The sequence below is a fragment of the Bubalus kerabau genome, chromosome 1 (assembly GCF_029407905.1).
Source record: "Bubalus kerabau isolate K-KA32 ecotype Philippines breed swamp buffalo chromosome 1, PCC_UOA_SB_1v2, whole genome shotgun sequence".
Taxonomy (NCBI): domain Eukaryota; kingdom Metazoa; phylum Chordata; class Mammalia; order Artiodactyla; family Bovidae; genus Bubalus; species Bubalus kerabau.
Window position 1 is genome coordinate 101,529,423 of NC_073624.1, and position 72,089 is coordinate 101,601,511.

The 72,089-nt window shown below is 38.6% G+C and overlaps 2 protein-coding genes across 2 annotated transcripts; both read left to right on the forward strand.

Annotated features, from left to right (window-relative positions):
• Positions 1 to 5,472: 5,472 nt before the first annotated feature.
• Positions 5,473 to 46,703, forward strand: EPYC (epiphycan). Its single transcript, XM_055566392.1, has 6 exons — positions 5,473 to 5,637; positions 33,957 to 34,128; positions 41,115 to 41,273; positions 42,183 to 42,385; positions 43,801 to 43,896; positions 46,533 to 46,703. Exons 1-6 carry the CDS (start codon positions 5,473 to 5,475, stop codon positions 46,701 to 46,703), a joined length of 966 nt encoding a protein of 321 aa, XP_055422367.1.
• Positions 46,704 to 54,962: 8,259 nt separating this feature from the next.
• CCER1 (coiled-coil glutamate rich protein 1) lies at positions 54,963 to 56,292 on the forward strand. The gene has a single exon (XM_055566393.1). It carries the CDS (start codon positions 54,963 to 54,965, stop codon positions 56,178 to 56,180), a length of 1,218 nt encoding a protein of 405 aa, XP_055422368.1. The 3' UTR covers positions 56,181 to 56,292.
• Positions 56,293 to 72,089: the final 15,797 nt, after the last annotated feature.

A 72,089-nucleotide genomic window follows, 5' to 3' on the forward strand; every position in this document is an offset into this window, starting at 1 on the left:
CTATGGAACACAGGCAGCCCATTGTTTTAATACATGAGAGTATGGTGATGCTAGAAGACTTACAAGAGCTGCGAATGTCTGATGATGACTAGGTATTTGAGGCAACAAGGGGATTCTTCAGAGTTAATCATGCAGGCAATGGTTTTACTTCTTATACTCAAAGGAGTGGGACATCTGTACCCTCCTGCTGAGTCTTACTGATGTGGTCTTTGGGAGCTGAAACAAGGGCAGAGAGTTGTGGGCTGCCCTCGGAGTGACTGCTCCTTTCTGCTCACCACTGCTACAGAACAGAGAGAAGGGAATCATTAGTACAAGACCATTCTGTTTAAAAATTAATTCTGTCTCAGCAAGAAGGATGGTATTTAGTTAACTGTGTAGAGAGTTATAGCCAAAAGGATTTGTATTGATAAAATTTTGGGGGACTTAAAAGGGATAAAGCCTCAGTTACTAGATAATACAAATAGCCATAATAACTGATCTCCTGAGTATATCTGATGACCAAGTTCAGGCTCTATTAAGAAAATTATCATGAAACTAGAAGATATTTACCAGGGATATGAAAGGCTGGAACTGGTAATTAATCCTCCCTCATTGTTCAGTGCAGATTAGATCCTCAGGAGGCTGTTACAAATTTGAGCTCCCAGAGTTCAAAACAGTTTTGAAATATTGGAGAGGGTCCAGGTAAGAATAAGAGAAAGTTCTTTAAGAATTGTCCCTTAAAAAAAATATTGGCGTACAGTTGATTTACAAAGTTGTTTTAGTTTCAGGGGTACAGCAAAATGGCTGAGTTATACATATACATATATTCACCCTGTTTTAGATTTTTCCCAGATAGGTTATCACAGAGTGTAGAGTTCCCTGTGTTACACAGTAGGTTCCTATTAGTTATCTATTTTATTTATAGCAGTGTGTATATGGCAATCCCAATCTATCAATTTATCCCTCTTCCCATTACCCCCAATAACCATAGGCTTGTTTTCTGCATCTGTGACTCTACTTCTGTTTTATAAATAAGTTCACATGTGCCCTTTTTTTAGATTCCACATCTAAGTGATATCATATGATATTCGTCTGTGTCTGACTTCACTCAGTATGACAATTTCCATTTTTATAAAGAAAGAGAACTTGGAAGAAAACTCACAAATGATCATTTTTGCTGTCAATTCTATATTAAAACTAGTAATTGTCAACATAATATTAATTCTATATATAGTTCTATATATAACACAAGTAATTTGGCTATGGAATCATCATGAAAAAACTGCATTTGCGGGGAGTGTTCTGGGGCCTATGGAAGACATCACTGAAACATCAGTAACTTAGAGCAGCAGTTCCCAACCTTTTTGGCATCAAGGATTGGTTTTTGTGGAAGACAATTTTACAATTTTTCCATGGGAAGAGTGGGGGACAGTTCAGGCAGTAATGCCAGTGATGGGGAGCAGATGAAGCTTTGCTCACTTGCCTGCTGCTCGCCTCCTACTGTGTAAGTTTCTAACAGGTAGGTTTCTAACAGGTGTGGCCCTGGGGTTGGGGATGCCTGGTTTAAAGGACAGAAATGCCTCTTTCCAGAAATGCTCTGAAAATAGCCTCTAGATGATGTGGTGAGACTGAAAGCGTGCACGGCTGCCAGGAGGAAACCACTGCCTCAAGATGGCTTCACTACTGTTCCAGAGGTCTGTGTAGATTTCATCCTTTACATTTCATCACTGCTTCCATTATCAATAAAGCTGACCCTGAGAACAACAATTCACACTGAGAACAAATTATCTGTAACCAGGTACAGATGATGGGGATAATGACTGAGAGTGCCCTGAAGAGATGGGCAAAGCAGTTGGAAGGACGAAATATCGGAGGGAACCAGAAAGGGGAATGAGTGTTCTGAAGACAGACCATCTCCTCCGTCGGTTTGTCCAGGACCAAACCTGCTTTCAAAATCCAGGGAAGCTATTCACCTCTGGTCATGAAGGAAAGATTCCTGGTGTACAGGTGAGAGCCAGATGCCTAGATTTACATAAGACATACCAGAATACCAGATGGAAGTTTAAGTTTTCTCTAGAACTTTTGCAGTGTGAGTGAAAGAGAAGAAGAGAAATTTAATACAAATATTTTCTATATATACCTGTAATAAAACTCAGCTTCACAAAACACGTTAGGTACCAAAAGCCTAAAATAAATCTTGTATTCTGGGGCAAAAAAGTTTTTAATGTAATTTGATTTTTTGGGCTCTTATTGATAGATAAAAGAGAAGAAATGGAGCCTTCTTTTCAAAACACTCAGATCATATTTATGCATTATTTCTGGGCATAATTTTTTAAAAAGATAATCATGCAAGAGGTTATTGTTTGCTCTCAAAGCATTCCAAGCAATCAAAATAATTTGTTTTCTTTTGTTTCTTTTCCTTACCCAACATTATATAGGTAAGGTTTTTGCAACATTTACTAAATTTCTGTTAATGTCAATGAAAATTGAAAATAAACAATTCAAGATGTGCAAGGCTTGGTAAAATTCTTTCTTCTTAGAACATTTCTGAAATATCCATTTATAGCATCACTGTGTACATTAATGTCTTCCCTTAACTGCTGAATGTGTTGTAGACGAGATATGTTAAAACAAACTTAAAAAAATTTTTTTTATTTTTATTTTTTTTAGTTTAAATTTATTTATGTTGATGTATGGTAAAACAAACTTTTTCCATTAAAAATTTCTAAGGTGACACATTTGCAATCAGAATTCCTTTAACATAATTTCAGGAGCTTTATGTACTATGTAATTTGGCTTCTGCTGCTTAATTTGAGTGATTATAAAATAATTTGGGTTTTTTTAAAGACTGAGAAGCATTTCCCAAGGTGAGCTTTTCCAAACAGAAAACTGAGTGTTATAAATTCCACCTCCCACAGACCAGAATTCACAACCATTGGTCAGGGGCAAATACCACTGGGACGGCATCCTCAGTCCCTGCGTGCCATTTCAACAAGTCGGAGCCAAAGGTAAGTTTTTACACTTGCCTTTTTCTTGGGTTTTAGACTTTTTTCCTACTATAACAACCTTTGAAAAAAAAAAAAATTCACCTTGCTTTAGTGTTTCATGGTGAACTTCAATGGATTGGGTTTAGTTTGCTCCTTTTATATATTATTCTTGGGAAATCCAAAATTCTGAATTAGCTTAGGAATTAAAAACATACAGCAAAAGAGTTTATCTCAATAGCCATGACAGATGCCAATAAAATTATAGTTGTTTCCAATATAGTCCTTAAATCAGGTGCCCTGATACAGAACACATTCTTTGCTAGTATTGACAGGCACTATTGGCTGTTATTGATTGAAATATTATACAAAAGAAGAAAATTATAAGAATCAGGTGTTTAAAATGTACTGATGATCATATTAGGATTGTGCAATTAGAATGCCTTTTTAAGCTATATATTTTAAAGCTTTATATAAGTATATGCTATTAAAATATCATTAGATGGCATAAAGTAGACAGTTAGTTCAAAGTTTCAACAAGCCACTACATTAAACACTAATGTAAGTATTTGAAGGAAGAGATATGCTTTTTATCTACACATGGATATGTGTTCTTCATATTTCTAAGGTTCACAGACTGCCTTATTGGTGATATCTTTAGGGGATATGTCAAATGCAAGTAAATTCTAATATGCAGATCTTTATAGTATGAAGTGAGAAAAAATAAGCAAGTGCATAATTTTTTTGAACAATGAAACTCACCAGAAATATACAAGGAAAATATATACTTCTTAGATTAGTGTTGACCATTGTTACTGCTTCCCACCTGAATATGGAGATTGGTTCTTGAGAGATTTGCAAATCACACGGTTTTATTAAGCAGGACTTTGTTGGTGACTGCATAATACAGTTTCAAATCTGAGATTGTGCAAAACCTTCTGCAAAGGCAGGTGAAACAGAGGTTTAGTTTATCCTGTGCGAATAAAATTTATTTGAAAAAAGCATAGGAGGGGATAAAAAGGAGCTCCTTGTACTACTTCTTATTCTCAGAGGAATTCCATATGCTTCTGCCTAAACCTGCTTCATAAAGACTTTCTTTCAAGTAACTGAAGGTCAGTTGGTCTGCCAGTGCATTCAAGTTTAAAGGTAGTATTTACCATGAATTCCTTTTTATATGTCTGTGTAGGTACAAAACCACACGTACTGTTCATAAGTAAATCCAAGAAGTGTATCTGAAATACAAAACCTTTAAAATTAGACATGCTTGATAAAAAGTTTTACAAATATTTTGTTCCTCAACAAATGATCACGAGGTAACACTTTTGATAGGCTTAATTTAAACATTTAAAATTATGCTAAGAGATTTTTTTCTAAACTACACTGTATTCAAAGGAGTATATACAGAATTAAAATAATTAAAATGATAAGATATTGACTGATTCTCCCAAATGTGTGATGCTACCATGGAAAATAAGAATTATATTAATTAAAGAATTATAAAACATTGCTCTAATCTTATGTGTGTGCAAATGCTCCTCTAAGGAAATCTTGCTAAACGGTGACTTTTTAACATGTATTCCCATTGATTCTGAATCTAAACTTTAAATAGCCATTAAGAATTGAAATAAAACACCAAGGACTAAAGGAAAAATGGTTTTTCTTATCGCCTCCATTTAGTTAAGAACAAATTTTGAAAATATTGCATGAAGTATTAATTTTATGTATGTACATATTAAATTATGTGTGTATTAATGACACCCAGAGGCAACAAAGAAGGAAAAAAAAAAAGCCTTCATTATTTTGTCTGGAAAAAGCCTTGGGCTTAAATGAACAAGAAACAGACTTAGTTGTATTACTAGCCAACTCTGTCTTGGTTTCCTCATTTTTAAAATGGTATGACAGTTATAGTAATTATCATCATCATCAGCTCTGCATCCCAGAGCTGATGAAATAACTTCATGCTTAGTAAGTGGTGAAACTTAGATAATGTGAAGGCTTTTGTGAATAAAGTGAAAGTCGCTCAGTCGTGTCCAACTGTTTGTGAATCCCATGGACCATATAGTCCATGCATTCTCCAGGCCAGAATACTGGAGTGGGTAGCTGTTCCCTTCTCCAGGTGATCTTCCCCATCCAGGGATCAAACCCAGGTCTCCCGCATTGCAGGTGGATTCTTTACCATCTGAGCCACCTAAGTTTATCACAGTCTTTCTGCATCTCTTTTTCTCCATGTTTCTTTGTAAAATAAAATCAGTTTATTGTAATTACAGTATCTACTGCAAAAATGTGTGTAGGTTTGTGAATTAATTTGAATACGTGGCAGCGGTAGTCCTCAGAGTCCACACAGTTACACATGTTATGTTATAAATTATCCATTGAAAGAAAACTACCAGCTGGAGTTTCTCAGTATTGACAGTGATACTTCATTCCTATTTAGTGCAAACTATTCATAAGTTGTTAGCAATTAAATATTTATGTGTTCCAATGTTTTATGATTAGGAAAGTTTGAAAAATGAAAGCATTAGCAAGCCTCATTGTGGGACTTGTCATCTTGGATGCTGCTGTGACTGCCCCGACTCGAGAATCCATCAACTACGACTCAGAGACATACGATGCCGCCTTAGAAGACCTGGGTCATCTGTACAGCCATGAGAACATTCCAATGGGGCGAGCTGAGGTAACTGATTCCTCCAGCTCTTGAGATTTTTTAAGCATTATATAAGGAATTATTGGGGTTTCTTCTCTTCAAATAGATTTTTGTTTACTTAGAAGTAGAGATGGTCCTGGCTTCCCAGGTGATTCAGTGGTAAAGAACTGCCTGCCAATGCAGGAGATGCAGGAGACACAGATTTGGTGCCTGGTTCCAGGAGATCCCCTGGAGGAGGAAATGGCAACCCACTCCAGTATCCTTGCCTGGAAAACCCCACGGACAGAGGAGCCTGGTGGGCTGCAGTTCATTGGGTTGCAAAGAGTTAGACACAACTGAGCAACTTAGAACATACACTGAAATGTTCCAACTTAATAATTTCATATTAACATCTTCTCCAGAACATGTTCAGTGTGATGGAGGTTAACATTGGAAGACTCTTTTCTTTTTTATTCTTCATTTCATTTTCTTTACATCTCCTCATAAAGTTGAAAAATAAGAGTTTCTATCAAGTTAGAACAGAGAAAGAGGCAATCAGTGAGAGAAAGGTGAATTCAAATAGTACACCTATAATGATAAAGAAGTTTGGAAAGTTTGAAGTGAAGAAAAAAGATGTGAGAGATTAAAATGTAATAGAAGAAAACTAAAAGAATGCAAAAAAGGGACAATGGTTTTAAACTTTACTTTTTTCCAAGTGAAAATACGCTTCCCTAAATGACTGATCACTCACAGCAGTAATGTAGGCATTGGCAAGGTTACAGACCATTACCTAAATCTAATATGACATGTTCCTAATTAAATGGTAGGCTTTTTATATAACTAAAGGATACAGACTAATTTTTCTGAATCAGAAAACAAGCAGACCTTGAAATGTTGGAGTGTAATGAACACACAACATTGACAAAAACTAATTAAGTACAAATAAACCGAAAGGGAAATTACATCACCTTTACAGAATCAGAACATATTTGGGGCAGTCATTCAAGTGCAAATCTCCTTAGAATAACTTTTGATAAATAGGGACATGAAATATTTAAACAAAAGCATGTATTTAAATTGTATGAGACTTAGATACATCCTTTTTAAGATAGTAAATGTTCTCATCTTTCTTTTTATTGCCTTGTTAAATACAGTTAGATTTTCACTGTACAATAGTTTTATATCTTCTCCCCCTACCCTGTTCTTTTACTGTCTTTCTCTCATTTTCCCTCTGTCTCTTTATCGTTCTCTTCTTTTTTTTAGTGAAATTTCAGGCTTGATAGCAGGAGACTTCTTCTGAACATTTGGTTATGATTTTTTAAATATTTATTAATATTCACTGTTGATTCATTTCACTGTGTGCCTTCTATTACACGAAGGGGGCCTTCTGTGGAGAATTTATAGTTATTAATATCTATCTTGCTATTGATGTGATGTCGATATCTCTATTGCATCAATGCAGAGCATTAGAAGAAAGTTTGCAGCACTTAACTCATCTGCCCTTCTCCTTTTTCCATATTGCATAAAATTTTTTTTAAAACCACAGTGCATGTTTGTGTTGTTATCTACTAAAATAAAGATTTTAAACTTATTTGTCATTCTTCCAAAAGATATTTCATAGGATTGGTGAGTACCATAAGTGAATTCTCTATTTTAAGTAGAGCTGAGGAATTTGGATTCAAGGGGCTATTTATTCACTTCAGAAGAACAGATGCACAGTAGGGAAAACACCTTTTGAGACTAAGCCTTCCTTGTGGCTCAGATGATAAAAAAATCTGCCTGCAATGCAGGAGACCTGGGTTCGATCTCTGGGTTGAGATGATCCCCTGGAGAAGGAAATGGTTACCCACTTTAGTATTCTTGCTTGGAGAATTCCGTGGACAGAGAAACCTGGTGGGCTACAGTCCATGGGGTCGCAGAAGTGAGTAACACTTTCACATTTTTTAATGCCCTGGGAAAACTGTGAAGGAAGTGAACTTTATGTGCAGACTGCTTTTAAGTTATTCCTCACTGTAAGGATTTTTTTTTGTTGCCCAAGAGGCCCTACACATTCTCATGAAAGTCTAAAGTTCTTCCTGCCATCAAAAAAATTAAGCTAATCAATATATCCATATAGAGATGATTTAGTAGACAACCTTTCCTCAGTGTTTGCTTATTCTAGAATAAGAACCTTTCTGTAAGGTACTGAATAGGTGGCATTATATCCTTACATTCTCTAGCCCTTACTTCAGGCAAACATTTCTAATTTTCATAATGGCCTATGAAAGCTCAGAAACCTAAACAGCAGAGGGTTCCAGAGAGTCATGGACAACACCTCATAGTTAAATAAAATATACCAATCATCACTGATTTAATAACCCTTTGTGGCGAAGTCATCATCAGAAAACTGGTTTTAGGTAGGTGATAGATATAGACATATGTATAGATAGAAATATAGATATAAATGTGCTATCAGTTCAGTTCAGTTGCTCAGTCATGTCTGACTCTTTGCAAACCCATGGACTATAGCACACCAGGCTTTCCTGCCCATCACCAACTCCCAGAGCTTACTCAAACTCATGTCCATCACGTTGGTGATGTCATCCAACCATCTCTTCCTTTGTTGTCTCCTTCTCTTCCCGCCTTCAATCTTTCCCAGCATGAGGGACTTTTCCAGTGAGTCAATTCTTCGCATCAGGTAGCCAAAGCATTGGAGTTTCAGCTTCAGCATCAGTCCTTCCAATGAATATTCAGGACTGATTTCCTTTAGGACAGACTGGTTGGATCTCCTTGCAGTCCAAGAGACTCTCAAGAGTCTTCTCCAACATCACAGTTCAAAAGCATCAGTTCCTTGGCACTCAGCTTTCTTTATAGTCCAACTCTCACGTCCATACATGACTTCTGGAAAAACCATAGCTATGATTAGACAGACCTTTGTTGACAGTGTAATGTCTCTGCTTTTTAATATGCTGTCTAGGTTGGTCATAGCTTTTCTTCCAAGGAGCAAGTGTCTTTTAATTTCATGGCTGCAGTCACCATCTGAAGTGATTTTAGAGCCCTCCAAAATAAAGTCTGTCACTGTTTCCATTGCTTCCCAATCTATTTGCCATGAAGTGATGGGACTGGATGCCATGATCTTAGTTTTCTGAATGTTGATTTTTAAGCCAATTTTTTCACTCTCCTCTTTCACCTTCATCAGGAGGCGCTCTAGTTCTTCTTCACTTTCTGCCATAAGGGTGGCAATCTTGATTCAAGCTTGTGCTTCATCCAGGCTGGCATTTTGCATGATGTACTCTGCATACAAGTTAAATAAGCAGGATGACAATATACAGCCTTGACATACTCCTTTCCCTATTTGGAATCAGTCTGTTCTTCCATGTCCAGTTCTAACTGTTGCTTCTTGACCTGCATACAGATTTCTCAGGAGGCAGGTAAGGTGGTCTGGTATTCCCATCTCTTTCAAAATTTTCCACAGTATGTTGTGATCCACACAGTCAAAGGCTTTGGCATAGTCAATAAAGCAGAAATAGATGTTTTTCTGGAACTCTTTCTTTTTCAATGATCCAGCAGATGTTGGCAATTTGATCTCTGGTTCCTCTGCCTTTTCTAAATCCAGCTTGAACACATGGAAGTTCATGGTTCATGTACTGTTGAAACCTGGCTTGGAGAATTTTGAGCATGACTTTGCTAGCGTATGAGATGAGTGCAATTGTGAGGTAGTTTGAGCATTCTTTGGCATTGCCTTTCTTTGGGATTGGAATGAAAACTGACCTTTTCCAGTCCTGTAGTAACTGCTGAGTTTTCCAAATTTGCTGGCATATTGAGTGCAGCACTTTCACAGCATCATGTTTTAGTTTTTGAAATAGTTCAACTGGAATTCCATCACCTCCACTAGCTTTGTTCATAGATACACTTCCTAAGGCCCACTTGACTTTGCATTCCAGAATTTCTGGCTCTAGGTGAGTGATCACACCATAGTGGTTATCTGGGTCATGAAAATCTTTTTTGTATAGTTCTTCTGTGTATTCTTGCCACCTCTTCTTAATATCTTCTGCTATGAAAGTATAACACACTTGAAAACATAGGCTATATATAATTTTAAAAAGATATTTATGAAATTGGTCCAGTAGCAAAAATCAATCAACCAATCCACTCACCCACCAGCTATGGCAAAAATCCAAAAACAAACAAATCAATATGATAAAGTAAGGTGACATGAGGAACAAAATTCAGAACTTTAGTTCAGATCTTCACAAATTATTACTATAAATTTCATTATAAACAACTACCATATAATTCCCTAGAGAAAATATGAAATACAGCCAATAGTTCCAGTCATGTGAATGGATTCTAGAATCTTATTAACATGGCATGAATTTCTTGGATGCAGTCTGGGAAGTTTATATTCTGAAAAGTCAAATAAACTTATATATCTCATCTTTATAAATTAAAGGCAGTGTTTCCACATGTTCTTGATCTTATGGGATACTTTTTGAGTGAACACTGATAACACACCCATACAGGGTCTCGTTGATGAAAAAGTTCAGAGTAAATGATGCACATCGAGAATGAGGGAATCAGATTCTTGAGTTGTTGTTGTTGTTGTTTTTTCCTTTGTCCTTGATGCCAAGAGTGTGGTTCTGCATAGAATTTGTTTGATCTGTACAAAAGACAACTTGATATTCTAAAATTGTAAAATGACAGGATAACTGCTTTTAAAACCAATCTTCTTTCTTATAAAATCTAAGACTTGGCAACTTATGCTAATATAGTTGATCCTTTGGTCTAAACTTGGTATGATTATTACTTAAGGCCTTTGATATATGTGGTAGGCAGAATTCTAAGATGTGCCCTAAGTGGCCCATTCCTGGAGGCATCCAAGCTCTTTACAATTCTTAACATCTTGAATATATTGGGATATCACTCCTGTAATAGGTTATGTTCTATGGCATACTTGAAATTTAAAAAGGGAGATTTTCTTAGCCTGACCTAAACTCATGAGCCCTTTTAAGTCAGTGTCTTGAGGTTTGGGACAAAATTGGAGTCACGAGAGAAATTCAGTGCAAGGGAAATGATCTGTTTCTGGCTTTAAAGATAGATGGGTGTATGGAGCAGGAATGCAGGAAGTCTCTAAATGCTGAGGAGAAGTTGATAGCCAGCAAGTTTATGGGGGTAGAAGAAACCCATTTCTAAATATACAGGAAACTTCAAGTTCCACATGAGGTTATAGCCCTGGTCATCACCTCTATTTTGGCCTTGTGGGACCTTAAGCAGAGAACCCAGTCAGGCCATTCTTGAACTTCTGATCCACAGAAACTATGAATTTAAAAATGAGTATAGTTTCAAACTACTGTGTGTGTGTGTGTGTGTGTGTGTGTGTGTGCTAAGTCGCTTCAGCCATGTCCAACTCTTTGCAACCCCATGGACTGTAGCCCGCCAGGCTCCTCTGTCCATGGGGATTCTCCAGGCAAGAACACGGGAGTGGGTTGCCATCCCTTCCTCCAGGGGATCTTCCTGACCCAGATAGCAATTTTCAATGCAGCAACAGAAAACTAATAAAATATGTAGTGATTTAAACTGCTTTTCTGAAAGCCACATTTGAATTACTGTAAGGCTGCAAGGCTTGCATTTATGAGTCCAATGATTTATTTAGTCAGTTAGCCAAACCACCCTTGATTCCCAGGGTTAGAATCTCAGTAGAGCTTTATTAATTTTTACTGGTAGTAGTATATTCATTACCTCCTCAGTGGTTGGAAAGTATTTCTTCCAATGGTTTGAAAATTATATGCAGTTAATATTTCAGACTGATGACTTACGTGATTTCTGAAGCTCTAGAATATCTGGGATCCACTGGATATGTTAGAAAAATATTTTAGACCCAGCAATTCCATCATCTGGGCTTCCCTGGTGGCTCAGCAGTAAGAATCCGCCTGCCAATGCAGGAGATGCAAGTTCTATCCCTGGGTTGGGAAGATCCCCTGGAGAAGGAAAGAGCAACCCACTCCAGTATTTTTGCCTGTGATACCCCATGGACAGAGGATCCTGGTAGTTTACAGTTCATGGCGTCACAAATGAGTCAGACACGACTTAGTAAATAAACAACAATGACAAATTCCATCACAATGTTTTAAATTATCCTGTGCATAAATTTGCTGATATAAAGTTGCTGCAGTTTTTACCTCTAGCTTTCATTTTACCGTAATGATATGAGTAGGAACTGGTTATAAGCCATAAGACTGAAATGCAGATGTTTTCCTTCTTGATGGATAATAGCTTAATTCTGAGCACTTATTGCATGTCAGTACCATTCTAGGAATATCACATGTATTATCTCATTTATTTCTCCCAACCAAAGAATGAAGTCCATTATTATTCCCATCGAATAGATAAGAATGTTGAGACAAAGAGAAGTTATGTAGCTTGACTAAGATTACAGTTATTCATAATATATAATCATAGTGATAGTGTCTTAGTGAAAGTGAAGTCGCTCAATCGTGTCCGACTCTTTGTGACCCATGGACTGCAGCCTGCCAGGCTCCTCTGTCCATGGGATTTTCCAGGCAACAATACTGGAGTGGGCTGCCATTTCCTTCTCCAGGGGGTCTTCCCAACCCAGGGATCAAACCCAGGTCTCACGCATTGTAGGAAGATGCTTTTACCATCTGAGCCACCAGGGAAGTCCCTGATGTTCTCTTACCAGAATATAATTTCCAACAAACTAATAAAGATTATATTATCCTGCCTTCATTTTCTACCATTTTGTAATCGTCCTTTTAACTTGCACCAGTTTTGGCTGAACTTAATGCCACGTGCATTTTATACTGCACTCTTAGAAAGAAAAACATTCTTCTATGGGTGAAAGTGCTGCACTCAATATGCCAGCAAATTTGGAAAACTCAGCAGTGGCCACAGGACTGGAAAAGGTCAGTTTTCATTCCAATAACAAAGAAAGGCAATGCCAAAGAATGCTCAAACTACCGCACAATTGCACTCATCTCACATGCTAGTAAAGTAATGCTCAAAATTCTCCAAGCCAGGCTTCAGCAATATGTGAACCGTGAACTTCCTGATGTTCAAGCTGATTTTAGAAAAGGCAGAGGAACCAGAGACCAAATTGCCAACATCTGCTGTATCATTGAAAAAGCAAGAGAGTTCCAGAAAAACATCTATTTCTGCTTTATTGACTATGCCAAAGCCTTTGACTGTGTGGATCACAATAAACTGTGGAAAATTCTGAAAGAGATGGGAATACCAGACCACCTGATCTGCCTCTTGAGGAATTTGTATGCAGGTCAGGAAAAAACAGTTAAAACTGGACATGGAACACAGACTGGTTCCAAATAGGAAAAGGAGTACGTCAAGGCTGTATATTGTCACCCTTTTATTTAACTTATATTCAGAGTACATCATGAGAAATGCTGGACTGGAAGAAACACAAGCTGGAATCAAGATTGCAGGGAGAAATATCAATAACCTCAGATATGCAGATGATACCACCCTTATGGCAGAAAGTGAAGAGGAACTCAAAAGCCTCTTGATGAAAGTGAAAGTGGAGAGTGAAAAAGTTGGCTTAAAGCTCAACATTCAGAAAACGAAGATCATGGCATCTGGTCCCATCACTTCATGGGAAATAGATGGGGAAACAGTGTCAGACTTTATTTTTCTGGGCTCCAAAATCACTGTAGATGGTGACTGCAGCCATGAAATTAAAAGACGCTTACTCCTTGGAAGGAAAGTTATGACCAACCTAGATAGCATATTCAAAAGCAGAGACATTACTTTGCCAACAAAGGTCCGTCTAGTCAAGGCTATGGTTTTTCCAGTGGTCATGTATGGATGTGAGAGTTGGACTGTGAAGAAGGCTGAGCGCCGAAGAATTGATGCTTCTGAACTGTGGTGTTGGAGAAGACTCTTGAGAGTCCCTTGGACTGCAAGGAGATCCAACCAGTCCATTCTGAAGGAGATCAGCCCTGGGATTTTTTTGGAAGGAATGATGCTAAAGCTGAAACTCCAGTACTTTGGTCACCTCATGAGAAGAGTTGACTCACTGGAAAAGACTCTGATGCTGGGAGGGACTGGGGGCGGGAGGAGAAGGGGACGACAGAGGATGGGATGGCTGGATGGCATCACTGACTCAATGGACATGAGTCTGAGTGAACTCCGGGAGTTGGTGATGGACAGGGAGGCCTGGCGTGCTGTGATTCATGGGGTTGCAGAGTCGGACACGACTGAGCTACTGATCTGATCTGATCTGATGGGTGAATATGGTGAACTAGAAGTGAACTTTATAGACAACTGACAGTTACCTAATTTTTTAGGAAAAAATGGTTTAAGATTACTTAAGAATAATTGCAAATAGGTATATGTATCTAAGCTATAAGGAATAACCTGAGTGTGTAGGGTCCAAGGAAACATTTCATTAATTTTTCAAAAGGTTCACGAAAAAATCTAAATAGTTCAAAATTCTGTATTCTTTGAATGGCTTAAGTTGAGATTGTGCTTTTGACCGAGCAGGTATTTGGTGTTCACATTTTCAGGATCAGTGTTTGCAGTATTGATTGTCCATTTCTCTTAGGTCTAAAATATCATTGGTCTTGCCCATGAGTAAATGATTTTGCTCAGAAACATACTCAGTGGCTGTATTAATATTTATTGAGGTTCTGCTGAAAGGTATGAACTTCCAATCCTCCAGGAAATTTTCTTGGCTCCTTCCAGGTAATTAGACTTCTCCGTACCTCTATCACATTATTTAGTCTTGCATAATTACTTCTACTTCACTGAGCCTGCACTGGTCCCATATCTTCAGTAAAGAGCAGAGATATATACCATGTGGTCCCACGAAGCACTTGACCGTATTTGTTGTAGGATGGTGTCGGGGACATTTACGACGACATCACATGATGCTCTTTCATGAGGACATGAAGGAAAAATTTCTCTCAGGCCTCAGTGTCAGAACAAGTTGCAATTTTTAAGAAATTTGTTTATGTTCTAGGCCATCCATCTTGTAAATGTGTTTGTCATTTTTTTTTTTTTTTTTTCAGAAAACTAGATCTTAATTTTTGCCTCATTCTTCCCTGGCTTTGTATTATTTCCCACACCTTTATCTTCCCGTCAACCTAATCTCTTCAAGGAGGTTTTTTTCTGAAATATTACTATATGTGCTTTAAAAATTGCCTTATATACCTACTGGAATGAGAGAAAGTATGCATTCATAAGGAAATAGCATTAATAACTAACAAAAAACATCAGTAATAATTGGCCAAGAGTAAGTTTCTTAAATTGGAGAAGGCGATAGCACCCCACTCCAGTACTCTTGCCTGGAGAATCCCGTGGATGGAGGAGCCTGGTGGGCTGCAGTCCATGGGGTCGCTAGGAGTCGGACATGACTGAGCGACTTCATTTTCACTTTTCACTTTCATGCATTGGAGAAAGAAATGGCAACCCACTCCACTGTTCTTGCCTGGAGAATCCCAGGGATGGGGAGCCTGGTGGGCTACCATCTATGGGGTCGCACAGAGTTGGACACGACTGAAGCGACTTAGCAGCAGCAGCAGTAGCAGCAAGTTTCTTGAATGAGGAATGCTTTTCTTGCTGTTACTCTCCATTGATCTTAAAATTAAGGCCTTTTTCTTTTTTAATTTCACAGAAAGAACAGATGGCCAGATTGTTTAAAATTATCCTTAAAAAACTGCCATTGAAATAAATATATTCAGCTTCAAAAATAGCATTTATCAATAACCTTTGTCAAGGGAATGAAAATTAAATTTAGTGAAGTTATAGGAATGGGAGAGAACTCAGTGAAGGCAGTTGTATCAATTAACAATAGAGCAGTGATTTTTCTCTTGTCCTAACAGGATATTATGCAAAAAAAATTTTTTAGAATATATGTTGATGGCCTGTAATACCTGAAAGTGCTGAAGTAGAAGCAAACTAATATGGGTAAGCAAACTACTTACAGAAATCAATGTCCACTTTAGATAATGACGTATAAAAAAGATCTTAAAATTAGGTTATACAAGTATAATGAATTGGTGTACAACTTCATTAATACTAGAGGATAGTTTGTCTCAAAATTCATCTCTATATATTCTGAACAAAAAACAATTAAATTAGAAATATTTCTACTATTTATTTCTTCTGGTGAAAAAGGCATGCAATACTTTATATTGTATCTGGAATTATGTCTTACTTTGGCCAATTTATATAAATTTTAAAATTTCAAATATATGGTTGGCACATAAAATTGGAAGAAGTAATTTGTTAAAGTGTCAGTCAGCCTGAAGTAAATATTCTTTTCAGGCTATGGCAAAAATTAAAAGCTAATCTTTCTCTTTACCCTCCCTTTTCATCAAAGATACTCTGAGGATGAGAGGAAAGAATTTTGCTGATGATCCTTTAATATGGCTGTCTGATTGAGTTTCCATATGCTTCTTTCCAAAGCAGCATTAAACCATTTGATTTTTATTTTAAGCTATTGGAAAACCTTAAAAAAGTGAAGCAACAAAAATGTACAATCATTCAGGCTCATCAGGAGAAAAAGATCACTGATATTATTTGCCAGTGGTCAGTTTGTGTTTGTATCTGTACTATACATTATTTATGAGACCAAAATATAAGTTAATTATCAAAACTAGCCCTTGAAATAAGGCTTATTTTTAAGAACAACTGAGGAGCAGAGTTCTTATTCAACTAGGAAGTTTCAGAGTAAAATTTAAACCAGATTCTTCTGATGCCAAAGCAGAGCGACCCAGGCACTAAAACCTCAATTATTTTCCAATTCCTTCTCTTTCCTCTTTGCTTCTTTTAGCTGTGCCCTATATTGAGGCTTACTTTCTCTGAAATTAAGTTATTTGAGTATTAGGAACCAGAAAAAAGTTTTCTAGTGATTACAATTAGCACACTATCTATGTTTCTCTCTTAGCTGTCAAAGTATTTAAGGAAGAGACAGGAAAGATGATCCATCTGAACTCAAAGCAGCTTTGTAAAACACATGCGATTGAGCAATCTTTTCCAAACATATTTCTTCCTCATACATTTTCAAGATAAAGTAGAAAATAAGATATAGCTTTCATTGCCTGTGCTCATGGTCACATTCTTTTAGATAATTAATATAAATCACTTAAATCAATTTGAGCACCAGACTTATGCTTAGCGCAGAATTTCATCACACTTAGCCAATTTCATCACCTACATGCCAGCATGTGGAACCCACAAGAATACTCTTAGTAACTCAGGCTGAATGAATGGCCCAGGGCCTATTTGGAAACCAAATTCTGATATAACGATGACAACAAAGAACACTTTCAAGACTGAGTATTGACTGGTGGGGTAATTTGGGAGAAAGATAAATTTAAAATTCTGTTCTGTTTTACTTGGTGCTGAATAAAAATCCAAATAGTATTCAGGATTTTGAAGAGTTTAACAAAACAGGGAGATGGGCCTATAATTTAAATACTATGTGCTGGAGGAACGGAGTTCATGGTTAGGTATAGACTGGCAGATTGCAGACTCTAAGCAAATAAACAAGTAGGACATTTGCTTCTCAATCTGGCTTTGCCTGGGCACTTAAATCATCACCACGCACACTACAAAGAATGGAGGTAGAAACCACCAGCTTTGGGTGTTGCTCATGTGTACATCTGATTCATCCTTGAGAGGCAGTTTTTCACAGTTGAGTGACATGGGCTATGGAGTCAGGCTCCTCATGTGTGAGTCTCAAGTCTGTCACACCAACTGTGTGGCCTTGGACTGTCATAAAAACCCTCTGAGTTTCAGCTTCTGAGTCCTAAGATATCTTGGGAGAAGACTTAAGAGTCCCTTGGACTACAAGGTGATCAAACCAGTCAGTCCTAAAGGAAATCAGTCCTTAATATTCACTGGAAGGACTGATGGTGAAGCTGAAGCTTCAATACTTTAGCCACCTGATGTGAAGAGCAGACTCATTGGAAAAAACCCTGATGGGAAAGATTATCTTCAGAACATGTGATTTAATTCAAAATAATTTTTAAGGGAATTTTTGAAAGAGTTAACTTTTGAAGGTAGCAGCTTTAAAAATGCAAAGAGCCAACTCACTGGAAAGACCCTGATGCTGGGAAAGATTGAGGGCACGAGAAGAAGTGGGTGACAGAGGATGAGATGGTTGGAGAGCATCATCGACTCAATAAACATGAGCGACACAAACTCTGGGAGACAGGGAAGGACAGGGAAGCCTGGCATACTGCAGTCCATGAGGTCACAAAGAGTTGGACACGACTTAAGAGACTAAATAACAATGATTTAACTTAGTTCAGTGAATATTATCTTTACCATGGAATCAGTTATTAGTCAAAAGCCACAGAGGGTTATGCACTGGTGATCAGAGAAGCCTTCATGGAAGGGAGAGGCTTTGTGCTATAATGAAGACTAACTCTACCGGCATGGGTTCACTTTGTATCCACTTACAAATCTTTTGCTGAAAGTCAGGAATCAGATCAGGTCAGATCAGATCAATTGCTCAGTTGTGTCTGACTCTTTGTGACCCCATGAATCGCAGCATGCCACACCTCCCTGTCCATCACCAACTCCCGGAGTTCACTCAGACTCACTTCCATCGAGTCAGTGATGCCATCCAGCCATCTCATCCTCTGTCATCCCCTTCTCCTTCTGCCCCCAATCCCTCCCAGCATCAGAGTCTTTTCCAATGAGTCAACTCTTCGCATGAGGTGGCCAAAGTACTGGAGTTTCAGCTTCAGCATCATTCCTTCCAAAGAAATCCCAGGGCTGATCTCCTTCAGAATGGACTGGTTGGATCTCCTTGCAGTCCAAGGGACTCTCAAGAGTCTTCTCCAACACCACAGTTCAGAAGCATCAATTCTTCGGTGCTCAGCCTTCTTCACAGTCCAACTCTCACATCCATACATGACCACTGGAAAAACCATAGCCTTGACTAGACGGACCTTTGTTGGCAAAGTAATGTCTCTGCTTTTGAATATGCTATCTAGGTTGGTCATAACTTTCCTTCCAAGGAGTAAGCGTCTTTTAATTTCATGGCTGCAGTCACCATCTGCAGTGATTTTGGAGCCCCAAAAAATAAAGTCTGACACTGTTTCCCCATCTATTTCCCATGAAGTGATGGGACCAGATGTCATGATCTTCGTTTTCTGAATGTTGAGCTTTAAGCCAACTTCTTCACTCTCCACTTTCACTTTCATCAAGAGGCTTTTGAGTTCCTCTTCACTTTCTGCCATAAGGGTGGTATCATCTGCATATCTGAGGTTATTGATATTTCTCCCTGCAATCTTGATTCCAGCTTGTGTTTCTTCCAGTCCAGCATTTCTCATGATGTACTCTGAATATAAGTTAAATAAACAGGGTGACAATATACAGCCTTGACGTACTCCTTTTCCTATTTGGAACCAGTCTGTGTTCCATGTCCAGTTTTAACTGTTTTTTCCTGACCTGCATACAAATTTCTCAAGAGGCAGATCAGGTGGTCTGGTATTCCCATCTCCTTCAGAATTTTCCATAGTTTATTGTGATCACACAGTCAAAGGCTTTGGCATAGTCAATAAAGCAGAAATAGATGTTTTTCTGGAACTCTCTTGCTTTTTCCATGATCCAGCAGATGTTGGCAATTTGATCTCTGGTTCCTCTGCCTTTTCTAAAATCAGCTTGAACATCAGGAAGTTCACGGTTCACATATTGCTGAAGCCTGGCTTGGAGAATTTTGAGCATTACTTTACTAGTGTGTGAGATGAGTGCAATTGTGTGGTAGTTTGAGCATTCTTTGGCATTGCCTTTTTTTGGGATTGGAATGAAAACGGACCTTTTCCAGTCTTGTGGCCACTGCTGAGGTTTCCAAATTTGCTGGCATATTGAGTGCAGCACTTTCATAGCATCATCTTTCAGGATTTGGAATAGCTCAACTGGAATTCCATCACCTCCACTAGCTTTGTTCATAGTGATGCTTTCTAAGGCCCACTTGACTTCACATGCCAGGATGTCTGGCTCTAGGTCAGTGATCACACCATCATGATTATCTGGGTCGTGAAGATCTTTTTTGTACAGTTCTTCTGTGTATTCTTGCCATCTCTTCTTAATATCTTCTGCTTCTGTTAGGTCCATACCATTTCTGTCCTTTATCGAGCTCATCTTTGCATGATAGAAGCAGATAAATCAGACAAAGTCCCTCCCTGTCCCTCAGTAGCTCTCAGTCTAGTCATCTTAGAAATACACAGCTTCAACACAATAAAGGAAGTGAAAAAATTTAGTATAAACAAGATCTATAGTTTGGGGACATAAGGTTTCTATGAGTTCAGCCACAAAATATATAGATGTGCTAAGAAATTATGTCTCCAAATCTGTCATGAGTCACAGACCTGACAGAAAATCTTAGATATAAATTATTTTACTCTTGTGTTTATCTACTATTGTTTTTGAATAGTATGAAAGTCTAGTTACATGCATAAATGCTATAATGAATACAGAAATAGATGTATAAATATATAGATAAATATAATTATAGAGAAAATCAGATTAATATAAGCTATATACAATAGGTTTCCCTGGTGGCTCAGATGGTAAAGAACACACCTGCAGTGTGGAAGACCTGGGTTTGATCCCTGAGTTGGGAAGATCCCCTGGAAGAGGGCATGGCAACCCACTCCAGTATTCTTGCCTGGAGAATCCTCATGGACAGAGGGGCCTGGTGGGCTACAGTTAATGGGGTCATAAAGAGTAAGACACAACTGAGCGACTAAGCATAGCATGAGCTATATACAATAATATTATCTCATAAAATAGTTTACAAAAATATATATATAAAGTATATTTATTATATTCTGCACAGCACATCTTGTATTATATATTATTAATTATGTATTATATTATGACATAAAATATAAATTAAGACAGTGAGGCAAAGAAAAGAGTTGTTAACATAATATTAAGCCAGGGGTTGAGTACATTATTTGAAAATGCATACTATTCTATATATGACACATAGAGATACATATAATATAGAAATTTTCTGGGCAATAGTGTTAGGTTTTAAGGAACCTTATACATGTTCCTGCCATGGCCTACCTAAATTTAGGGTCAACTGAGAGACAGAAATGAGACTAAGACAAATAGAGTTCAAAAAAATCCCTCTTATTACTGATAAAGGCTAAGTTGTAATATATGACTTAGGTGTGAAGCAACTGTGAGGGTTTTAATATAAAACTTCAGAAATAGGCCAGGTCATCAGTCACAGGCAAGGCTAGTCAACCACAGGCCTCAGCATACAGTAAACCTTATTGCCTTCATGAAGGGGCAAAACAGAACGCATGCTCCTGGCAAGCAGGCAACTTCTTCTAAAAAAGTAGATAGCCACTCATGCTGAGCTCCTTTTCCTACTCACTAATCACCCTGGTCATTCTTCTTCCCTTAGGAGAAGTGGATGGACCTAATCCCCAACACGGTGGCCTCACAAGCCATTAGGCGTGGCCACTGAGTTCAATATAGCTCTCCACATCAAGAGAGGAAGTCAGCCCATTTTTTAGGACAGTGGCTCCTACATTCCTGAGGCCTGCCCTTGAGGCCTGCACGAGGCCAACCAGCACTCTTAGATATGCTCTGTAGATTTTGATTGCACAAAATCTTGAAGTAGGTCCAAGAACATCAGTGAATTTATCTCAAAGATTGAAATTTCACTCTCAGTTCTATGTTCTAACCTCAAATTATATCAAGCCCCATTATTTAATATCAGAGCTTCTGCAATGAAGTGAAATGCTGAGTAATTATACCAATAAGACAATTTCAGAAACATGGAGGATACAGATTTGCCTATAGCTCCCCTACCTCTATTAAGTTTTGGAGGAAAAGTTAAAAAGAACACATTAATGTCCCTTGCATATTAAAGTATGTTGTTGTTTAGTCGCTAAGATATGTCTGACTGTTTTGAAATCCCATGGACTATAGCCTGCCAGGATCCTCTATCTATGGAATTTTCCAGGCAAGAATACTGAAGTGGGTTGCCATTTCTTTCTCCAGAGGATCTTCCTGACCCAGAGATGGAACTAGCATTTCCTGCATTGGAGGCAGATTTTTCACACTCAGCCACCTGGGAAGTCCATATGAAAGTATGCGTGAAAGTCACTCAGTCATGTCTGACTCTTTGCAACCCATGGACTATACAGTCCATGGAATTCTCCAGGCCAGAATACAGGAGTGGGTAGCCTTTTCCTTCTCCAGGGGATCTTTCCAACCCAGGGATCGAACCCAGGTCTCCCACATTGCAGGCAGATTCTTTACTAGGTGAGCCACAAGGGAAGCCCATATTAAAGTAGAAAGTTGTTTACATCCAAAGAGATTATAGTACAAAGTCAGAATTACTTGCCTCATGATTTAAAAGATCAAAGAATATGGACTCCAAAACTCCCCTTTTTCACAACCTAAGTGGACTCTACCAAGTACAGATGTCGTTCTTCAAAGGCACATAAATTGCTGTTTGTTCATTACCAAGTCTCCCATGACCCTGATATTTAAAGAGAATGAAGCACTGATTGACATACTATATTATCACAATATTGACCCCAACCTCCATCAAATTTTAAGAAACATGTTAATCCTGAGTCCCTAAACAGCTATTCTAGGCAAAAGTGTATTCCTCATGCCTGTACATACTATTGCCAGAGACCAAGAAGAGAGTTGATGGTATCTGAGAATTCAGAAGATGGAAGAACTTTTGGTTTAACCTCATCCAGATATTGGTCAGCTTATGTTCATTGTCCCTAGCCTACAGAATTTGAGGTTAAGTACAATTTGGAGAAATCTCCCACTAGAAGTTAAATTATGGCACTGTTTTAACTTTGAGAGAAGCTGTTCTCAAAGTGTAATTCTTGAGCTGGCAGCATCAGCATTACCTGAAAACTGGTCAGGTAGGCAAACTTTCAGGTTCCACTCCAGATCTAACAAATCAGAAACCTACCCTCCAGGTCATTCTGATGTACCTATGAGCTGCACTGAACTAGAAAACATCCCCAAACATCATGTCTCTTCTCTCACAGTATCATTGGAGATATTACTGTTTCTTGGCCCAGTTTTAAACATCCGGTTTTTTAGCAGAGGTGACTGATGGCTTCGCTGGTGGCTCAGTTGTTAAAGAATCTGCCTGCATTGCAGGAGACTGCCTGCAATATAGGAGACCTGGGTTCGATCCCTGAGCCAGGAAGTTCCCCCTGGGGAAGGAAATGGCAATCCACTCTAGTATTCTTGCCTGGAAAATCCCACAGACACAGGAGTCTGGTAGGTTATAGTCCTTAGCATTGCAAAGAGTTGGACATGACTGAGCAACTAAACCACCACCCCACCAATCATCAGATCCATCTGAAGCTTATCTTTCTGCACATTCAAAGCTTTTGAATTCCATTTTCCTGCCAAGTCCTGGCTTTCTGGCTCCTGGTGTTGCATTGAGTATGTATTCTTTCAAGTGACAGATGGTTGTATGCAAGGGTTTTCAGCCAGGGGTTTCTCCAGTCTGGAAGCTCTGTGTCCCAGGGGCTTTTAGCCTTGCTTCAGGTTGTGAAATTCAAGAAATCTACCTCCCAGAGAGTTTCCACTGCTTCCCCATGGTTTTTTTGTTTGTTTGTTTGTTAGTTTTGTTTCAAGCTGGAGAATGAACCTCTGAAGATTCCTGAACTGAAACTGCCAGCTGATATCTCTCATGACTGTGGCCCTTGGGAGGCCAGTAAAAATCAATCCCTCTACTGTGTGTTCTAAGGCTATACTCAACATTTCAGAGTTCAGGACTTAATTGGCACTTGTGTCTCCTACGTTCTAGTCTGTGGAATTAACATTGACCTTGGCCATATATTTGAATCACCTCTAGAGTTTCAAAGTGAAAGCCGTTCAGTCGTGTCCGGCTCTTTGCGACCCTATGGACTGTATTACAGCCCACCAGGCTGCTCTGTTCATGGAATTCTCCAGGCAAGAATACTGAAGTGGGTTGCCATTCCCTTCTCCATGGGATCTTCCCAACCTAGGGAGGCAGATTCTTTACCGTCTGAGCCAAGAAAGAACATTTTAATGCCTGGACCACACTCTAGATTATTAAAATCAGAATATCTAGGGGTAGGACTCAGACTGGGTATTTGACGGCCCTCAGCTATTCTTTTAGTGTTCGTCTGTTACTACCGTGTTTAACCAGTTTACTATGCTTTTTAGTTGGGTCCCTTTACTTCTTTAGTACCGTGTGCCTTCTAGTAATGAGAGCCTTCTCTCTTCTTTCCGGTCCAGACTTGTTTTTCTGACAAAAGTGAAAGCGTTAGTTTCTCAGTCATATCTGATTCTTTGCAACCTTATGGACTGTAACCCGCCAGGTTCCTCTGTCTGTGGAATTTTTCAAGCAAGAATACTGGAGTGGGTTGCCATTCCCTTCTCCAGGGGATCTTCCTGACCCAGTGTTTGAACCCAGGTCTCCTGCATTGTAGGTGAATTATTTACCATCTGAGCCACTATTTTCTGACAAAGTTCTCCAGATATTGTTTTGTGGCATCTTCTACAGAGACATTAAAAAATCAGTAAATGATAAATCTCCCAAAAGTAACATTGTTCAAAAGAAATTTTGGACATCTTCACATTTCTGAGTTGGATAATCCTATACTAGACATGTTCTTCCATTACACTAATTTCTAACCCAGGATTGGACCTGACCTCTTATTGTCCTGCATAGCCTTTTTAAAAAATGCAATGTAAGCCTCTCTGTTCCTAGCAAACTCAAGACAAAGTTTACCATAACTTTCCCTAGGAGTGTTAGAATGAGAAATTTGTGGAATTAGGGAAGATCCAATGAAAATAGGGCATTTAAAAAAAAAAGGCTAGGCAGGCCAATAAGAGGTCAAGCAATGTTGTCATCCATTAGGCTGTACAATTATTGGCTTATGATGTCAATGTACTCCATATAAGATGCAGATAGGTGGGCGTCAAAGGATAATCACAGTGACATCATGTCAATATCTTTGCTAACCTTCAATGTGGGCTTTAAAGAGGAAAAGTATATATGTAAATATATAAAACACTCCATTTCTTAAAGCATATAAGGAGAAGAACAAATGAAATGTATCTAGAAGGTATTGAGGATGGATCAAATATTTTTTTCAATGTGTTCTCTTTGGAGTTATGATATTGAAACTCTGATCAAAGACATAAATATGAAATCAAATTCAGAACGTTTAAAAGTCCTTCACCATAACTATATTGAATCTATAACACATATAGAGAATGGAGATTAAAGCAGATCCATACATTTTGATACTGAGATTAATAAGGAAGATCATAGAGCCAAATATTACCAGAGTCAATTAACTACTACTCAGCAGGCTTCTGTTGACCGGATGACTTCTATCAGGCTAATGACTGCAAAAACGTATGATAGTCAACAAATTCAAGGATTTCAAACCCTTGAAAAACAGCCTTCTGTTACTTTACGTTATTATAGAGCTGATATACACAGGGTCCAGAGAAGGCAATGGCACCCCACTCCAGTACTTTTGCCTGGAAAATCCCATGGACGGAGGAGCCTGGTAGGCTGCAGTCCATGGGGTCGCTAAGAGTCGGACACGACTGAAGCGACTTAGCAGCAGCAGCAGCATACACAGGGTCCTCTGTTCTGCTTTTGTTTCTACAAAGTTTTAACTATAATTAAGCCCCCAAGTGAAGCTACAGAGACTACAGAGAACATACTGGTGGCAATAACAGGGTTCAGGTTAGTATACTAGGTTAGAATGGTCTTTTGAATTTGTTTAAAGTCATTCTGCCACTGAGAGATTAAGTCAGATTTATAAACTTGCAAAATTTTGCAAGGCTTTACCACCAATCCTGTACAATAGGAAAAAAATATAATGTAATAACTATTTTGAAGACAATTGAATCTTAGCTGCTTCTCCCTAGAAACATCCTCTGAAATGCAAGTTTTCCTGTTTAAAATGTCTATAATCACCTCTGATAATACATAAATCATCATCATGAATGAACAGCAGTTGTATTCAGAGATGCCCTGCATATTAAAAGGCACAGTTTGTTATACTTTGTGCCTCAAGAAAGTCTGTGTTAGAAGGAACAATTTGCTTTGTGTTAGGATGAGAAAGATTGAAACTTAAAAAAAAATACGAAATTACTCCATCATAAAATAAAGAGCCAGTGTTTGAAAGGTTCCAAATATCTTGGTTTTCAGTCCAGCTTCTTTGTTTTCAATTACTGTGATTGACTCTCTCCCCCTACTCCCATCCTCATGGGATTACTGATTTCAGCCTGCACTAAATTGTCCTTCTGGCAACCTTACTTGGGGAACAAGGGCAGTAAGGGGAAAGGGAAAATGAACTGACTTTGCTATTAGATAATGTTTCTACAGCCTTTGCCAAAGTCTCCTACCAATATCATTTGGAGACATTCAATTAGAACTAGATGATACATTTTGTGAGAACTAAGATATTGGAAACCTATTAAGTTTCTGGAGCCTAAGGGGGTGATGGTGAACAGAGTCCTGAATAAACCGGGACAAAACTGAAGCAAAAAACAGTCTATCTGGCAAGTAAAAATGAAATATCTCCATTTTCTGACAACAAGAAAAGGAAATGAGAAAATAAACATGTGAACAAAGGAAAAAACACTGAGGTCCCAGAAGAGACACCGGTTAGAGAGGATATGATTAAATGCAACCTTCAAATCATCAGCTTTTGTTTCTTTTGTGTTACAGTTTTCACTTAAACTTGGCACTGAACACAAATCTACGAAGAATAGCTGTACATTAGGATAGATTTGAAAAAAGAAAGCATTTACAGGTTTTCTTCAATACATACATATCTTAGCAAGTTAATATCAAATATTATGACTGTATGCTATTTTGATTAAAAAAGCCATTAACTAGTCTTGATTTAGACTTTCAGACATTTATTCATTATATAGATTTATTAATTTTGAAATAAGTTAATAAAATACTGAGATTTAAAAATATATAAATTGAAATAATGGTGAACTGAGTAAAATTTGGTGATATATTTCAAAGTACTACATAAGTGACCTAGATCAAAGAACAGTAGTCTGTTAAAGAGAAATTAGAGAGGATAAAGAGACAAAAAATGCACATATGTATATTTTTCTAATGTCAATGAAATGTGCTAGGTAAATAAATTCCAAAAATGTTAAAAATTGTTTCATTAATTTAATTAGGAAATGGATAAGAAAACAACAATTGGAAAGGTCTATTTTAGGGCAAGTTACATCAGCAGCATTAACAAATAATTCAAAATCCCAATGGCTTAATGCAATAAGAAATTTATATCTTGCTGACATGGCTACCTAATGCAGGTCAAGGGGTTTACTGCCTTCCAAGTAGTTATTCAGGTATTCAAACATCTTTCATGTTAGAATGTCACCATCTTCACCTTTGGACTTCAAAGTCACAGTGGATCTTCTGTTGACAGATCAAGGGAAGAGAGAAAATCTGAAGAAAGAATGCTTGCTCTTCTGATTTGAACCAGACATTGCCCATGGCCTTCTCTCTCCCTATCAGTTGGCCAGAACTAGCCACATGACCCAATCTAGAGTCTAAGAAAGTGGAAAACTGATTTCAGCTGAATGCCCAAGAGGAAAATGAATATATGAAACTATCATAGCTTAAGCGGACTAGAGCTTCATTCTACCTAAAAGCTTATTTCTTACAAAATTGAGAAAATTACAATCAATGCTGCTTGAATTTTACATTCTACCTACATCAGTGTTATGTGATATATTTTATACTTGTCAATTTCAGGAGAAAGCCTGATTGGCTGCCAAGTGCTCTCATAGGGGAGCATGGCCTTGGTAGGGTGTTCAGCCTTCATGTGTAGCAACAGACTAACGTCATCAGTCATGGTCAGATATGATGGTAGGCTGATAAATGACACTAAGAAAAAAAAATCACATGAGGCTTAAAATATGTACAAGAAAGTCCATTTATGAATTTATAATGTGAGGTCATTCCCACTGATGAGAATGCTCACTTCTCCTATCCAGAGCTCCTCTTTCTCAGAATGAAGATATGTAAGAAGTTAGATTATTCAGCATAAATTTTTTTGGCTGAGTACGGAATCAGTAAGTATTAAGGAAGTTGTGTAGTTTTATGACAATCATAATCAGATTTAAAACCTGGGCTGACTACCTAGGAGCTGTGCGACCTCAGACAGCTTGCTCAGCCCTGCCTCCTTCCATTCTCAGTTTATAAATCTATTAAATGTGCACAGTCATTGCACCTTCCACAGAGGTCTATTTTGAGAATTACACGCAAATCAATGGAAAGAGTATAACAGTTGTTCATATACAATGAGTATTCAATCCATGCCCAATATTTTCATCTAGCCCATAGTGAGATCCAGTGAATCCACTCTTCTCCATTTTAGAGATGATATCTTTAGGGTCAATGAATTTAGTGTTTCTCTCTTCCAAACAATGATGGCCACAATAACAAACTATCATATATTTCCCCGGGCTCAATTTTTCTAGACTACCCTCTTCTTCAGTTTACTTGTGGGATACCCGAATTCTATCCCTGGGTCAGGAAGATCCCCTGGAGAAGGAAATGGCAACCCATTCCAGTTTTCTTGCCTGGAAAATCCCATGGACGGAGGAGCTTGGCAGGCTACAGTCCATGGGGTCTTAAAGAGTCAGACATGACTGAGCGACTTCACTTTCCTTTCTTCGACTATATCATCATCACAAATGAGTCAAGAGTCATGAGTCAAGAAACCGCTCCCAAGGGTTTGAAACAGTCTCTTCTCACTGATCAGATCTACATCATAAGAACAATCTAAAGTAACTTCAGTTTCTTGGGCTGGGAATCTCATTGTGACTCTTTCCTGGACTCTATTTTATCTACTAAAATCTGCATTTTTTTTTCCAATAGGGTTGATTATATTTTCATTCTTGGATCAATGTTTAGAAAATTTTAATGACAGGGAAAATGGAGAGTTGACCATAGCTTAACTGTAATGCTTGGCACAGGCATTCAGTCTGGTTGATTAGATAATGATAAACACTGCCAAACTTTCTATCATTTATAAATTCATTCATTCATTTACTGATCCTTTCATTCATTCATAAAGATAGGAATCGAACCCAAGTAATGATTTCCATCTCACATGTATTATATTTTCTTTTCATTCTTTCCATCTCACAGGTATAACATTTTCATTGAGTTTTTCACTGGAAATTTAGTGCAGATTAAGCACTGCTACTGCTGCTACTGCTGCTACTAAGTTGCTTCAGTCGTGTCCAACTCTGTGCGATCCCATGGACTGCAGCCTACCAGGTTCCTCTGTCCCTGGGATTTTCCAGGCAAGAGTACTGGAGTGGGTTGCCATTGCCTTCTCCTAAGCACAGAGATGAAAAATATTAAAATATCAAAAACCAAAATATACTAGTTTTAATTAATTCAAACAATGCTTAAGAGCAGCAAAATGGTTTGTGACTACCCTGAACAGGTGTGAGTAGCATGCTCAACAACAGGTCTCTACTGAAAGAATCAGTGGAAAATAAGACAATCAGAAGAGGTGTGGCTGTTTCTGAACATACTAATTATTCATATTTTTACTCTGAAATTAAGACAAATAAATTTAGGCTCAATGGTGGTAATTCAGTTGCATAGATTGTCTAGATATACTTTTTGCTAGAGGGCAAATTGATTTGATTAAAAGGATTTTTTTGTTTGTTTAATATTACGTTTCTTATTATTGGAGTACAGTTGATGACAGAGTTGTCTTAGTTTCAGGAGTATAGCAGAGTGAGTCAGTTATATTATATCTACTCTTTATTAGATTATTTCCCCATATAGCTCATTACAGAGTATTGAGTAGAGTTCCCTGTGCTATACAATAGATCCTTATTAGTTATATATTTTTATATATAGTAGTGTATATATGTCAATCCCAATCTCCCAATTTATCCCCCTTCTTTTTGTTACTGTCACTTAAAATGGTGCTGGGTGCTTTCAGAGAAAGTTTCTTTTGTGAGCAGCTCTGCAGACTATTTTTTAAAAATAAATTTTATTGGAGTATAATTTCTGTACAATACTCTTAGTCTCTGCCATCCAACTAAATAAATCAGCTATATGTAAATACATATCCCTTTCTTCTTGAACCTCCCTGCTACCCACCCTCATTCCACCCATCTAGGTCATCACAGAACACTGAGCTAAGCTCCCTGCCTGCTGACTATTTGAGAATGAAGGTCTCAAATCTTTCAGTGTTATTAATAACAATATAAACACAGCCAGTAAAAGTCTGAGTACACATAATCTAGTAAAAAAAAAAAAAATGTAACTGACTTTCTTTCCACTTAAGAGTCCTTATTTCTCCAGGAGCAGAAACTTCATCTAAGCCACCTCAGGGTCATTTCAGCCCTGTTTTCTCAGAGATTGCATTGAGGTGCGGGGTTATCTCCATGGAATCAGGGCTGTGCTGCGTGTGGAGGCCAAGTGATGGTGGAGGACACTTGTTGGTACTATTATCCCTTCAGTGTGACATTTGCGGAGACCTCACTGTGACTTCCCAAGTGGCTCAGTGGTAAAGAATCTGCCTGACAATGCCGAAGATGCAAGAGACATGGGTTTGAGCCCTGGGTCAGGAAGATCCCCTGGAGAAGGAAATGGCAACCCACTCCAGTATTCTTGCCTGGAAAAGTTCATGGACAGAGGAGCCTGGCAGGCAACAGCTCATTGGGTCTCAAAGAGTCAGACATGACTGAGCAACTAAGTTCAGCACTCTACCCAGCCTGTGGGCTATGCACCTGTAATCTCTGATAGAAATATACCTTTCATGGATATGGAAGGTACTTCTAAACACTGTCTGCCGTGGCATCAACTATCTAAAGTTCCAAGGCCAGTAAACAAGAAAATAGAACGAGACAACTGATTAACTCAAAGATATACCCTACTGGTCAAGAAGATAAGCACAAGAAGTAATGACACGTGGGAATGACCTTGTATTGTGTCTTTAAATTTAGGGAAATATAATGATCAGATCAAAAGTCAACTCAGTAGGGAGCAAGTTTGAATAAAATAAGGAGGCGAAATGAAAAAGAGGGGAGAAAAACTCCAAAAGAATAAATATTTATATCAGAGGCTCAGTTATGTGTGCATTTGAGAAAGGGGGCAGGGGTATTTTCTGGCCATTTATGTTTCTTCCCAAATTTAGGTTTCTGCAGCATTAAGCATAAAAGTCTGTTACTCGGACAGCCAGGTGGTTACGTTTCCCTGGCCTCATTTCCCTGCATGCATTGCCTCACCGCTTCATATCACGGTATGAAAATTGTTAAAGAGGAAAAGAAGACAGAACCCTAAATTACTTCTATCCAATGGTGAGAATAAATACGTCTGAAGTGCAAAAGTCTCTCTGGGCACAGTACTTTGAGATTATAGTTCTGTAACTTTGCTGAACTGAAAATGCATTCCTTTTCCTCGCTTAAAAGCTGCTCAACATTCACGTTTTATTAGCAAGGAAGCATGAACAAAACAGTTTTTGATAAACATAAAAGCTGTTTTGCCTCATTATATTGAATGACAACTGAGATCTTACAGCTTCACGTCAAATTAGTGGAAAAACAATAATCTGTAAAAAAAAAGTGTGCACAAACATTTTTCTACAAAGCTAAAGATTCAAGGCAACGTGTCTGGAATGTGTTTCTCCCTTTAGGCTGCCTCCAGTCCATGACACATCTGTCTCAATTTCCGTTCTTCCCAGAACCTCCTTTTGGTCTCTCTGCAAATCCATTCCTTCTGAAACTGCCTCCTTCTGACCCTGCAGATGGAAACCGTATGTTTCTCTGTTTAAGGAAGTGTGCTTCTCAAGCAGAGATTTCTGGACACTTTTTATAATATTTTCATGTATGGCTTCCTGATGCACCCAAGATACTGTAATTTGCTTCAGGTTTGCCTTCATGCTTTAAATGCAGTAAAATAAGCTTTAATACCTTCGTTGATTTTTCTTAGCAAAATGTCTAAAACTAAGCATGGAGCTGTGAATTAGATATGTTTTGGACAAGCAAAATTTTCTATTATAATCAATTAGCACTTGTTGATCACCTCCTATGCTACAGCCTTGAGGTGCAAAGATAGAAGACCTAACACAAAGTGTACTGTAAAGTAGCCTTGTGTTGGCAGAAACCCGATGGAATCAATACCATACAATGCAGGAAGGGCTGAAATGGAGAAACTATAGATGCACAGAAGGAGACACAATCCAGAAAAATAAATTGACCAAAAAATAGTTTAGTTTCCTTTAAAGGGATAATTTTAATTTGTGAAGCAATGTATTCAAGTGTATAAAAGTGACATTAAATCATAAGTCTATCATAAAATTTTAAAATAATCTGAAACATCTATCTAAAATACTCAGAAAGTATCTAGTGTAATTATTTATTTTACATATTTCATATTTCAAACATGAAAGTAATAGCTTGCATATCATGTTGACATTAAGTAAGTTAGAAAGTAATTTGTGTGTGTGTGTTTAATGAAAACAAATAAAGAAGGATTAAAAAAATCAAGGTGATAAAGGGAGACTTTGGAAATTCTAGGGTGCCATGCGGAGAAGGCAATGGCACCCCACTCCAGTACTTTTGCCTAGAAAATCCCATGGACGAGGAGCCTGGTAGGCTGCAGTCCATGGGGTTGCTAGAGTCAGACATGACTAAGCAACTTCACTTTTACTTTTCACTTTCATGCATTGGAGAAAAAAATGGCAACCCACTCCAGTGTTCTTGCCTGGAGAATCCCAGGGACGGGGAAGCCTGGTGGGCTGCCGTCTATGGGGTCGAACAGAGTCGGACACTACTGAAGTGACTTAGCAGTAGCAGGGTGCCATGAAAAAACAAGTCCTCTAAGGATGATTCCTACATAAGCCTGTGAGCGGGTGTAGTCACTCAGTTGTATTTGACTGTTTGCAACCCCATGGACTGTAGCCCACAGGATCCTCTGTCCACGGGCTTTTCCAGGCATGAATACTGGAGTGGGTTGCCATGCCCTCCTCCAGGGGATCTTCCCCACCCAGGGATGGAACTCATGTCTCCTGTGTCTCCTGCTTGGCAGGTGGATTCTTTACCTCTGAGCCAGTTTCTACATGTTGACAACCAATTGTCTTGAGCAAATTTCTCACCCAAAGTTTCAAGGTCAGCAGGAAATTAGGGTAGGGAGGTAGGGATTTACAATACAAAGAAACAGGGGCTTCCCTGGTGGCTCAGTGGTAAAGAATTCACCTGTCAATGCAGGAGGCCCTGGTTCAATCTCTGGATCAGGAAGATCCCTTGAAGAAGGAAATGGCAACCCACTCCAGGTTTTTGCCTGGAAAATCCAATGGACAAAGGAGCTTGGTGGGCTACAGTCCATGGGGTTGCAAAAGAGTCCAACACAATGTAGCAACTCAAGAACAACAACAAAGAAACAGACTGAGATAAGGGAAGAAAGTTGAGAGTAAGGGGTTCTTCTAAGTGCCAGTGTTCTTAGAATCAAAAACTCACTACATAAAACATGCAAGTAAGAGGAGAAAATCAAGAATAATCTAAAATGGAAGCCATCTTTGACTAGGTTTTCAAATTTTTAAAAGTACCTTGTATTTTCAAAGCTCTTAAGAAGGTCAATTTTAATATTCCAACATTATTGGTAATATTTGTTATTCAAATAATAGTGAAAATATATGAGAAATGGTATTCCTTGGTCAAATCATGTAGTTTTCATATATTTACATATTTTAGTTTAGCATAAAGGATAAAGGAAAGGAAAGTGAAGTGAAGTCGTTCAGTCATGTCCGACTCTTTGCGACCCCTGGACTATAGCCTACCAGGCTCCTCCATCCAAAGAATTTTCCAAGCAAGAGTACTGGAGTGGGTTGCCATTTACTTTTCACTAAAAATGCAACCAAAGGAAGTGTAAGTCACTGTAAAGGAACAGAATATTTTAATCTAGAAAATCAAAGATTAAAAGGACTCGAAAATACACATCAGTTTCTTATTGGGAGTAGAATTGGGGCTGCAGGAGGAAGGGGAATTTTGGATTTTACTCCCAGAATCTTTCACAATAAGGCATTCTTGCAACACTATGTATTTAGAAAACAATAAACAAGGTTATTTTTAAACCCATGAAATAAACATACGCGGGTGTTTTAAAGAGCAATAAGACCATAATTAAAAAGGCACTGGAAACTATTACTAAGATTTGAGAAACAAAATTAATTAAAAAGAAAATGGGAACCGCATGTGCCTTCCCAGGCAAGCAGGCGTCACACAGGACTTCAACTTCAGGACACCAGCGCCCTCTTGTGGCAAAGATGGATACATTTTTTAATTTGTGTCACGGCCACAAAGGGTGATTGAGAAGGTTGCCTGATGAAATTCTGCTTCTTTTTTAGATTGAAATAGCAACAGTGATGCCTTCCGGAAACAGAGAGCTCCTCACCCCGCGCCCACAGCCAGAGGAGGCTGAAGAGGAAGAGGAAGAGGAATCTACCCCCAGGCTAATCGATGGTTCTTCCCCACAAGAGCCTGAATTCACCGGGGTTCTGGGTCCACAGACCAATGAAGGTCAGGTCCATCAGGGCTGGATTGTACTGACGTTCACTTGTCTCTTTCTCAAAACTGCCAAGTTCCAACTCTGCAGGGACCCACATGACCCAAGGAGAGAGCTTTGCTAGAGGCTAGGTTTGAAGCAGGAGATACACGTGTATTTTGCGTTAAAATATAAAGCAGTTTTAATAATTCAGCTTTGGCATGATGGAAATGATCAAATAACCAAAGATCTGGGGTGAAAATATTTGTCTGGCCTCATTACTCAAAAAGCTTTGTGGTGGAATGAATGCATTTCTAGACTAAAGGATACACTATTAGCAAGATCCTAATCCATGGCTGAGAGATCAAGTCCCAGCATTTCAAGGAGATAAGTGATGATGGTGAGGATGATAGTGATGGTAGTAATAATGTTTTCCATTGATTGAGCGCACTTTCTGGGGGCCATAATGCTCAGCAGGTCACATTATCTCATGTGACTACTACAACCTCCCTGTAGAAGGTATTAGTATTCATTTTTTTACATTATTACCTAGGAAACTAACTTAGAAAGGGTTGGAACTCTCCAGAGATCGCTGAGCATGAGTTTCACACATTGAGTTTTAAGCAAAGTTGTTCTGATTCTTTAGTGTGTTCTTAGTGGAAACCAAGCTGCCTTTCCACTCAGTCCCAGGGGCAGAGAAAGGAAAAGGAAAGACAGGGTTCCATAATATTGGACTCCACTTTGTAGGACCTGAAAGTTATGTAAACCAGGGCCTTTTGGATGATAAAAGGAATTCCTGGTGCTAAATGTGAGTCTATGGTTTGTCTATATATCATGTTAGAATTTGTCAGTGTCAACCTTGGGAGGTATTCAAGTGGCCTCACACTAGAATACTTTTACACACATAGAGAATGTGTGTGCTCTGATGAAGGGGGTGCAGAAAAAAATGAATAGTTTTCACTGTGAAGGTTTACTTACATCAAATGTCTCTGTACTGTAGGTTCTGGACATACAAAACAGCTTTAAATGACTACTATTTTCACAGATATTTCTGTTTAGTACAGAGAGACAGACATGTAAAGCAACTTAGAGACAGTAGATGTTATAGGTAATTTAAGAAAAAGTCAGTACATAACACAATGAGAGAAGAAAAGAGAGGAAAGAGCATTCAGATCCCCACTTTCAGATTTGCCGGATATTCAGTCTTGAGCAAAGCATTCAATATTTTTTTGCCTTTGTTTCCTCATCGAGAAAAATGGGGTAATCAGTAACAGATGTTACCCCATAGAGTTGTTGCAAGGATTAACTGAATGAATTTAGTGCTTGGCCCACAGTTAACATCATCAATGGTAGCGATTCTCATTATTATTGATAGAATTTTTTTTACTTACTGTCAACAAATTGTTCAGTGTACGACACATTAACTGTAGGCACGTGTTGTAAGCAGATGTCTAGAACATAATTCATTTTACACACCTGAAACCAGTTCCCCCTCCCCCCAGTCCTTGGTAATGACCAATGTACTCTCTGATTCTATGAGTTTCTCACTATTCACTAAGAAGTCATATGAAGTTGTCTTTTGTGAAATGCTGCCAACACGCCAGTCACTGAAGTGTTTTATATTGTGTCTTTGAAGAGACACAGTAGTACTAAGTACGTGCTAGTTATTATTATTTTCACTTTATAAATAGGCAAACTAAAATTCCAAATACCACAAGAGTGGTCCAAGATCATGGAGGTGGTACGTAATGGTGCTGGAATGAAGACAGAAACCACTAAATCCTGTCTTTAATGAATACATTGTATTCTTCCCACACAGTCAACTTTTTGTGGGGTGATAGAACATACTAAAAACAGAACCAGGAAGATACACACACAAGGAGAAGGAAATGTGCATACCCGGCAGAAAGTCCTCAAAACAAGGAAATTAAATATCTCTAGAACATTACTTACTTTTAAGTAATTTCAGAGCTTTCAAAAGTTGGCTGATTTGGAATTACCTGATGTGCCAAGATTAAGAGGAGTAGAATGCCCAATCTTTTGAAAAGCTCTAGTAAAATGTATGGCTCAATAATGTAAATTTTGAAACAATGTAAGAAAAATTATGACTTAAAAAATTTGTATCTTAAAGGAGTCTAAGTAATGAAATTAAAAATTTAGTATTTTACTTTGCACAAAAGTAAATTCTAAACTTCAAAACTTAAATGTAAATTGTAAATTTATTTAAGTCAAATAGTTTGGAAATATTTAAAACATTAAAAACTGAAACATTATTTGTTACTATAAATATCAATTTCTAGAACTAATACTCAGAAGCTACATTGAATAGGCTTGAGTTATAAGTGGAAAAAAAACTAGAATTAAAAACAATTGTTGTGACTATATATAATTACTCTAAGCAATTACTGCTAAATTAGCATGGTCATATATGAAATGCTTTTCTTCTTGAAACTTTGTGATGAGTAGCAAATATTTATTTATAATAATTGGAGAAATTAGGAAGTATTAAGGAGAAGGAAATGGCAACTCACTCCAATACTCTTGCCTGGAAAATCCCATGGACAGAGGAGCCTGGTGGGCTACAGTCAATGGGGTCGTGAAGAGTTAGACACAACTGAAGTGACTTAGCAGCAGCAGCAAGTATTAAATATTTTATAGCTCTCCCTTAAATTTTTTCCCCAAAGTTCCATTCCTAAAATAGCTTTCATTCCTGAAGTTGTTATAAGTGATTTTTTTCTATTTAATGACCTTGTTTTCTTGGGAATCCTAACTTTATAATTAAAATCACTAAAATCCACCTGCAATGCAGGAGACTTGGGTTCAATCCCTGGGTCAGGAAGAAGGAAATGGCAGCCCACTCCGGTATACTTGCCTAGAAAATTCCATGGACATTGGAGCCTAGTGGGCTATAGTCCATGGAGTTGCAAAGAGTCGGACACCACTTAACAACTAAACCACAACAACAATAAGACCTTAGTAGGTGCATTACTAATTCTTGATCTCAAACCACAAATGGATCCTTCAACAAGGGCAACCAAATGTCCTGATTTGCCTGGGAGTGAGGGATCCCAAGACACGAGGCTTCCAATGCTAAAATCAGCAAACTCTCAGCCAAATGAGGATCACCAAGCAATTCCAAGAAAGTCTTTCATCACTTTTTTCTTCTGTTTCTCATGGCTATTTTACTTTCTCCATCCATCTCACGTCTCACAACCATTCTCTCCTTCTCCCTAAACTCCTCAAACTCGTCAGAGAGCTTAGCTTCCTCCTACACAAAGAAAATACAGTCTTCAGGTTGATGGCTCTTTGGTCTTTCTATTTTCAGACACATAATTTACCTACATCTATATCCATGGCATTGAAGAAGGCAATGGCAACCCACTCCAGTACTCTTGCCTGGAAAATCCCATGGACAGAGGAGCCTGGTGGGCTGCAGTCCATGGGGTCACTAGGAGTCGGACATGACTGAGCGACTTCACTTTCATGCATTGGAGAAGGAAATGGCAACCCACTCCAGTGTTCTTGCCTGGAGAATCCCAGGGACGGGGGAGCCTGGTGGGCTGCCGTCTCTGGGGTTGCACAGAGTCAGACACGACTGAAGCGACTTAGCAGCAGCAGCAGCAGCATATCCACGCCATAACATGTTTTACCTACATTTCCATCTACACCAAGCAAATTTGGAAAACTCAGCAGTGGCCACAGGACTGGAAAAGGTCAGTTTTCATTCCACTCCCAAAGATAGGCAATTCCAAAGAATGCTCAAACTACCACACAATTGCACTCATCTCACACATTAGCAAAGTAATGCTCAAAATTCTCCAAGTCAGGCTTCAACAGTAGGTGAACTGAGAACTTCCAGATGTTCCAGCTGGATTTAGAAAAGACAGAGGAACAAGAGATCAAATTGCAAACATCCAATGGATCACTGAAAAAGCAAGAGAGTCCCAGAAAAACATCTACTTCTGCTTTATTGACTATGCCAAAGGCTTTGACTGTGTGGACACCACAAACTGTGGAAAATCCCTAAAGAGATGGGAATACCAGACCACCTTACCTGCCTCCTTAGAAATCTGCATGCAGGTCAAGAAGCAACAGTTAGAACTGGACATGGAACAACAGACTGATTCCAAGTAGGAGAAGGAGTACATCAAGGCTGTATACTGTCACCCTGTTTATTTAACTTATATGCAGAGTACATCATGAGAAATGCTGGGCTGGATTAAGCACAAGCTGGAATCAAGATTGCTGGGATAAATATCAATAACATCAGATATGCAGATGATACCACCCTTATGGCAGAAAGTGAAGAGGAACTAAAGAGCCTCTTGATGAAAGTGAAAGAGGTGTGTGAAAAAGCTGGCTTGAAACTCAGCATTCAAATAACTAAGATCATGTCCTGGTCCCATCACTTCATGGGCAAATAGATGGGGAAACAATGGAAACAGTGACCGACTTTATTTTCTTGGACTCCAGATCACTCCAAGATCACTTGATCTCCAAATCACTGCAGATGGTGACTGTAGCCATGAAGCTGAAAGACGTTTGCTTCTTGGAAGGAAAGTTATGACAAACCTAGACAGCATATTAAAAAGGAGAGACATTACTTAGCTGACAAAGGTCTGTATAGTCGAAGCTATGGTTTTTCCAGTAGTCATGTAAGAATGTGAGAGCTGGACCATAAAGAAAGCTGAGCACTGAAGAATTGATGCTTTTGAACTGTGGTGCTGGAGAAGACTGTTGAGAGTTCCTTGGACTGCAAGGAGATCAAACCAGTTCATCCTAAAGGAAATCAGTCCTGAATATTCACTGGAAGGACTGATGCTGAAATTGAAGTTCCAATACTTTGGCCACCTCATGGGAAGAACTGACTCATGGAAAAGAGCCTGTTCCTGGGAAAGATTGAAGGCAGGAGAAGGGGACAACAGAGGATGAGATGGTTGGATGGCATCACCAACTTGATGGATAAGAGTTTGAGCATGCTCCAGGAATTGGTGATGGACAGGGAAGCTTGGCGTGCTGCAATCCATGGAGTTGCAAAGAGACGGACATGACTGAGCAACTGAACTGACTTACAGACATCCTCGCCTCTTCCCCTTCCTCCTGTTACAACAGAAGAACTGTCTGTGCTCTCTCATGTGGATATAAATGCTTCCCATCGTGTTCTTAGTTCCATTTCCTGCTGCCCTCTCAGGATCCTTTTCATCTTCAATCTCTCTCCCCTTGGATTTTTTTTTTTTCAAATCTCTCCCACTTTAGTCCATTTCCTCATCATACACACTACAAATAGGTCTTATAGTTATCACTATCTCTCTTTCCTTTTTCTTTACAGTCAAACATCTCAGAAACATTGTATGCATGTTGTATAACTGTTTCCTCACCTCCTACATCCTCCTTCAGGGACTGTGATCTGGCTTCCAGCCTTATCACTCCACAGCTCTTACAGAAGTCTCCTTTAACCTCCACAATAACTACTTCAAGAGAGATTTTTCAGTCCTTAACTGACATCTCAGCTGATTTAGATTATTTTCTATTCCCTATTCCTTCAAACTATCTCTCCACTTGGCCTCCATAATACTGATCATCTATTATCCTTCTTTTCTTCTGACCATTGCTTCTCTATCTCCCTTAGAAGCCCTCTGTCCTCTATAAGATCAATAAGACCAATAAGCAGAGAGTAAAGGAGGGAGCTCTGTGTATATGTGTATGTGTGTGTGTGAAAGAGAGAGAGAGAATAGATTAATAAATGGAGATATAATATAACTTGAATTTTTTAGTGGGGGGGTCTGTTGGCTTTTCTATCACATTATCATAGCCAAGCAAGTACCATCTTTTATCTTGACAACTCATTGCCCCTATGCCCATCCCACTCCGCCCCCTACCTCATCAATCAGTCTTCCAGCTCACCTTCAAGCAGGGTGATATCTTTTTTTTTTTTTTTTAATTTTATTTTATTTTTAAACTTTACATAACTGTATTAGTTTTGCCAAATATCAAAATGAATCCGCCACAGGTATACATGTGTTCCCCATCCTGAACCCTCCTCCCTCCTCCCTCCCCATTCCATCCCTCTGGGTCGTCCCAGTGCACCAGCCCCAAGCATCCAGTATCATGCATCGAACCTGGATTGGCATGCAAATCTGATCATGTAATACTCCTGCCCATCCTTAGGACAAGAGACCAAACCTGTAACACAGCCCATAGGCCTGTGTGTTTTGTGTCCTACACATTCCGAAGCTTCTGTGCTGCTGCCACAGGGACCGCCTTTCAGTCCCCCCAGAGTGAAGGGACCTGGTGCGCTCTGCGTCTTCGGCCTGCAGACTCTTTTGGTTCACCTGAACAGTCAGGTCCTGCTCTTCCTGCAGATCTCAACTCAGTCATCACCTCCTCAAAGAACCACGACTCTCAGACTGGATCAAATTCTCCTATTTTATGCTTCTATGATATTTCATGACATTGACCACAATCATCATTTTATTTATGTGATTAACATCCATCTTACACAGCAGATCATGAAACAGAACTGTGTCTTTGTGGTTACCACTGTTCCAACAGCTACCACAGTGCAATTTACATAGAATAGATTCAATAAATTCATATTGAGTGAATTAATATTAATGATAATTGTCCTACCCTTTCCCTTGATTTTATTTCAGTGGGTTGTATAAATACTGAATGAAAGATCTAATAAAAATATTATATGTGATGTTTTAAATTTACAAAAACTGCAATCTTAATATTTACTTCTGAAAATAGAATTTTCAATAAATATAAAAGCAACAATCATGCAATATTCAGTAGATAATTTAAAATAAAATTTTAAAACATTACAAAGACTATATTAATTATAAGGGCAGCCTGGGTTGTTATATTTAACTTTAGTATTTTATTTATAGAAAACTACATAAGATATTAAATATGCCAGCATAGTCTATATGAGACTGTAATCTTACTTAATAAACATTTGTAATCCCATTATTTGTTAGAAATTGCTTGTTGCTTACATATATTTTTTGCCTTTTAGACTTTCCAACCTGCCTTCTGTGTACTTGTATAAGTACCACCGTATACTGTGATGACCATGAACTTGATGCTATTCCTCCGCTGCCCAAGAACACAGCTTATTTCTATTCCCGTTTTAACAGAATTAAAAAGATCAACAAAAATGATTTTGCAAGCCTAAGTATGGATGCTGGCACTAATATCCTTCCCTTTTGTTTCCTAAATGTTTGCATTATAAAATGTTGGTACCAAAAATGAAACTTGAATATTAAAATATGTCTCATAAATCAATTTTTACTTATTTGTATGCTTGAAGGTTTGTTTTAATTACAGTAAGAAAGAATGATGAATCATTAAAGGTCATTATGAAACTATATGGATTTCCCAAGTGGCATTAGTGGTAAAGAAACTGCCTGCCAATGCAAGAGACATAAGAAATGTGGGTTCGATCCCTGAGTAGGGAAGGTCCCCTGGAGGAAGCCATGGCAACCCACTCCAGTATTCTTGCCTGGAGAATCCCAATGACAATCCCCAGTCTATGAGGCCACAAAGCGTCAGACACGATTGAAGTGATGTGACTTATGCACATGACACTATATAGTTGTTGATATTCTCAAACTATTTTCAAGTAAAAGATCAATTATTTTAAATATAATGAAATATAATGGGTCAATTTCTTTGCTAAGGCTACACTTTCTTTGGAGTGCATAAATATGAATAGTATTTGGAGGAAATCCAGGTGGTTCAGTGGTAAGGAATCCGCCTGCCAATGCAGGAGACATAAGGTTCAGGGGTTCAATCCCTGGTTCAGGAAGATCCCCTGGAGGAGGGAATGGCAACCCACTCCAGTATTCCTGCCTGGAGAATCCCATGAACAGAGGAGCCTAGAGGGCTATAGTCCATAGGGTCGCAGAGAGTCGGACATGACTGAGCAGCAGCAGTAGTCTATTAAATTTTTATAAAGTTGTTAGAAATAATTGTTTCATTAACTATCTCTAATTCATGTTTATATTTGTTTATATGTGGGAAATTTATATTTTTATGTGAGTGAAACATATTCAACTACTTCTCTCGTGCTTTTTTTTCCCAGATGATCTAAGAAGGATTGATCTGACATCAAACTTAATATCTGAGATTGATGAAGATGCATTCAGAAAGCTGCCTCAACTCCGAGAGCTTGTCCTGCGTGACAACAAAATTAGGCAGCTCCCAGAATTGCCAACCACTTTGAGATTTATTGATATCAGCAACAATAGACTTGGAAGGAAAGGAATAAAGCAAGAAGCATTTAAAGTGAGTTTTAAGTTTGAATATGAAATACTTTAATCTTCCCGTTCCCTTTGCAATCAGTGTCTAGTCTTTTTATCTCCACAAAGGGATTCAATTTGATGAGACTTTTAATGCCTAAAATAAACTTTAGAACACTAAGTGTCATGCCTTTGGGAAACACTGTGTCCTGGTACATTCTGAGGCTGCTCAAGAACTAAGAAGAGAAAGCAGAGCTGGAATAAGAAGTGGGTGGAGCACCAGTCTGTTAAGTTGCACCTAAGAATGCTATAAGCCAAATGATGCATATTTGCCAAGGCTCCACTCAAGGAGAGTACTTTGTGTGGTTGGAAGGACAGTTATTTGCACAGTGTGGAGGGTGGCTTGAGGGTAGAAGCCTTCTAAATTATCTGTAAGGGGGATGGATTCAGTTAATCTTATGAATTTTATTTTCTAAGTGAAGGAAACAAGTTTGGGGTTAGAATGGCTTTGCTTGGCATAACCGCAGAGTCTGAGAACAGTAGCCAGTTTGGCTTTCTTATCCAGTCTTAACTCCCTTCGAGCTGCTTCTCTAAATATCTGTTGAACAAATAAATATAAGCTATTGTTTGAAGGGACATCTCACAACTCCCATGGAGGCTACAAGGGGTTGTGTGGATTCGCTAGCCCTGGGCAATGGTAGAAAGCCTGTATCTCCACCTGTGTTCCTGTGGTACCACTGTGGCGGGCAAGGGAGTTAGGGCACCTCTTCAGAGCCTGGCAAAGATCAAATCTAGTCCCCTCACTCAGAGTCTATTGGCATGGGTGACAGTGAGTCACACTTTGTCCTGTGACATTTGGTTGGAGTAGACCTGGTTGTATCTAAAGGTATATTCTGTCTTGTTAGGCTGCCCTCTTGCTACTTGCGCTGGAGGTGGTAGGATTTTCTTGGGGAGAACTTCTCGTTTCCCCATTCCTGCAACGTGAAGGAAATTCTTGTTATTTCTCACCATAATCCTCAAAATTTTACTGCAGACTCTCTGTGTGGGAAATCAATGCCTTGCTTAAACTGAGAAAGTTAGAGTGGACAAAGTCGGTTCTTCCAGAGACTAAGAAAGATGTTTCATTTACATCGAGAGATATTTGCTTGCTATCAATTCTTGCAGAACTCAATTGAATAGTCCAGGAACACAGAAAACTAATTTGCCTCAACTTTAGAAAACATGGCACCCCACTCCAGTACTCTTGCCTGGGAAATCCCATGGACGGAGGAGCCTGGTAGGCTACAGTCAATGGGGTCACAGAGTCGGGCACAACTGAGCAACTTCACTCACTCACTCACTTAGAAAACGAGACCTGAACAGGCATGTGTTATTTTACAAATAGTTTCATGGACAGGGGATGAACCGTGTGACTGTGGCCCACTAATTTCTATTAAGGCCCTACATTTGGAATGTTTACAGGATATGTATGATCTCCATCATCTCTACCTCACGGATAACAACTTGGACCACATCCCTCTACCACTCCCAGAAAATCTGCGAGCCCTTCACCTCCAGGTAGGCTTCTACTAGTAAGTTATGTCCAACACATCCATGGAAAACAGATGCAGACGGGAGGAAGCCACGATGCAAAAGCTGTGTATAATGGCATGTTAATACACTGTGATAGGTTTTTTTTTTCTTCTCTCATTTATTCTCTATCGCACTCTGAGTACAAGGTGTTTGCATATTCATGACTCTATCTATACTGATTTATTTCTGATAACTTTAGTCTTTATTTTCATTTTTTGCCAAGTCATAATGCATCTTTTTGGCACACAAATCTTCTTTTTTAGAAAATAAGAGCTTCATCTGCTGAAGAAATGTGTGAAGATTAGAAATGAAAGAGAATAAGAGAGAAAGAAAAATTTAATTTGATTTCTGGCTTTCAGAGGAAAAAAATGTCAGTTTTAGCTCTTGATTTTAGGTTCCATGAACTGAGTTAAATTCAATCCTAGGACATTCCTATCTGCTGAGAGATGATGGACTTTCATCTCTCTGGATTAAGAAAATGCAGTTTTTTCTAAACCAACATATTTGAAAGCTTGCGTTATTTTAAATTCCTTTAAGCTACATTTTATCTTTGAAGTAATGAGTGAAAACACATTTTCAAAACGTTACGATCTGATATTTTCTAAATACTGGGTTGGCCAGTAAGTTTGTTCATTTTTTTTTTTTTTTCCTGTAAGATGTTATGGAAAAACCCGAACAAACTTTGGCCAACCAAATATATTCCATGGAAGTATATTACAATATGATCAATTAAAAAACACTTTTGGCTGTTGAAACAAAGAAAGATAAGTTACTTCTTATTTCAGATGTAACTTTTGGTATACAGTTGTAATCAACTTTCTGTAATAATTTCATCTGTTCTATGGAATAAATCTGTAGAGAACACAACCATTATGTGCTCAAAGACACAATATCATACTGCAATATTACAGTCTTTTAGGAGGAAAACTATAAACCATCACAAGAAGTGATTCTGCTATGTGAGAGCAAGCCTGATTCTTTTTTATTTTTGCTCTGTGGATTCTGTAATTATTTACCTCTGTGTCCTTTCTTCCATTCCTGTTTACATCTTTCCATACTTCTTTTTGGTGTCTTTGTGTGTGTATCTGTCTATGGCTCTTGGATACCTATCTCTTGAGAGTTTTTCTGATTATTTAACTTCCTTAATGTGATGTCCTTTCTAGTCCTTATCTGGTTTCTGGATGGCTCTCTATTGGTCTTCTCTTTTTCTGGGGGTGAATGTCTATGTCAATGAGAATTTCTTGCCTGGTTTAGGATTGGAAAGAGGATTTTCAAGGAAACCATAAAAGGAACTGGAAAATTTTTTTTCCAATTCTGAATTATTGACTCCACATAGTAACCAGGTCTCTAATGTTATATTTAAACATAATGTGATTGCATATACAATCTAAGATTTTTTTTGAAGTGATTGGCTTTACATTTCCTATTCTAAGGATTAAGAAAGTATCAAGTGAACATTTAAAAATATTTCTCTTTCACAATCACCTTACCAATATCCAGTATAAGGCTGTTTTTAATTTACATTGTCTTCATTTTATATTTATTTTTAATGCTCATATAAAAAACCTCTTTTTGTGATTTATTTGAAAAATATTTTCCAACATACTATGAGAATGACAGATCTGGCAAAAGCAGACTCCCTGGGCTGAAATTCTACTTGACACTATTTACTGATTGAACAAGTATCTAAACCTCCCTGCATCTCAGTTTTAGTTTATAAAGTGTGTGCTGCATTCACTGATACATAATAATGACTTAAAGATAAGGCATGATAATTATTAACTGTGTATGTATTACCTATCAAAGAAAATAGAATACTGCATAGGCACTAAATCTGTATTATTCCTCATGGACACTTTGTAAAATAGAGAGTCAATCTATCAGAAAGACATAAGGCTTATAAATACATATGTACCTAACAACAAAGCCTCAAAATTTATAAGGACTTCACTATTAGAATTGAAGGGAGAAAAAGACAATTCAACAATAATAGTTAGATTCCTCAATATTCCACTTTTAATAATGGATAGAGCAACTAGCCATAAGATCAACTAAGAAACAGAAGACTTGGGCAACACTATATACCAACTAGCCCTAACAGTCACGTACAAAACTTTCAACCCAATAGCCATTTTGACATTTTTTTTTTCTCATTCTTGAACTTTCCATGCATATTTTTCAGAATTTGAACTTGGTGTTCTCTCTGTCTGGGGTATTCTTACCTCAGCTCTCTCCCATGCCCATGTCTCCTTGTCATTCCATTCTCAGCTCCACTGCTGTCTCTTAAGATAATTTTTCACAGACACTTTCCTTTCTTCTTAGGTTAGATTATTTTTGGAAATAATTTGTTTTCCTTAAATTTGTTTTTTCATCTAATTATCTTATATTCCCATTACTGAAGTATAAGCTTCATAAAGGCAAGCATATGTCTATTATGTTTATTGGTTTATCCTCACTGCTTTAGAAAGTGTTGATGTATATAACAGTTGCATAATTTGCATTTCTGGATGAGAGAAGGAACGAAGGCGTAAAAGCAGGGGTGAAGCAAAATTGACTATATTATTCATCAATACTAGGAATATGTGATAACCCATCTAATAATTTATCTTAATCCTTTTTAGAATAACAACATTATGGAGATGCATGAAGATACCTTCTGCAATGTTAAAAATTTGACTTATATTCGTAAGGCACTAGAGGATATTCGACTGGATGGAAACCCTATCAATCTCAGCAAAACTCCCCAAGCCTATATGTGCTTACCTCGTTTGCCTATTGGGAGTCTCGTCTGATTTCAGATAATGGTTAGCATTATGATGCCTCCTATAACAAAATGATTCTTCCTGCTCTCTTCAAAAAGAAAACTCAGCATGATACTTTCAAAATATGCTCTGGAAGATGATATAAGTACATAAAATACAGCTAAAATTTTTAATATATGATAGCAATGTAGTAGTCTAAGAAAACACCAGATTAATCAGAAATAAACCAAAAAATGTACAGAAATAGAAGACTAAGAGAAAATATTTCATAGATATTCTTATAAATCACATGTAATTTTCAAGTTTTAGGAATTCATATCCTATATAACGTTAAATTAATCATATAATAAAAATTAAAAATTAACAGTGTAGGTATATTGCCAAGATTTTAATGTTTTAATTAAACTTTTCCTTTTTTTTAACTAAAGCATGTTTTTATTTTCAAATTCATTAAAGATAATGAAGAAAAGAATAAAAATATTTGAAAATGATAAGGGCCTTGTGGAAAATATTCATTATAATCACAACATACATATAGCTTCAGTATTTTAACAATAATATTTTATCATCGTAAAGCCCTGCCAACTCATTTTTAGACCTTTCCTAAATTATTAGTTAATTGGTAATATTTCTGTGCCTGTGGAAAAAATAAAACGTAGAAAATGGAAAATATAAACAATAATATGAAAATGACAGTAGGGAAGAAGTTAAGGAGTACCTTCTAGAGAGAAAGTTGAACTTTCTGAAATGTGTGATAATAATACAAAAAACTGAAAGATAACAAAAGAGCATACACTGAAAGGTGAGTTTGTTTCCTGCAGCAAACCCTAAGTTCCACTCCTTGGAAATAGTCAATGGTTTCTTTCATTATTTTATCAAGTTTTCCATAAGAAGCAAAAACTTGCACATAAAATAACTGCTCCTCTTTTACAAAAATACATATGGATATATGTACTGATATATATATATATATATATATATATATATATATATATCACTATTATGTATGTGTTGGTACATGTAAACATGGATTTTTAAACACAATAGATAATCACTATTTTGCTTGTTTCACTTAAAACTACTCCTTGATCACTCTTACCACATCTACCATATTAGCACACACAGCTCTACTGATTTTGAAAAACAGATATCAGCTTACTACAAGGATGTATGTTGTTACAACAGGAACCAATTCTTGAACACAAAAGATGTACTAGGCATCTACTAAGGTTTTCTGCATGTATTAATTCACAACATCCTAGGAGTTGAAGATAGTAATGACTATACCAGTCATAGATCAGAGAGCTTAAACAACTTGCCCCTGGTTAAGGGATGATCCCAAAGACCTATTCTACACTTCACCTCACTGTCCTGTCTCATATACCATGGATGTGTCTTTTCCCTGTATTGTAATACAAGAAAATGGTGTACGGACTGGACAGGGAAGTTGTTATGAGCTGAATGTTTACCCCCCAAATTTGTGTATTGAAGTTCTAAATAACCCCCTCCTCATTGTGATGATGTTCGGAAATGGGGCCTTTGGGAGTTTAATAATGATTAGATGAGTCATGAGGTAGGGGCCTCATGATGGGATTTGTGGCCTTATGAGAAAAGGAAAAAAAGGAGACTACTCTGTGTGTGTGTGTGTGTGTGTGTGTGTGTACCTATACTAAAGAAAAGCCATAAAGAAATCAAAGATGACACACATAGATGGAGAAATATACCATGTTCATGGATCAGAAGAATCAATATAGTGAAAATGAGTATACTACCCAAAGCAATCTATAGATTCAATGCAATCCCTATCAAGCTACCAACAGTATTTTTCAGGAACTAAAACAAGTAATTTCACAATTTGTATGGAAATACGAAAAACCTCGAATAGCCAAAGCAGTCTTGAGAAAGACGAATGGAACTGGAGGAATCAACCTGCTTGACTTCAGACTATACTACAAAGCTACAGTCATCAAGACAGTATGGTACAGGCACAAAGACAGAAATATAAATCAACGGAACAATGCCCTGCCCACACAAGCTACTGATGATCTCAGATCTCCCCACAAATGACACAGAAAACCCCTCTGTTCTCACAGTCTTCTCAACACACCACGACTACAAAATCATGAGTGGGGTGTGGGAAGTTGTAGTTAAAGGAAAGAAAGAGGGAAGAGAGATAGAGAGAGAAAGAAAGAAGGAAAAGAAAAGGAAAGAATGAAAAGACAGAAAAAGAAAGACTGGAAAGAAGGAAGAAAGAAAGAAAGAAAAGGAAATATTGGGATAAAAAGAGTATCATTATGCAAAAGCTATGGGGTCAGTTGACATTCTCATGGGCATTGTGACTGCCTACTCACAAGGCTGCTTTACAGATGTAATTCATCATCAACTCTATAAGGACAAAGTAAGAACTATAACCCTGAAAATATGCAATTTTCGCATCACCTGATGCGAAGAGCTGACTCATTGGAAAAGACACTGATGCTGGGAAAGATTGAGGGCAGGAGGAGAAGGGGATGACAGAGGATGAGATGGTTGGATGCCATCACAGACTCGATGGACATGGGTTTGGGTGGACTCCAGAAGTTGGTGATGGACAGGGAAGCCTGGCGTGCTGCGGTTTATGGGGTCGCAAAGAGTCGGACACGACTGAGCAACTGAACTGAACTGAACTGATGATGGCATTCCTTTAAAATGTTTCCTATTTAAATGACCACTTTAAACACCTCACATTCTTAATTGAAAGCTCTGATCTAAAATTGATCTCTGATTAAACACAATCTTTTTTTTATAGCAAAAGTTTTTCTTTATGAATATGCTATACACATTTCTTTTTCTCTAAATATTACAGGTTCTTTTCCAAGGGGGAGGACATTGCATTTTATTGCCCCATATTATAGTGTACTTTAAAACTGTTTATAAACAAACATCTCCATATTGAAATTCCTAAGTAATTCTCACTGAATACACATATTTCTCAGATAACAGGACTACAATATATTTTGCTAATCCTCTAAAAACCTTGAGTTGTTGTAGGGTTAGTAATATTTTCAAAAGGCAATAGCAAATAATACCTACACAGACTACTATTATAAGTGTAAAATTCATATCCCTACTTCTCTTTAAATCTGTAGCAACACTGTCTTTGTAGTTATTACAAACTTTCCCTTCATAATTTACTTAAATGAGAATTGTAAATGGAAAATATCAAGTGGTTTTCCCTGAGGCACAAGGTGCCTTACTTACTTGAAAACACCACAACTTTCCAAATTGTGGAGAGAAAGCAATGAGTAATTTTGAATCTCTTTTTTCTCACTTTGAAAAAGTCAGAAAGGCTTAATACCTTGCACTTACTCTCTGTAACCACTAGATGGCGACTACATTTTAAACTACATGAATATCTTCAGGGTGGAAAAAGGCAAATTTTTCTTTTCACTTTCATGCATTGGAGAAGGAAATGGCAACCCACTCCAGTGTTCTTGCCTGGAGAATCCCAGGGACAGGGAAGCCTGGTGGGCTGCCGTCTATGGGGTCGCACAGAGTCGGACACGACTGAAGTGACTTAGCAGCAGCAGCTGCAAAAGGAGTTACGTTTACATTATTTTATGTACATCATAGCAACACTGGGGCTTCCCTGGTGGCTCAGAGGTTAAAGCGTCTGCCTGGAATTCAGGAGACCTGGGTTCAATCCCTGGGTCAGGAAGATCCCCTGGAGAAGGAAATGGCACCCCACTCCAGTACTCTTGCCTGGAGAATCCCATGGACGGAGGAGCCTGGTAGGCTACAGTCCATGGGGTTGCAAAGAGTCGGACGCGACTGAGCGACTTCAATTTTACTTTCACTTTCATAGAAACACATTGATTACAAAGATAAATCTGAAATATGCTTTGTATTTCATTTCTCTGACCAAATATATCAGGTATATTCCACTTTTCTCTGAAGAATTTTATTTACCAGTTTAACTAGTGGAGCTGAGCTTTCCAAACTCCAGTCAAAAAAAACAATGCTAAAATCTAATAAATATACCCAATTCTACCACTCCAGGGAAAAAAAAAGGATAATTAATATTGGCAACCTGGAGTAACTTGATATATGTGATAAAGTATTTTTTATAAAGTGTCTAATTTCAGTTTCTTTGGTATAAGGACTTCTACTGACTGAATCTTGAGTTACTACTGCCATCCAGTGTTAGAATTCATTCTTTTCAAGTCACCCAAATGCACAATCAAGACTGCAGTGTTTTCAACTTAATGCTCTGAATAACATAAAACATAGCAAAACTAATGCTGTTACACGGCACTCATCAGAATTTAAAAATGCAGCATTATCATGAAAATCTCCCAAGTTGTAACTAGTTACTACAAAGGACCTATTTGACTGCCTTTACTTGAAACATGTGCAGGCAGACTAAGGTGATCCCCAGCGATTTCCTGCCTTTTGGAATTCGTGCCTTTGTGTCAACCTCTCTTCTTGAGTGCTGGTAGGACCTGGGCCTTTCTTCTAGCCAAGAGGAAATGACAAAGGTCAGGGATGTCACAAAAGTCAAGCCCCATGATTATGACACACACAGATATGTGTCTCTGTGTGTTCACCGTGCTAGGAAGCACGGAGGAGAGGCTCTTGGCTAGCAGGAGAGGGTGAGTGGCCACATTGAGGAAGCCCATGACCGGGATCTGCAGACTGCCTCTAACCACTGGTGTCCTTGCCAACCTGCAGTTAGCCTCCAAATTTGAGTACTTCCTCAGCCAACATGAAAGCTAAAGTTTAGGGCCCTCAGTTAAACAGCCACAAGGAAATAAATTCTGCCAATAACATGAATGATCTTGAGAGCAGATTTTCCCAAATTGAGCTCCAGGATGAGAGCACAGTCAAATGCTTCTATCATAGCCCCAGGGAGATCCTGAGCAGAAAACACAGCTAAGTTGTTCCTGGATCCCAACATTTGGAAATGCTAAGAAAACAAATGTCTGTACATGTTGTTTTAAGTATGGATGACTAAGTTTGTGGGAATTTTTAATGTAGCAATCTAGATGGATACAATGTATAAAAATATGGTGTGTTGGATTTTAATGTTGAATCAAAGTATGTCCTTTTGCAATATTTGAAGAATATGGGTCAATTTTAAAAGTCTTTAAAATTTATTAATTGCATTTCTGATGGTGGTGCTTAACAATCTCTGGTGCCAATTCTCTTGGGTAATTTACCAGTACATGAACAGTCGGTATTATCATGTAAATCTACTGAAAAAAATAAAAATCATAAATGGTAATTTGCTGCTTTTCTTAAAAAAGTAAGACAATTCTGCATTAATGTTTTTAAGTAGGGAGGATAGATCTGAAAGATATATATCTCACCATGAAAAAAGTGTATAAAGTCAGTATTACTTATATAAAGTTCACATCAACTGAATAAAAAAATGCCCTTAATTATCCTTGAGGTAATCTTTTTTTAAAGAAAGAAATGGATAGGAATTCCACTAATCAACATGCTCAATTTCTAGAGATCTCAATTAAAACTCAATATCATATATCATATATGTTCTTAGAAAAATAAATCTGGAATGGCACAGTTCCAAGTTCAGCAGATCAGGGGGTGAATCACCACCCAATGTGGGAGTCTCTGTTCAAAAATGGACACTGGAGGCTTAAAATGTCAGCATTCTGCCCTGGGACTCAAGCAGACTTGTCTCCTCAGCAAACCACAGAGCAAATGAACTTGAATGATGTCTGTGGAGTCTATAAGTCCCACATCACAGGGTGGAGTGCTGATCCAAGAATCCCTGTACTGTTCTCAATTTTCAACCAGGAAAGTATAATGACCTTTGCAAGCATCAAGGCTTCCCCACATTTTGCTTCTCTGTCATTTAATGGAAGCCTGTATGGACTCAGTTCCCACTGGGCAGTGTTCCATTTTGCACAATTCACTGAGCACAGGAAGGTAATAAAAGAATATACTCGATAGCTTTCTATAGGGTCAAAGCTGGTGGCACTTTCCTGCTATTTCTCAAAATTGGGACAAGAAAAAGGACACGAGGATGGGGACATCTCGTCTATTTTTGCTTCCAGCATAAGATTAGTTATCTCTATATGTACTGTATCAATTTCTTGACAAGTCCTAAAACATATAAGTATGATAATGATGCTAGTTCCTAGTTACTAAGTGCTCACAGAGTACCTGTGCTAAGTGCTTTAATCCATACTTAATCCTTAACATAACTCTATGCAACAGGCACTATAACTATACTCAATGGTATGGGTAAGGAACTGGAGGCTTCCAGAAGTTAATAATTGCTGAGCTGAAGTTGAAGTACCTCTATTTTTTATTTTTGTTGTTTAGTTGCTAAGTCATATCCGACTCTTTGTGACCCCATGGACTGTAGCCCGCCAGGCTTCTCTGTCCATGTGATTTCCCAGGCAAGAATACTGGAATGGGTTGCCATTTTCTTCTCCAGGAGATCTTCCCAACACAGGGATCCAGCCCCAGTCTTCCGCATTGGCAGGCAGATTCTTCAACAGCAAAATGAGAAGAATGTACAGAGATTCCTCATATACTCTCCCCCCATTATAAACATCCTCCACCAGAGTGGTTTATTTATGAATAATGAACCTACAGTGACACATCATTACCAACGAAAGTCCATAGTTTTTATTAGAGGTCATTAGGGCTCCTCTTGACATTACACCTTCTACAGATTCGGATAAACCTAGACTTCCCAGATGGCCCTAGTGGTAAAGAGTCCACCTGCCAACACAGAGGACGCAGGACACACAGGTTCTATCCCTCGGTTGGGAAGATACTCTGGAGGAGAGCATAGCAACCTACTCCAGTATTCTTGCCTGGAGAACTCCATGGACAGAGGAGACTGGCAGGCTATGGTCCATAGGGTCGCAAAGAGTCTAACAGGACTGAAGGGAATCATTCAGGGTAGGCTCTTGTCTATTTAAACCGAAGCCCATATTCTTAACTGTAATATTACAGAGGCTCCCAAGGTACCATGCTGCCTGGTTAACAAAAGGACAAAAGGAAAAACAATTGGCACTGTAGCATTCTTACAAACAAACCCATGGTAAACATCCTGGTAATGTTTAATCAAAGCACATTTACATGATATACTACAATTAATGCAGTGCTTGACCTGTACTCTTCGTCACAGTCCTGTTTAAGGTGTTTGGGCACTGCAGTAACCTCACTAAGAATTTGGGCTCTGAGGTCAAACACGTTTAAACACTAGCCCTTAAATTCACTGACCTCACAAGCTCGGGGAAATTAACGTCTTAGCTTCCTAACCTACGAAATGTGGTAACCATGCCTACTTCACAGAGCAGGTGTGGGGCTTGTGTGCCACGAGCCCACCTGCACAGAAAGCACAAGCAATAAACGTTTGCCATCTTGCTTTATGCATGATGAAACAGAGCTCCAGGAGTTAGAGCAGTGGCCACAAAGTAAGGCGTGGTGCCCTGTTTCCGACTCCAGGGGCTTTCTCTTTACCCCTTCCATCACCCCAAAGGCATAGGATATTGTTTTTCAACAGAAAAGTTTCTCCCCAACCCCCGCCTCTGGGTTCGGCTGAAGGTCCATCTTCTCTAACCCAGCACCTCAAGATGGTCGGAGGGGGCAAAGGAAAACGGCCTCAGGCGGTTCCTAACGTGGGCTGCACAAACCCAGCCTCTGCCCTCCCTCCCGCAAAAACTACGTCACAAGCCCCCTGCGAATGTTCACTGGGCACCTGTTCCGGCCGGAACCCCACCTCCACGCCCGGGGAGAACGACCTCAACCCCAATTGGCTGTCTCCCAGGGCGACCAAAGATGCGGTGGGCACGCGGGGCCCCTGGCCGGTATTTAAAGGCTGCCGCGGCCCACGCCACCCCGGTCCGGCCCGGACGGCGACGGTGAAGCACCTGGGTTGAGAGGGAGCAGAAGGTAACGGCGCGACCCCTGCCTTCCCCCGGCCCCAGCCCGCGCATCCACCGAGGCGGGTGTGAGTGGGACGCAGGAGCGGGTCTCACCGCGCGTTGCCCACCAACACCTTCCTCACCCACCATCCTTACCCAGCCCCAGTCCCACCCAACCCGCCTTGGCGAGACAACTCGGGTGCGAAGGATCAGAGATTACGCGGAGAGCGACTGAGCGAGCAGAGAGGCGGGGATCCTTCTGGAGACAAAGGCGTGATCCCAGCGGCGGGCACGTGGTGCTGGGCAGAGAGAGAAACGAGGCCCTTGAGACCGTCAGATCTGTCCAAACGCGACGACAGCTCCTAGGGCGCTACCGTGTCGACCTCTCAGAGCACCCTGAATCATGACCCAGACCCTCGACACAAAAGAGGATCCTCTTAATCTGGGCGGCGGCTGGGCATCCTCAGCCCCGTTACGCACCTGGTCGTCTGGCCCCCGAAGGCGCAGGGGCGCTCCCATTTACAGGAGGCGGCCTCGCTACGGCCCCAAGGCCGAATACGAGCCCCCGAGGAAACAGGCGAAGCAGCAATACGGTCCAGGCCCTTGGTTCCAACCACCCTGGCGTCCCTACTGGGCCGTGTATTCTAACTGGGGGCGCTGGAGAGGGCCCTGGTGCCCACCTCCGGCGGGATTCAGGAAGCCCCCAGGCCGGGTGCAAGTGATCCGGGTGTACGGCCTGCATCCGCTCTGCCTTTGCTGCTGCTCCTGCTGCCATGGGCCCTGGAACCCCGGCTGGGCAAGGCCCCCAGGCAGAAAGAAGCGCTGGGGTCGCCGGGGCCGTGGCCTGCGCCGTCACCCTCGCCGCTCCGCCCAGAGGAGCCCTCCGGTGGATCTGAGCACGCTGCTGCGGCCGGTCAACCTGTACGGGTGGCGCGCCCCTGGCATGCGGGCGCCGCGCAACACCACGCAGTTCATCATGAACCAGATCTACGAGGACATGCGGCAGCAGGAGAAGCTAGAGCGCCAGCAGGAGGCGCTGCGGGCGCAGCAGGCCCAGGCGGCGGGCACAGCCTCCCCGGAGGGCGCCTTCGGAAACGACGCCCCACCTAGCGGTGGCCAGGAAGACGAGGAGCTGCAAGATACTCTGTACAGCTTTGTGCAGAATCCCTCTCTCGTCTTCAGTCCTGACCCAGACGAGGAAAAGCAGACGGCCACCTCACAGCTGGTGGAGGAGGAAGAGGAAGGTGAGAGAGAAGAGGAGGAGGAGGAGTGGTGTGACGAGGAGGAGTGTGATGGCAAGGAGCTGGAGAGCCAGGAGGAGGACGAAGAGTCAGAGGCCAAAGATGAGGAGGAGGGCGAAGAGGCTGATTATATGGAGGAGCGGGAAGAGGAGCATGAGGAGGACGAAGTGGAGGAGATAGCAGAGGAAGAAGAGGGGCTAGCGGAGGATGAGCAGACGGAGGAAGAGAATCATTTGCCTCTGGAAATGCCTTTATCATTCCTAGTGGGGGCTGAAGAAGAGAGAGAGAACTTTATGAACTGTACGTATTTAAGCCCCAAACAGAGAATTCCCACAGTGGCACAGGAAGCTCTCTTCATGGTACAGGACATTAACTGTTAAGACATCAGGAAAGGGATTGAGGAATGCAATGGAACTGACTGGAGGCTAAAATGATTTAGCCACTTGTCAAAAACTAACGAAAAAGTGAGTTCCATTAATAAACCTATCATCTTTGGCCATTATAAAACGTTTAAAAATTGGTGTGTTGTGTGTATGACTATGGGTGGGGGAGGTAGAGCTTTCAAATATAATTTAACTGGAAATGATTAAAGGCCAAATATTTTATTACTACAGTTTGAATATTTTCATTTGGTGTTTTCTCCTCTAGATGCTTGAGTTTTTTTTTTTTTTTTAAATAATCCTGGCAATGCTGAAAATGTTTCCTTTTAAACAACTTTATACATCATCTCTACTTAATGAGCTTGGATGAACAGTTATTTTGACTGTTAGATGCCTAAGAAACATGTGCCATGTTTATTAAATGTTCGTCAGTACTTTTAACATGATAGCTGAAACCATTTTAAAATGCCTATTTTAATATTTTAAGATTTTCCACCTTCAGAGTTCATTTTTGAGGGCTGTATTTTGGTAACCCAGTTTGCAGTCTCTCGTGGCATTGCTCATTTATATTCCTTGTTCCACAGTGCTATGGATCTTCCTCAGAAGAACATGAAGTTGCTTCTGTGGAACTGGTTATCTGCCATGGCCTCAGCAATCCATAAATCCATGCATGGAGAGGATTCCCCATGGTCAGAAGTCAACTTGCACACCTAGTTAAAATCTAAGGTAACTGCAAACAATGGAACATAGATTTTGAAGCCTTGTTCCTGGATATATTCCTTGTCATAAGTTCACAGGAATAATAAAAATAGACTTTGCAGAATGAATTTTTTAAAGATGATTGGCCTTTTGGGGGTGGAATATCTTTTTAAAAAATTTTCTTTCCCAATTGTCTTCCTTATAAAGGAGAGTAAAACAAATATTTTTAAGTGCAAGCTTGTGTGAACTAGTTTCTGATGTCTAAACAATTACCTATGGAGAATTCAACATTCAAAATAACAGCTTTTATTCAGACATTTTTAGGAAGTAATACAGTTCTTAGATCCTTGATTCTCATAACTTAATAAAAGTTCCAGTCATAGCATATTTCCAAAACTCCCCTAGATGAAGGATTTGAGTCCAGCTTCTCAAAAATTACATCTTTTGACAAACTATACTACTAAGTATAGTCTGAACCACCATTCAGTATTTAATGAAAAGAGGACTGTAGGGTCTTCTTTACCTGTAGGGTCATCTCATACCTGAATGCTGATTTTATTGCAGCTTTTGGGAGTGATAAGCTTAAGCTGTTAAAAAAGAATAAAATAATTAAAGTGTTGCTGTGCTGCTCAATTCTTATTTTTGAATATCAGACATCTTATTCAGTGGTCAACAGGATGAATGTAAGAAGAAAAACTAACACAAAGATTGTAGAATGATTTTTTAATGACACTAAACAGTCCAAACTACAGCAGTGACTAACCATTTATTATGCACTTAAGAAATCATTATTTTCTGCAAGATGCAATTTTATGGTGACCTATAAAATTGACCACCCATATACATTTCTAATGCACAGGGAGAAACCAAGAATCCTGCTGCTGAGAATGATCAATAAATCCTTACAAGTTACAGTCCAAAAATACTTTCTCCAAGATACTCAAGTAATTGCTAAGTTCTCATTAAAGAAACACTTTCATTTAGGACTGAATTTCTTCACAATCATATCTGGACAGTTCTCAAATTATTCTTACAAAAGATTCCACTTTTACATGACAAAATTCAGCACATGTTAATTGCCTCCACATACACAAGACATTATCCACTAGTCTCAGGGAGGGATGCAAATATGAGCAGTGCTCAAGAGTTCAGTTTGGGAATGATTATTTACCAAATAATTATGAAACTACCAGGATCCAGGGACCACAAACAGTGATTAGGATACGATGGCAAATAAGCAAAATCCGCTCTTGTAGTTTAGTCCAAAGGACAGACACTAAATGAAGTTAGTCAAATCGGCCACTGCCAGAATTCTAAAGGAAGTGCAACACTATGAAAGAATGTATCACAAGGGAGCCCAAGAGAGAAGCTGGGAATGTTCACTGTGGGGAGAGGGTGACTTGAGGCTAAAGATGGAGAGCTGGGAGGAGCTTGGTGCCTTGGAGGAACAGAGTACAAAAGCACCAGAGTGTTCTGAAGGTGCGGCCAGTGAGAAGTGAGAGAGAAACCATATTATCCACTCATTTCTGCACTATCCATATCTTCTGAATAGTCCAGCAAAAAAAAAAAAAAAAAAATTAATGAAAGGAGAACCTAAGTCATTGGTGAGTCTCTACCTGAGCTTTTTTTTTTTTTTAGCCAGATACTGTGATGGTCCCTGTACTAACCTTGAAGGCTGATATGAAATGATTAAATCACGTCACAGGGTGGGAGGTTTGCACATCCCAGTACACCTATTCCACTTTTCAGAGACCTACCCAACCACTCCCGTGTAATGAAGTGGTCCTGGGCATTGCTGCTCAGCATGACTGGATCACCTTGGAGACACGCCACACCACTTGATGATTCAAGAGTATCAGTGTTACATATGGCTCAGAATAAACCCCATCTTTAGTTTTAGAGGTAAGTATGCTTGATGAAAATTCATGATTTAAAAAAAAATTCTTAAAATTGTTTCAAACTTGAGAGGACACAGTGCTAAAGAGCTGCCACTTAGCTGTGTCTTTTAAGAACGGGGTAATATTTGCTTTGTCAACTGTCAGAAAAATAACATTATAAATCATAAGTCTATTCAGAAGGCCTAGGCTTGATAAAAATTTTTGCTGTCTATTCTTAGGTGTTTTTACACAAGAGATTCTGATATTTTCCTTTCCAGTGACTGACAGCATTTCTTAATTTATCTTCATTACTTTGTCTCCATAGTAACTTAATGGAATTTTTTCCTGTGAAAATATTAGTCCTCTAAGGATGGTAAATACACTTGGCATTTGGATAGCAACTCTGAATTCTCTGAGAATGGTTTCATAACATTTGCATATGAAGATAAGAGTTATTCCAACATCTTTAGTTTCATTAAAATAAACACGAGAGGTAAAACAACTCAGCTATATCAAACCCACAGAGTCTGGGAAGAAAATGATTCAAGTATCACCCTTTAGATGTTCTTGGGTCAAGAATAGGATAAGAAAACACAGCTTATTCAGTTTAATTTTTTATTTTAGCAGAATAATAAAATGATATATGCAGCTAAATTACATTTATACAGGTTCAAATTAACATAATTGTAATTGAAAATTACTGTTAATATAAATTGGGCTTCCCTGGTGGCTCATATTAATGCTTCTGAATCAATTTGGCCTTGATTTATCTGTATATAATGCAAAATCAGCATATGGCTGTATCTTAAGTGTTTTAGTACTAGCAATTTAACTTTTAGCCAGTTAATGGAACATAACCTGAGCTCAAGGTCAGCTGATGAAAGAGAAGAGTTTGGGCAACTGTGTTGTCACTGCTGCCTAAGAGACTGGTGATGGGTAGTCTTAGGTCTCTGTTTCCAAAGAAATAGTTATCATACCTTATTACTGCTCACACCAATTTGTTGTTGCTATTCACTCAGTCATGTGACCCCATGGACTGCAGCGCACCAGGCTTCCCTGTTCATCACCATATCCCTGAATTTGCTCAAACTCATGTCCAGTGAGTCAATAATGCCATCCAACCATCGCCTTCTCTGTCGGCCCCTTCTCCTCTTGCCCTTCACCTTCCCCAGAATCAGGGTCTTTTCCAATGAGTTGGCTCTTTGCATCAGGTGGCCAAAGTATTGGAGCTTCAGCATCAGTCCTTCCAATGAATATTCAGGGTTGATTTCCTTTAGGATTGTTTTGATCTCCTTGCTGTCCAAGGGACTCTCAAGAGTCTTCTCCAACACCACAGTTCAAAAGCATCAATTCTTCAGCTCTTAGACTTCTTTATGGTCCAACTCTCACATCCATACATGACTACTGGAAAAACCATAGCTTTGACTCTATGGACCTTTTTCAACAAAGTGATATCACATCCACACATGACTACTGGAAAAACCATAGGTTTGACTATATGGACCTTTTTCAACAGAGTGATAGCTCTGCTTTTCAATATGCTGTCTAGGTTTGTCATAGCTTTTTTTCCAAAGAGCAAGCATCTTTTAATTTCATGGCTGCAGTCACTGTCCACAGTGATTTTGGAGCCCAAGAAAATAAAGTCGGTCACTGTTTACATTATTTCCCCATCTATTTGCCGTGAACTGATGGGACTGGATGCCATGATCTTTGTTTTTTGAATGTTGAGCTTCAAGCCAGCCTTTTCATTCTCCTCTTTCACTTCTTGATGAAATGTTTCTCCTTTCTTCACTTTCTGTCATTAGGGTGGTATCATCTGCATATCTGAGGTTATTGATATTTCTCCCTGCAATCTTGATATACCTACTTGTGATTCATCCAGCCCAGTATTTTGCATGATGTACTCTGCATATAAGTTAAATAAGCAGGTGACAATATACAGCCTTGACATATTCCTTCCCCAATTTTGAACACACCTATTGTGAAGACCAAATAACCTAATATTTATTTCATTATAGACTATAAATCACTGTTAATTATTGTACACAAATCATCTCAATTTATGAACATTGGGTCCAAATTAACAAGGCTCAGGAGATCTCATTGTAGTTTGTTGGATTGAGATATCTAGATAGTTAATATCAACTGAGCTAAACATGAACCAGCTGGTCCTAGAAATTCAATTTTGGCTTCCAGTTATAAGGAATGTGCAAATGCAGTGGTCTGGCACTTTGGTATTGAAACTGTGGTCCAAGGACCAACATTATGGGAACCACCTAATAGCTTTTTAGAAATGTTGCCCAGGCTCCACCCATACCTACTGAGTTGGAATCTGCTTTGTAGAAAGGCGTCTAAGCACACACATGAGAGACCTAGAAGATCTGTGGTTTAGGGGTTTGTGCATTGCAGAGTCCTCTTGGGAATTTAATAATCAAGACTGTGGTTTGTGGGTTCAATACTTCTGTTTTGTTTTACTTGTGTAACCTAAGGCATGTTCCTGAAATTCTGGCTTCTAATTTTCCTCATCTATAGTATCTACCTCCTGGGATTAAATGAGAGTATGATGATTAAATGAGTCAATGCTTACCACATTCTCAGAACAGTGATACTCAATATCTTCCAGTTATAATAAGTATTTAATAAATGCACAGATGAGACCACTGACATATTATGTGGTATCTAAAAATCATTTGTTAATAATTAGGGCAAGTATAAATATAATATCTAATAAGACAATTCGAAAAACTGATTCATTACATGTCTTGTTTTCTCTTGGATAACTGCAGTCAGATGTGTTATTCTGAGCTGCATATTTCGTTGTGCAGGACTGTAAGAACCAATTGAATCTCTGGAGCTGGACTCATTCCCCAAGTACACTTTCTGCCCTCTGTCTCTTCCCCTTACTGGGTCATGATACTTCCATTCTCTTTATGGCTGATATTAATATTCTGATAGGTAGTGCTAAGAATTACCCACTAGAGTCAGATAATTCCTTTCCTACAGGCAATGCATCTTTTCAAAATCAAAATGCATGTATTGTAATGCCTAAAGAGGAAGATTCTATCTTATGCTATACCTCAAGACAATGAAAATGCCAACAAATATGAAATACCTTCTATAAGCCACTTACATAGAACACTTAAGGTATTCAGAACAGAGATCTAAGAATTCAAAAATCATTTAAACATATGCAAGATTTTAACACACGTTATCACATATAACCACACTATTAACTAATACTTGATTTTACTTTTACAGATAAAGGACCTTCAATTCAAAGAAGTGAATTATTTTGGAACTTTGAGTCCTCTATTCTGAGTTCAAAGTTGTGGATCCTGTATGTTATTGGAACACATCTTCCTGTGGTTTTATTTAAAATAAGTTTGCTAGGAATAAAAATTCTTTAATAAATTTAATTTGAGTTCCAAAGAGGGTAGGAAAAAATGCAGTCTCTTCAATGTGGGTTTGGTAACAATGGATCCTAAGGAAGAAACACCGATATCTGTGTTTCAATTTATAATGCTTAGTAGTAGTTTAATAGCTTATATAATTCATGTGATGACAATCTAACAAATTGTTGGTTAAAATTGTGTATGTACACCAATGTAATATAACATAACAATATAATATATAATATAATTACCAATATAATGTTGTGTATGTATACCAATATAATATACCAATATCACAGTAATCCAATATCACCCAATTCTATGCCCTAACCACTAATGCCAAAGAAGCTGAAGTTGAACAGGTCTATGAAGACCTACAAGATCTTCTAGAATTAACACCCAAAAAAGATGTCTTTTTCATCATAGGGGACTGGAATGCAAAAGTAGGAAGTTAAGAGATACCTGGAGTAACAGAAAAGTTTGGCTTTGGAGTACGAAACGAAGCAGGGCAAAGACTAACAGAGTTTTGCCAAGAGAACACACTGGTCATAGCAAACACCCTCTTCCAACAATAGAAGAGACGACTCTACACATGGACATCAACAGATGGTTAACACCGAAATCAGATTGATTATATTCTTGGCAACCGAAGGTGGAGAAGCTCTATACAGTCAGCAAAAAGTGGACCGGGAGCTGGCTGTGGCTCAGATCATGAACTCCTTATTGCCAAACTCAGACTTAAATTGAAGAAAGTAGGAAAAACCACTAGACCATTCAGGTATGACCTAAATTAAATCCCTTACAATTATACAGTGGAAGTGATAAATAGATTCAAGGGTTTAGATCTGATAGAGTGCCTAAAGAATTATGGATGGAGATTCGTGACATGTACAGGAGACAGGGAGCAAGACCTTCCCCAAGAAAAAGAAATGCAAAAAGGCAAAATAGTTGTCTGAGGAGGCCTTACAAGCTATGATCAACTTCGACAGCATATTAAAATAGCTGAGAAAAGATGAGAAGCTGAAGGCAAAGGAGAAAAGGAAACGTGTATACCCATTTGAATGCAGGGTTCCAAAGAATAGCAAGGAGAGATAAGAAAGCCTTCCTCAGTGATCAGTGCAAAGAAATAGAGGAAAACAATAGAATGGGAAAGACTAGAGATCTTTTCAAGAAAGTTAGATATACCAAGGGAATATTTCAAGCAAAAATGGGCACAATAAAGGACAGAAATGGTATGGACCAAAAAGAAATAGAAGATATTAAGAAGAAGTGGCAAGAATACACAGAAGAACTATACAAAAAAGATCTTCACAACCCAGATAAACAAGATGGTGTGATCACTCACCTAGAGCCAGACATCCTGAAATGTGAAGTCAAGTGGGCCTTAGGAAGCATCACTACTAACAAAGCTAATGGAGGCTATGGAATTCCAGTTGAACTATTTCAAATCCTAAAAGATGATGCTGTGAAAGTGCTGTGCTCAATATGCCAGCAAATTTGGAAAACTCAGCAGTGGCCACATGATTGGAAAAGTTCAGCTTTCATTCCAATCCCAAAAAAAGGCAATGCCAAAGAATGCTCAAACTACCCAATGATTGCACTCATCTCACATGCTAGCAAAGTAATGCTCAAAATTCTCCAAGCCAGGCTTCAACAATACATGAACCAAGAACTTCCAGATGTTCAAGTTGGGTTTAGAAAAGGCAGAGGAATCAGAGATCAAATTGCCAACATCCACTGGATCATCGAAAAGCAAGAGAGTTCCAGAAAAACATCTACTTCTGCTTTATTGACCATGCCAAAGCCTTTGTGGGGACCACAATAAACTGAGGAAAATTCTGAAAGAGATGGGAATACCAGACCACTTGACCTGTCTCTTGAGAAACCTGTATCCAGGCCAGGAAGCAACAGTTAGAACCGGACATGGAACAACAGACTGGTTCCAGATAGGAAAAGGAGTATGTCAAGGCTGTATATTGTCACCCTGCTTATTTAACTTATATGCAGAGTACATCATGCGAAATGTTGGGCTGGATGAAGCACAAACTGGAATCAAGATTGCCAGGAGAAATATCAAAAATATCAGATACACAGATGACACCTTTATCACAGAAACTGAAGAGGAACTAAAGAGCCTCTTGATGAAAGTGAAAGAGGAGAGTGAAAAAACTGGCTTAAAACTGAACATTCAAAAAACTAAGAAAATGGCATCCGGACCCATCAGTTCATGGCAAATAGATGGGGAAACAATGGAAACAATGTCAGACTTTATTTTCATGGGCTCCAAAATCATTGAAGATGGTGACTGCAACCATGAAATGAAAAGATGCTTGCTCCTTGGAAGAAAAGCTATGATCAACCTCGACAGCATATTAAAAAACAGAGACGTTAATTTGCTGATAAAGTTCCATCTAGTCAAAGGTATGGTTTTTCCACTAGTTTTGTATGGATGTGAAAGTTGGACCATAAAAAAGCTGAGCACCGAAGAACTGATGCTTCTGAACTGTGGTGTTGGAGAAGACTTTTGAGAGTCCCTTAAACTGCAAGGAGATTGAACCAATCAATGTAACATCAACTCTGAATATTCATTGGGAAGACTGATGCTGAAGCTGCTACTCCAATACTTTGGCCACCTAATGGGAAGAACTGACTCATTGGAAAAGACCCTGATGCTGGGAAAGATTGAAGACAGGACGAGAAGGGAATGACAGAGGATGAGATGGTTGGATGACATCACCAACTTGATGGACATGAGTTTGAGCAAGATCTGGGAGTTGGTGATGGACAGGGAAGCCTGGCGTGCTGCAGTCCATGGGGTCACAAAGAATTGGACATGACAGAGTGAAGTGAAACTGAGACTGATACCAATATAAACACTTTTGGTTGTAATAAACACCAGAGTGGAATAAATTAACCTAAGATATTGTTGTGATGCTGTTCATCTATAACTAAAGTAAAATAAAAATTTTCAGAAAATATTCAGAAAAATTTGTTGGTAATTTTATAGCTATATAAGATATCTGGTTAATATTCATAATATTGCCACTTTATTGAAGATTCGATCTTGTGTAACACCTAAGGGTAAACTATTAATAATAGCATCTTCTGATATTTTCATAAGGCATGTGAACTTTTTATGATGATTGATATTTCTGTTATCATGAAATATTTGAGTATTCTCTCCTATGAATATGTTTAGGCTTTTAGCATATTACTTTTAGTTCTAGTAATTTAAGACTTTTAACTGATGTTAATGTATCAGTTCTCACAGAATCCCTGGTAGATTAGATAATCCATCTGACATTTATCATTAAATAGCACTCCCAAGGACAAAATCAGAATGCTGCTATATATAACTGTATTTTTGTAATTTCCTATTGATCGTAGCAGTCCCTTGAGCTGAGAGATTATAACATAAAAGAACAAGATAAGGTCAAGTCTAAATGTCTGTACATTTCCCCTTGCTCCCAGAAGATTTTCCAAAGTCAATGTTGATTTTTATTTTTCCCATAAAAAAAGAAATAGTTTTCTTTTTTCTTAAGAATACGTTTTATGAATTCTACACTATTTCCTGCAGTTAACTCATGACCTCAAAGTATATACATTAGCACAAATATTTAAATACAAAACAAAGTTAATAAAAGTAACTTTTCTTTCTGTTATTTACTTTCTATTTTGTCTTCTTATGCAGACAGTGTGCCCAACAACTATTAATATTTAGGTGCCACCTAGTGGCAAAATGAAACATGTATACAAAAACGCTACTTGTGTTCCTCTTGTGTTTACAGATGTATTTTTGTGGGATACATAATACACTGATACATATAAAAGGAGTATTGTAAATGTGTTGGCATAAACAATCATATTAAAATATTTTATTGTTTATTTGAATATGTTGCCATATGCTGTGGTGTTTAATAATAGTATCGATTTGCTCAATGAGACCAAGCCACAAATATAAAATTATCAAAGTTAGTAAAGGAGAGAGGGAAAACTTAGGCCCACAAGAGGTCTTGGATTTCCCTAAATGATTATTTTTATACTTATAATAATTTTCACTGCTAATAAGAGTTTAAAGACATTACTATGAAAATATTTTGAATTCCCTTTGACATCCTCTGCACTAATTAACATTAGCAATCTACACTCACAGTATAGGTTTTGCTTTTAATACTGACAACAGAGAAGAAAATTAACAAATTTGAAATTTATATGCTTAAAATTTTAAATCCAGACTGCTAAAGTAAACAATGCCTAATACTTTAATCCTGGTGAATAAAAATAAGAATATATATCCATTGGCCTACTTTCAAATGCAGGACTTGTGATAGTCAGTTACCTCCTAGGACTTGAGCATCATTTAATTTATTAATGATCACAGCCACTAATTACAGAGCAATTTGTTAAGGAAAGAGACAAACCTGTTTATTTGTTGATCAAGTGACCAGAGGATAATTTATACTTGTATTACAGCCCGATTTCCAGCTGTTTCCAACTGCTTAACCACTTCTATTGGAAGCATAAATCAGTGCTAAGGACTGGGTCTTCCTTAGCAGACAGTTTCCACATGTACCACTTTCTTAGCACTGCATTCATCAGTTTTCCCAGAGTAGGTACCCCTGCTTTGTACATCCTTCATGCTCACTCCATTAATAATTCCATTATCCTTTTAAAATTACAGTTGTCTGTGGCTCTCTTCTGGCTAGAAAATCCTATAGGGGAAGGAATTGATTTTCTATTTCCAGTACAGTCTTGCCTATAAGAAGCCCTTCATAAAGATTTGTAATATTATGAAAAATAAGTAAAACTAAAGGTATGAAATGAACTATGATTATTAAGTGGTTCTAACAGGGAAGCATAGTGACTTATTCCTGATGTGTGTACTAAAACAACTTTCAGTAGGAAAACATAAAGAACAAAGAGGAAGGACGGAGCTGTAGAGTAGAGGCACCCAACTACATCTCTTGTGGCCTGAACTCTGTTATAGAGCAGACCAGCTCTCAGGACAGACAGATCCTCCTAGAACTGAACACAAAATCCTTTAATGTAACAAGGAAGCTGTTGGCTCCGAACAGAGCCAACAGATTCTGTTGCTCGGCCACAGAATCAGGAGGATGAACCTTAATAATACCCACAGCAATGGTTCTTAAGGGCACATTATAATAAACTTAAAATGTTTTCTACAATTTAAAGTACCTGATTTAGAAATTCAAAACAGCATGACACTTATTTTATTCCATGTTTAAGGTAGCATTTGCTAAGCTGTTACCCTGAACCAGGGCCTGGACTAAGCCCATGAGTGTTATTTTTGAAAGTGTTAGTCTCACAGTGGTGTCTGACTCTTTGGGACCCCATGGACTGTAGCCCACCAGGCTCTTCTGTCCATGGAATTCTCCAGGTATTCCCTTCTCCATGGGATCTTCCAGACCCAGGGATCGAACCCAGGTCTCCTGCACTGCAGGCAGGTTCTTTATCATCTCATCCACTAGGGAACTTTACCAATGAGAAAGTCGATGCTAACAGCTGTTCAGAAAACTACCCTAAATCACACAGCTAATAGGTGACAGACATGGGAAGCCACTCAATCTGTTTCCTTATATCATTAACTCTGCTTTGTGAAATGGATGGGAGTATGGTGAAATTTTAAATTCAGTTCAAATTATTTTGGGATATAATTCTGAGTCAATATTCAAAATCAAACTTTGGCAGTTATACTGCATATTATAATACCATCCTGGAAAAAATGCTGAGTCTCAGTAATTTATGTCCAAAGCTTCTGTGATAAATTATTTATGAGACGAGAAATTTCAAAGAGAGAAAAGAATCAGAGTGCAAAACTACTAGAATATTCACATCATTAGAGAGGTTTTCTGGCCCCTTTCCCCTGTCTTCTAAGGTCAAAGTATAAAGCTCACTCTGATTGCAAAATTCTTAATTCTCTGAATTAGGATCGGCTGTCACTAATGGAAGTGGGTGGAAATGAAAAATTGCTAGCTACTGGCAGGAAAAGAGCTCCAGGGTGCCACCTGGCAGTGACAGTTAGGGGGAAAAGTTAAATACAGTATAAAAAGTAAAAGCAGCAGCCAGTATCAGGAGGTCAGTTGAAAGCATCTGGGTCTAATGAAGAATCCAAGTGTAAAAGCTGAGAAAGGTTTGCTATGAGGAAAGTATCAGGAATTAGAGTAAGAATGGAAATAGGAAATGTGGATGAAATGTAAAAAGAAGCACTTAGCTAGGAACAATGCCATGCAAGGTATTACAACTCGTATATCCTTATGAAGATTCTTGAGTCCCATGGTCATCAATGAGATTAAAATGCTGCTGCTGCTAAGTCGCTTCAGTCGTGTCCGACTCTATGCGACCCCGTAGACGGCAGCCCACCAGGCTCCCCCGTCCCTGGGATTCTCCAGGCAAGAACACTGGAGTGGGTTGCCATTTCCTTCTCCAAGGCATGAAAGTGAAAAGTGAAAGTGAAGTCGCTCAGTCGTGTCCGACTCTTAGCGACCCCATGGACTACAGCCCTCCAGGCTCCTCCATCTGTGGGATTTTCCAGGCAAGAGTACTGGAGTGGGGTGCCACTGCCTTCTCCAAGATTAAACTAGTCAATCCTAAAGGAAATCAACCCTGAATATTCATTGGCAGGACTGATGCTGAAGCTCCAATACTTTGGGCACCCGATGTGAAGAACCAGCTCATTGGAAAAGACCCTGATGCTGGGAAAGATTGTGGGCAGGAGGAAAAGGGGGTGACAGAGGATGAGACAGTTGGATCAAATCACCGACTCAATGGATGCGAGTTTGAGCAAACTCGGGGAGACAGTGAGGACAGGGAGGCCTGGTGTGCTGCAGTTCATAGGGTCACAAAGAGTCAGACATGACATAGTGGCTGAACAACAACAACATCAGTGTCCCTATGATTACCAACAGACCTAGCCATAAGCATGGGCAAAAGACAGTATTTACATCTTGGTGTACTTTTAAACCCTACTTTCTTTAAGATAGTTTCTACTAGTTAATGGCATGTTCATGTTCTCGTCCGCTTAAACATCTCACCTTAAGCCTCGCCACTCCTTTAGCTTAAGATAAATTTTATCCTTATAGGTGAACTATTAGATTCTGTATATGTCAGGAGAGAGTTGGCAATTAATAATGCCGGATAAATATATAATATTAGCATGGATTTGTTTATTCAGTTTGGCAAAGTTGTTGCTTTGAGGGAAAGAGAGCCAACCCATATGGAAAAGAAGAGAATAAGATTTGATGGGTGTTCAAGTGTAGTGAGGCACTGTTGATAGAGGGTCAGAGGAGAAAGTTGATTGGTCTAGACTGTGTATACAAGACAGAGCTACAGGATTTTGATAAAATTGTGAAAATCAAGTATGCTTTAGAATGCAGAGTTTTTCAGCATTTGGGGTGCTCATTATTATTATCCATTTTTACATTAAAAACTATAGGACACTATAAAGTTTAGACTCATAACACACTTGCTTAGAAAACAGCAATCTAATTGGTATTAGATGCATTTAGTATATCTTGGGAGTGGTGGTGGTGGTGGTGAGTTAGTTGCTAAGTTGTGTCTGACTCTTGCGATCCCATGGACTGTAGCCCACCAGGCTCCTCTCTCCATGGGATTTCCTAGGCAACAGTACTGGAGTGAGTTGCCATTTCCTGCTCCAGGGGATCTTCCCAACCCAGGGATCAAACCTGTGTCTCCTACATTGTAGGCAGATTCTTCACCAACTGAGCCACCAGGGGAGTTATCTTAGGGGTGTTACATGTGAACCACCAAGTAATTTAAATAATTTCACTAGGCAGGGATCAAATGTCAAGTTTAGTTATCCAGGCAGATACATTTATAATCCATCTTAATACATTTAAGAATCTTTTCCATTACCAAAGACACTACTCATTCCTAAGATTATATTTGTGTGTATATAATAATATAATTATATATCTATATCATTATAAGATTATATGTGTTTATATATACATACACTTTTGTGTGATAAAATAGTTCCCTTGGTGGCCATTATCTTTTGATTACCTATAAAGATGCTTAGTCTAGTGATAATCTAAAAAGAGATGATAATAATTTATATTTACCTTTGCCTTACAAACATTTATTATGCCTTCTACAGCAGATTAACTTCTTAATTATGTTTTTCTCTTTTTTGTGGGAAAGTGGTACATTAAATAAACACACACAAATCAGCAGTAGGTTCAATTTTGGAGGCCATCCGTTCATTCACTCACCCATTATGCTTTGTATTACTTCTAAGTGTCAGGCATTATGTACATTCTAAGTCATATAGAGATATCTATGGGTTATATTCAAGATATTTAATCACTGGTACAGTGGGTACCAATCAATCAGAACGGACATTGACTCAATAGCTCCCTGGTAATGACTACATAAAATAGAGTCTCTGCCTCTGAGGAATTTACCTTTTAATGGGGGAAGACTGAAGAGTTAACAGGCACTCACTAACAGTAAGACAACTGATCTAAAGAGGGTAAGCATAGGGCAATGAAACTTCTTCAAATAATCCATAAAATCACTTTCTCCCTACTTAAACTTTTACCTATTCCATAATCTTGATGCATTAAAAATTCACAATCCTGAGGCATCTAATTAACAAAAAAATTATCTTCAGAACATGTGATTTAATTCAAAATCACTTTTAAGAGAATTTTTGAGAGAATTAACTTTTGAACGTAGCAGCTTTTGAAATGCAAACAGCTGACCTGTTGGAAAAGACCCTGATGCTAGAAAAGATTGAGGGCAGGAGGAGAAGGGGGTGACAGAGGATGAGATGGTTGGATGGCATCACTACTCAATGGACATGAGTTCGAGCAAACTCCAGGAGATAGTGAAAGACAGGAGCGCCTGGTGCCCTGTAGTTCATGGGGTCTCAAAGAGTCAGGCACGACTTAGTGACTGAAAAACAAGCTTTAAAAAAAACCCCAAAAAGCCAAATAGGACATAAATTACCCAAAGCTGCTAAATCATCTTAGAACTACCTTAAACATTTTTTGCTTTAAGTTCCCTTATTTACAAAATAATTTACAAAGAGTATGACATGGATTATACTTCTTGCTGAATATGCTTTCAGAAAATACAGTGATTCAAAAACACCAGAAATTGAAGCAAAGAAAAATGGCCTATTTTCAATTGAATCAACTAACTAGATTATCTCTCACTCTACTTGTTCTGATTTGAGACATAGGCAGAAACACTTAGAAGCAAATAAGTTTAAGGAGGAGACATTTTTGTTGATTTTTATAACTAAATTGAGATAGAAATCTTTAATATATTTGGCTCAAACTTTTCAGAGTCTTAATTAAAATTTCTGAATTTTTAAAATTGATGAGTTTTCCCCAAATGTAATTTCCCCCCTGTACCCAAATGTCAGAATACCTATTTTCTAAAAATATTTCTAGATATGGAAAAAAAAATAGAAGTCACGCCCTAATGCATAAGTAAAAACTATATGCAGTTCTAATGTTACTTTGGAATAAACATAAAATCAGACACAAAAATTCTAGAGCCACCAGTTAGTATGGGTTTCATAGGTGATCCACCTCATTTGCTGCAATATGAGAACATTTTATGTATGTAAGTATGTATGTGAAAGTTTCGCTCAGTCGTGTCCGACTCTGTGACCCCATGGACTATACAAGTCCATGTAATTCTCCAGGTCAGAATATTGGTGTGGGTAGCTTTTCCCTTCTCCAGGGTATCCTCCCAACCCAGGGATCGAACTCAGGTCACCTGCATTGCAGGCAGATTCTTTACTAACTGAGCCACAAGGGAAGCACGGGAACATTTTACCTGTTTTTATTCTTGAATATGTCATCAGCTATGCAGCATGTGTGGTGGACTGCAGATGTTGCTTTGACTTATAATTTCCCCCAGGTGGCGATCTTTTCAAAGAAGCCTTG

Excerpts from the sequence above, each read along its gene's own strand:
- CCER1 (XM_055566393.1), top strand. The coding sequence starts at position 54,963 with ATGACCCAGACCCTCGACACAAAAGAGGATCCTCTTAATCTGGGCGGC.
- EPYC (XM_055566392.1), top strand. The coding sequence starts at position 5,473 with ATGAAAGCATTAGCAAGCCTCATTGTGGGACTTGTCATCTTGGATGCT. Across the intron at positions 5,638-33,956 it reads TTCCAATGGGGCGAGCTGAG|ATTGAAATAGCAACAGTGAT; the intron begins GTAACTGATTCC and ends CTTCTTTTTTAG. Across the intron at positions 41,274-42,182 it reads AAATGATTTTGCAAGCCTAA|ATGATCTAAGAAGGATTGAT; the intron begins GTATGGATGCTG and ends TTTTTTTCCCAG.